This window comes from Eschrichtius robustus, chromosome X, assembly GCF_028021215.1.
Source record: "Eschrichtius robustus isolate mEscRob2 chromosome X, mEscRob2.pri, whole genome shotgun sequence".
NCBI classification, from domain to species: Eukaryota; Metazoa; Chordata; class Mammalia; order Artiodactyla; family Eschrichtiidae; genus Eschrichtius; species Eschrichtius robustus.
The window spans coordinates 112,107,750-112,179,838 of NC_090845.1; positions in this window are offsets into that span (position 1 = coordinate 112,107,750).

A 72,089-nucleotide genomic window follows, 5' to 3' on the forward strand; every position below is an offset into this window, starting at 1 on the left:
ATATGAAAGATGCAGAATCCACATATAAATATCAGTTGTATTTCTGTAGAAGAGCAGTGAATAATCCAAAAATAAAATTAAGGAAATAAATCCATTTATAATAGCATTGAAAATAATAAAATACTTAGGAATACTTTTAAACTAGGAGTTGTTAGGAGCTCAGCTGAGCTGAAAAGAACTCATCTGTCTGGTGTCAGAGTAGCGGAATAAAGCAATAAGCCAAAATGGAAGTAACAGTGACATCTTTAATCACATACTGTGATGGCATAAACAAAAGTCTAACCTAAGAAAACACTGACTTTCCCCTGATTCATTCTCCCCCATGGAATGGCACACTCATCAAGGCTCAGGTGGCCAGCAAAGACATGGGTGTGATCCCATTCTCGAGGGAGTATGGAACAAAAGGCTCCTGCAGTTTTATGGAACCAGAGACCATGGGAAGAGAGAGAAGGATGGCTAGGGGTAAAAAAATTCTGAGTACTGAGTTAGAACAAGGAAGAGTGTCTTTAAGGTTTTCCACTTCTTCCCTGATAAGGAGGTCTTGACAGGGTTACATGACGAAACCTCAGCCAGTGTCCTGAGATAAAGACACACCTAGGAATGAGGGCACTTGCCAGGGAATGCAATTACGTAAAGAAGAGCATGACAGGCCAGATGGACTTGAGTCCTTGACTGCAACTTCCCTCAGAGACTGGAATTCATTGGCTGTGCATGAAGTCTGGTGTGGGAAGGGCAGCATTCCACCTGTGAGACCTGCCAGGTAAAACCTATGTAATTGCTATGGTTGGGCACGAAAAATCACACAGAGGCTTTTGGGCAGGAGCCAGACTCCTCAGGATGTTGAAGACATATACTGAAAACAATAAAATATTGTTGAAATAAACTAAAGAAGATAAATAAATAGAAAGTCACTCCATGTCCATGGGGGTGGAAGAATTAATATTATTAATACAGCACTACTACTCAACAAAATCATCTATAGATTCAATGGAATCCCTGTCAAAATTCCAAGTCCATATTTTTTTTTTTTTTACAAATGAGAACCAAATGCTAAAATTCACATGGGAATTTTCCAGAAAGTGTGTGGGAGAACCAACATTAAAACCTGTTTTTGACCCCCAATTTAGCTTTTCCCCAATAACATACACTGCTCCATGAATGTGCCAAATAATATAATGTAAAAATAATTTTAAAATCAGTAGCACTACCATTTTTTTCTGACTTCTCATGTGGTTATCTCATACTAAATAGAATAAAAAGATATGTTTGATATCAGTGAGCTAAATAAACACTAGTGTTCATGATATCAAGTTTCCTAATATCTGGCTTATGGTAGGATTTCACTTTCCCTGGCCCTTGAAGTTATAAAGCCATATGACTCACTGTGGCTAATCAAATGTAAACAGACATGGCAGGAATCACTATTAAGGGGATGCTCAACTCTCCAGCCCAACTCTTCCTGTACTGCAGCATATGTGAAAGCACAGGTTTATGGGGTGTCTCCATGAAAATAGGTCCTGAGTAACTACAATTAGCAAAAGCCTTTGGCAATGCACACTGGACCTGTATTATGAATGAAAAATAAACTTTTGTGGTTTTAAGTACTGAGATTTTGAGATCATTTTTTACTGTAGCAAATTATAACTTACCCTTACTAGTTGAGATTTATATAAAATTCAAATGGATTCTTGCTATTGTATTTATCTACACACACACACACACACACACACGGATGTGTGTGTGTGTGTATCAAAAGTAGGCATTATTCCTATTAATTATCTACAGAATCTAACATAAAAGCATAGAGTTAGAAAATCTAATTCTTATAAAACATTTCAATCTGATTTCTTCTACAAAGTCTACTCTTTTTGTCATGCATAATTCCGTATGAGCTTGTATTAAAAAGAAGCTTTGACAAGCTTTGACCCACATGACATTATGAGATACTTCCTTGAATAGGACAATAAACCTATTAATTACCCTTTAAAAAATAATTTCAAGTCATATCCTTAATACATTTTGAACTTTATTCCCAAGATTTAGTAACAATTACACAGTGAAGAAGGGTATCAGATGACATTCTATCCTTATGACAGATGGTTTGATTAAGGTATTCAAAAACATATAAAAGTACAGTGAAGTCAACACCTTGAGCTGCATGGCACTTCCAGGCAGCAGACACTAATTGGAGAAAATGTCTGTACGGGTTTAAAGTCGATTGCTATTCAATTTCTCTCCAAAATATTTGACAGGTCCCCCACCGACAAATTATTTTGAAATCTACATGTAGGAGAACTATCCTAATATATCCTACTTGAGTTTTGAAGAGGGAGAGAATCTTATTAATTAAGATCACATTTTTATCCATGTGCAAATTAAATAGTCTGCCTGAAATATACAAGTATTTCTTTGAGTGATTTATTAAGGAAATATATTGAAATTTTTCTTGGGAGCAGGGAGCACAGAAAGAGGAATCAGTTTTCCTGCTCAAGTAACTGTATGACATCAAAGTATCTAGATAAGAGTGAAAAATTCAGTAAATCACCCCTGATGGCTTTCAGCCAACAAAAATGATGTTTAGTGTGCATTTTCATTTCTCAATAAGACTATAAAATTTAATTGGTACAGTCACTATGGAAAACAGTATGGAGGTTCCTCAAAAAAAGCTGAGAACAGAACTACCATATGATCCAGCAGTCCCACTTCTGGGTATTTATCCAAAGAAAGTGAAAACACTAACTTGCAAAGATATATGTACCCCCATGTTCACTGCAGCATTATTTACAGTAGCCAAGACATGGAAACAATCTAAGTGTCCATGACAGATAAATGAATAAAGAAAATGTGAGATACACACACACACACACACACACACACACACACACACACACAGGAATATTACTCAGCCATAAAAAGATAAGGGTTAATATCCAAAATATACAAAGAACTCATACAACACAAAATTTTAAAAACAACAACCTGATTAAAAATGGGCAGAAGACCTGAATAGACATTTTTCCAAAGAAGACATACAAATGGCTAACAGACACATGAAAAGGTGATCAACATCAGTAATCATCAGGGAAATGCAAATCAAAACCACAATGAGAGATCACCTCACACATGTCAGAATGGTTATTTTCAAAATGACAACAAATAACAAGCGTTGCCAAGGATGTGGAGAAAAGGGAACCCTCATGCATACTGTTCTCCATAGTGGCTACACCAATTGACATTCCCACCAACAGTATAGGAGGGTTCCCTTTTTTCCACACCCTCTCCAGCATTTATTGTTTGTAGATTTTTTATGATGGTCATTCTGACTGGAGTGTGGTGATACCTCATTATAGTTTTGATTTGCATTTCTCTGATACTTAGTGATGCTGAGCATTTTTTCATGTGCCTGTTGGCCATCTGTATGTCTTCTTTGGAGAAATGTCTACTTAGGTCTTCTGCCCATTTTTGGATTGGGTTGTTTGTTTTTTTTGTTATTGAGCTGCATGAGCTGCTTGTAAATTTTGGAGATTAATCCTTTGTCAGTTGCTTCATTTGCAGATATTTTCTCCCATTCTGAGGGTTGTCTTTTCGTCTTGTTTATGGTTTCCTTTGCTGTGCAAAAGCTTTGAAGTTTCATTAGGTACCATTTGTTTATTTGTGTTTTTATTTCGAATACTCTAGGAGATGGATCCAAAAAGGTATTGCTGCAATTTATGTCAAAGAGTATTCTGCCTATGTTTTCCTCCAGTTTTATAGTATCTGGTCTTACATCTAGGTCTTTAATCCATTTTGAGTTTATTTTTATATATGGTGTTAGAGAATACTTGAATTTCATTCTTTTACATGTAGCTGTACAGTTTTCCCAGCACCACTTATTGAATAGACTGTCTTTTCTCCATTGTATATTCTTGCCTCCTTTGTCAGAGATGAATTGACCATAAGTGCATGGGTTTGGTTCTTGACCCTCTATCCTCTTCCATTGATCTATGTGTCTGTTTTTGTGCCAGTACCATACTGTTTTGATTAATGTAGCTTTGTAGTATAGTCAGAAATCAGGGAGTCTGATTCCTCCAGCTCTGTTTCTCTTTTTCAAGATTGCATTGTCTAAGGGAGGTTCAAGATGGCGGAAGAGTAAGACGTGGAGATCACCTTCCTCCCTACAGATACCTCAGAAATACATCTACATGTGGAACTGCTCCTATAGAACACCTACTGAACACTGGCAGAAGACCTCAGACCTCCCAAAAGGCAAGAAACTCCCCACGTACCTGGGTGGGGCAAAAGAAAAAAGAAAAAACAGAGACAAAAGAATAGGGATGGGGCCTGCACCAGTGGGAGGGAGCTGTGAAGGAAGAAAGATTTCCACACACTAGGAAGCCCCTTCACGGACGGAGACTGCAGGTGGCAGAGGGGGGAAGCTTCGGAGCCATGGAGGAGAGCGCAGCCACAGGGGTGTGGAGGGCAAAGCAGAGAGATTCCCGCATAGAGGAGCAGTGCCGACCAGCACTCACAAGCCCGAGAGGCTTCTCTGCTCACCTGCCGGGGCGGGCGGGTTCTGGAAGCTGAGGCTCGGGCTTTGGCCGGATCCCAGGGAGAGTACTGGGGTTGGCTGCGTGAACACAGCCTGAAGGGGGCTAGTGCACCATAGCTAGCCAGGAGGGAGACCGGGAAAAAGTCTGGACCTTCCGAAGAGTCAAGAGACTTTTTCTTCCCTCTTTGTTTCCTGGTCCGCGAAGAGAGGGGATTAAGAGCACCGCTTAAAGGAGCTCCAGAGATGGACGCAAGCCGTGGCTATCAGCGTGGACTCCAGATACAGGCATGAGACGCTAAGGCTGCTGCTGCTGCCACCAAGAAGCCTGTGAGCAAGCATAGTTCACTATCTACACTGCCCCTCCCGGGAGCCTGTGCAGCCCGCCACTGCCAGGGTCCCGTGAACCAGGGACAACTTCCCCAGGAGAACGCATGGCGCACCTCAGGGCTGTTGCAATGTCACGTTGGCCTCTGCCGCCGTAGGTACGCCCCGCATCCGCACCCCTCCCTCCCCCTGGCCTGAGTGAGCCAGAGCCCCCGAATCGGCTGCTCCTTTAACCCCATCCTGTCTGAGCGAAGAACAGACCCCTTCAGCCGACCTACATGCAGAGGAGGGTCCAAATCCAAAGCTGAACCCCAGGAGCTGTGCGAACAAAGAAGAGAAAGGGAAATTTCTCCCAGCAGCCTCAGGAGCAATGGATTAAATCTCCACAATCAACTTGATATACCCTGCATCTGTGGAATACCTGAATAGACAACGAATCATCCCAAATTGAGGAGGTGGACTTTGGGAGCAAAGATTTTTTTTTTCCTCTTTTTCTCTTTTTGTGAGTGTGTATGTGTATGCTTCTGTGTGAGATTTTGTCTGTATAGCTTTGCTTTTACCATTTGCCCTAGGGTTCTGCCTGGCCATTTTTTTTTTTTTTTTACATTAAAAAATTTTTTTCTTAATAATTCCTTTTTATCTTAATAACTGTATTTTATTTTATTTTCCTTTATTTTATTTTCTCCTCTTTCTTTCTTTCTTTCTTTCTATTTTTTCTCCCTTTTATTCTGAGCTATGTGGATGTAAGGCTCCTGGTGCTCCAGCCAGGAGTCAGTGCTGTGCCTCTGAGGTGGGAGAGCCAAATTCAGGACACTGGTCCACAAGAGACCTCCCAGCTCCACGTAATATCAAACGGCGAAAATCTCCCAGAGATCTCCATCTCAACGCCAAGACCCAGCTTCATTCAACAACCAGGAAGCTACAGTGCTGGACACCCTATGCCAAACAACTAGCAAGAGAGAAACACAACCCCATCCATTAGCAGAGTGGCTGCCTAAAATCATAATAAGGCCACAGACACCCCAAAACACACCACCAGACGTGGACCTGCCCACCAGAAAGACAAGATCCAGCCTCATCCACCAGAACACAGGCACTAGTCCCCTCCACCAGGAAGCCTACACAACCCACTGAACCAACCTTAGCCACTGGGGACAGACACCAAAAACAACGGGAACTACAAACCTGCAGCCTGCAAAAAGGAGACCCCAAACACAGTAAGTTAAGCAAAATGAGAAGACATAAAAACACACAGCAGATGAAGGAGCAAGGTAAAAACCCACCAGACCTAACAAATGAAAAGGAAATAGGCAGTCTACCTGAAAAAGAATTCAGAGTAATGATAGTAAAGATGACCCAAAATCTTAGAAATAGAATACAGAAAATACAAGAAACGTTTAACAAGGACCTAAAAAAACTAAAGAGCAAACAAACAATGATGAACAACACAATAAATGAAATTAAAAATTATCTAGAATGGATCAATAGCAGAATAACTGAGGCAGAAGAACGGATAAGTGACCTGGAAGATAAAAGAGTGGAAATAACTACTACAGAGCAGAATAAAGAAAAAAGAATGAAAAGAACTGAGAACAGTCTCACAGACCTCTGGGACAACATTAAACACACCAACATTCGAATTATAGGGGTCCCAGAAGAAGAAGAGAAAAAGAAAGGGACTGGGAAAATATTTGAAGAGATTAGAGTTGAAAACTTTCCTAATATGGGAAAGGAAATAGTCAATCAAGTCCGGGAAGCACAGAGAGTCCCATACAGCATAAATCCAAGGAGAAACACACCAAGACACATATTAATCAAACTATCAAAAATTAAATACAAAGAAAACATATTAAAAGCAGCAAGGGAAAAACAACAAATAACACACAAGGGAATCCCCATAAGGTTAAGAGCTGATCTTTCAGCAGAAACACTGTAAGCCAGAAGGGAGTGGCAGGACATATTTTAAGTGATGAAGGAGAAAAACCTACAACCAAGATTACTCTACACAGCAAGGATCTCATTCAGATTTGATGGAGAAATTAAAACCTTTACAGACAAGCAAAAGCTGAGAGAGTTCAGCACAACCAAACCAGCTTTACAACAAATGCTAAAGGAACTTCCCTAAGCAAGAAACACAAGAGAAGGAAAAGACCTACAATAACAAACCCAAAACAATTCAGAAAATGGGAATAGGAACATACATATCGATAATTACCTTAAATGTAAATGGATTAAATGCTCCAACCAAAACACATAGACTGGCTGAATGGATACAAAAAACAAGACCCATATATATGCTGTCTACAAGAGACCCAATTCAGACGTAGGGACACATATAGACTGAAAGTGAGGGGATGGAAAAAGATGTTCCATGCAAATGGAAATCAAAAGAAAGCTGGAGTAGCAATTCTCATATCAGACAAAATAGACTTTAAAATAAAGACTACTACAAGAGACAAAGAAGGACACTACATAATGATCAAGGGAGCGATCCAAGAAGAAGGTATAACAATTGTAAATATTTATGCACCCAACATAGGAGCACCTCAATACATAAGGCAAATAAATACTAACAGCCATAAAAGGGGAAATCGACAGTAACACAATCATAGTAAGGGACTTCAACACCCCCCTTTCACCAATGGACAGATCATCCAAAATGAAAATAAATAAGGAAACACAAGCTTTAAATGATACATTAAACAAGATAGACTTAATTTATATTTATAGGACATTCCATCCAAAAACAAGAGAATACACATTCTTCTCAAGTGCTCATGGAACATTCTCCAGGATAGATTATATCTTGGATCACAAATAAAGCCTTGGTAAATTTAAGAAAATTGAAATCATATCAAGTATCTTTTCCGACCACAACTCTATGCAACTAGATATCAATTATAGGAAAAAATCTGCAAAAAATACAAACACATGGAGGCTAAACAATACACTACTTAATAACCAAGATATCACTGAAGAAATCAAAGTGGAAATCAAAAAATACCTAGAAACAAATGACAATGAAAACACGACGACCCAAAACCGATGGGATGCAGCAAAAGCAGTTCTAAGAGGGAAGTTTATAGCAATTCAATCCTACCTTAAGAAACAAGAAACAACTCAAATAAACAACCTAACCTTACACCTAAAGGAACCAGAGAAAGAAGAACAAAAAAACCGCAAAGTTAGCAGAAGGAAAGAAAGCATAAAGATCAGATCAGAAATACATGAAAAAGAAATGAAGGAAACGATAGCAAAGATCAATAAAACTAAAAGCTGGTTGTTTGAGAAGATAAACAAAATTGATAAACCATTAGCCAGACTCATCAAGAAAAAAAGGGAGAAGACTCAAATCAATAGAATTAGAAATGAAAAAGGAGAAGTAACAACTGACACTGCAGAAATACAAAAGATCATGAGAGATTACTACAAGCAACTCTATGCCAATAAAATGGACAACCTGGAAGAAAGGGACAAATTCTTAAATATGCACAACCTGCCGAGACTGAACCAGGAAGAAATAGAAAATATGAACAGACCAATCACAAGCACTGAAATTGAAACTGTGATTAAAAATCTTCCAACAAACAAAAGCCCAGGACCAGATGGCTTCACAGGCGAATTCTGTCAAACATTTAGAGAAGAGCTAACACCTATCCTTCTCAAACTCTTCCAAAATATAGCAGAGGGAGGAACCCTCCCAAACTCATTCTATGAGGCCACCATCACCCTGATACCAAAACCAGACAAAGATGTCACAAAGAAAGAAAACTACAGGCCAGAATCACTGATGAACATAGATGCAAAAATCCTCAACAAAATACTAGCAAACAGAATCCAACAGCTCATTAAAAGGATCACACACCATGATCAAGTGGGGTTCATCCCAGGAATGCAAGGATTCTTCAATATACGCAAATCAATCAATGTGATACACCATATTAACAAATTGAAGGAGAAAAACCGTATGATCATCTCAACAGATGCAGAGAAAGCTTTTGACAAAATTCAACACCCATTTATGATAAAAACCCTGCAGAAAATAGGCATAGAGGGAACTTTCCTCAATATAATAAAGGCCATATATGACAAACCCACAGCCAACATCGTCCTCAATGGTGAAAAACTGAAACCCTTTCCACTAAGATCAGGAACAAGACAAGGTTGCCCACTCTCACCACTATTATTCCACATAGTTTTGGAAGTTTTAGCCACAGCAATCAGAGAAGAAAAAGAAATAAAAGGAATCCAAATCGGAAAAGAAGAAGTAAAGCTGTCACTGTTTGCAGATGACATGATACTATACATAGAGAATCCTAAAGATGCTACCAGAAAACTACTAGAGCTAATCAATGAATTTGGTAAAGTAGCAGGATACAAAATTAATGCACAGAAATCTCTTGAATTCCTATACACTAATGATGAAAAATCTGAAAGTGAAATTAAGAAAACACTCCCGTTTACTATTGCAACAAAAAGAATAAAATACGTAGGAATAAACCTACCTAAGGAGACAAAAGACCTGTATACAGAAATTTATAAGACACTGATGAAAGAAATTAAAGATGATACAAATAGATGGAGAGATATACCATGTTCTTGGATTGGAAGAAACAACATTGTGAAAATGACTCTACTACCCAAAGCAATCTACAGATTCAATGCAATCCCTATCAAACTACCACTGGCATTTTTCACAGAACTAGAACAAAAAATTTCACAATTTGTATGGAAACACAAAAGACCCCGAATAGCCAAAGCAATCTTGAGAACGAAAAATGGAGCTGGAGGAATCAGGCTCCCTGACTTCAGACTATATTACAAAGCTACAGTAATCAAGACAGTATGGTACTGGCACAAAAACAGAAATATAGATCAATGGAACAGGATAGAAAGTCCAGAGATAAACCCACGCACATATGGTCACCTTATCTTTGATAAAGGAGGCAAGAATATACAATGGAGAAAAGACAGCCTCTTCAATAAGTGGTGCCGGGAAATCTGGACAGGTACATGTAAAAGTATATGAAATTAGAATACTCCCTAACACCATATACAAAAATAAACTCAAAATGGATTAAAGACCTATATGTAAGGCCAGACACTATCAAACCCTTAGAGGAAAACATAGGCAGAACACTCTATGACATACATCACAGCAAGATCCTTTTTGACCCACCTCCTAGAGAAATGGAAATAAAAACAAAAATAAACAAATGGGACCTACTGAAACTTAAAAGCTTTTGCACAGCAAAGGAAACCATAAACAAGACCAAAAGACAACCCTCAGAACGGGAGAAAATATTTGCAAATGAAGCAACTGACAAAGGATTAATGTCCAAAATTTACAAGCAGCTCATGCAGCTCAATATCAAAAAAACAAACAACCCAATCCAAAAATGGGCAGAAGACCTAAATAGACATTTCTCCAAAGAAGATATACAGATTGCCAACAAACATATGAAAGAATGCTCAACATCATTCATCATTAGAGAAATGCAAATCAAAACCACAATGAGATATCATCTCACAGTGGTCAGAATGGCCATCATCAAAGAATCTACAAACAATAAATGCTGGAGAGGGTGTGGAGAAAAGGGAACACTCTTGCACTGTTGGTGGGAATGTAAATTGATACAGCCACTATGGAGAACAGTATGGAGGTTCCTTAAAAAACTAAAAATAGAACTACCATACGACCCAGCAATCCCACTACTGGGCATGTACCCGAGAAAACCATAATTCAAAAAGAGTCATGTACCAAAATGTTCATTGCAGCTCTATTTACAATACCCAGGACATGGAAGCAACCTAAGTGTCCATCAACAGACGAATGGGTAAAGAAGATGTGGCACATACATACAATGGAATATTACTCAGCCATAAAAAGAAACGAAATTGAGTTATCTGTAGTGAGGTGGATGGACCTAGAGTCTGTCATACAGAATGAAGTAAGTCAGAAAGAGAAAAACAAATACAGTATGCTAACACATATATATGGAATCTAAGACAAAAACCAAAAAGGTCATGAAGAACCTAGGGGCAAGTCGGGAATAAAGACATAGACCTACTGGAGAATGGACTTGAGGATATGGGGAGGGGGAAGGGTAAGCTGTGACAAAGTGAGAGAGTGGCATGGACATATATACACTATCAAATGTAAAATAGATAGCTAGTGGGAAGCAGCCTCATAGCACAGGGAGATCAGCTCGGTGCTTTGTGACCACCTAGAGGGGTGGGATAGGGAGGGGGGGTGGGAGGGAGACGCAAGAGGGAAGAGATATGGGAACATATGTATATGTATAACTGATTCACTTCGTTATAAAGCAGAAACTAACACACCATTGTAAAGCAATTACACTCCAATAAAGATGTTAAAAAAAAAAAAGATTGGTTTGTCTGTTTAGGGTCTTTTGTGTTTCCATACAAATTTTTAAATATTTTGTTCTAGTTCTGTAAAAAAAAATGCCATTGGTAATTTGTTAGAGATTACACTGAATATGTAGTTCGCCTTGGGTAGTATGGTCATGTTAACAATATTGATTCTTCTAATCCAAGAACATGGTATATTTTTCCATCTGTGTCATCAATTTCTTTCAACAGCGCCTTATAGTTTTTAGAGTACATGTCTTTTGCCTCTCTTTTAGTGGAGAGGAATTTGTTGTCATGTTGTTACCTTTTTCTCCTAATAGAATAACCTCCCTTTCTCATTCCATCTTTTCAAATCCTAACCATTCTTTAAAGCCCAACTTATATGTTGTATTTGTGTAACTGTATGATATAATTTCTTTTAGATATTCTTTGTGATTTGCTGTAACTGGCCTTGTCTGACTGCTATTGCTTTTGTCTAACCTTAATCTGCTTTTCAGGTCAAAAACTGAGTATTTATGGGACCTGCATGCTCCTGGATACCCTGTGTAAACCTTGAAGGATGCTGGTTCCTATCTCTGACCAGTTTCACATAGCAGTCATTCTTTTGGTCAGATTTCCTGTTTCATAGGGCTTTGTATTCTTTCTTGTATGGGAATTCCTAGGTTTAAAAATGCTTAATAAATTCATTCTCTCTCTCCCTCTCTGTCTCTCACATCCCTGCCCCCTTTCCCTCCCTCCCTCTCTCCCCCACTTTCCCTCTCTCTTTCCTCCTTCTCCCTTCCCTCCTTCTCTCAATAAAGTAAAACTTTCAGAAATGAGAAGGGGAAAAATAAAATACCTCTCTCTCTCTCTCCTCATTCTTGAAGGTTTTTCTTGGCAATTTGACAATAACTCTGCCTTAAAGCAAAGACTGAGTTTGTTTTTAGAGGGAACAAGTTATGTGCAAATATATTAGTAAGGTTGCAACTTGCAAGTCTATGGCAGACAAAAAATAATTCACTGCCTAAATGCTTTTGTGATTCTGAGAAAAGTATTTTTGTAAGACATATTAAGGAAGACTTTGTGAGAAAATGTAACATACAAACAATCCACACATATTTATGAAATCCAAGCACATAATGTCTTACTAGCAGGCCACAACAACTGTATTAAGTAGATAAGGGGAAATCTATTGAAGCAAATGAATTTTTAGTTGAAAACTGAATTCCAAACATGACCCATATTTGTACTATAATATAGATGTTCAATAAATATAGTCACATTATATTTGTTACTCTGCTTTATTTTTCTTCTTAGCAGTTAACACTTTTATAATGTATATTTGTATATCATCTGTTTCTCTGCTAAAACATAAGCTATATGTTTATGTTTATGTGTGCAAAGGATAGGCATTCTTCACTGCTATATCCTCGACACTTAGAAAAATGCCTGACTCATAGTTTGTACTCAATGAATATACGTTGCATGAATGAAAGATGAAGGAAAGGAGGTAGTCCTTGGAAGTTAAGATGTAATTTCTTTAAAAATCTTAGAGTATCTTCTGATATGCTTTTTTATTTTCAAAATGTCAATCTGATACCAGTGATAATTAAAACACATCTTTTTGATGACAGTGACAAACCACTTTCTGGGTAATGAAACATAATGAACACCAGTATGCCTGCTTCTGGGCCAGTCATACTGACACTTTACAATAATTATTATAATTTACAGTAATTTAAACTAACTTAATAAACCAGCATTGAATATATTATCTCAACCTTTGGTTTTAAGAAGCAATAGCACTAATTGGAAGATATTATTTTAATCACCTATTTTGAACTGTAGGGCAAAATATAACTTTCAAAAGCAGTCTTTTGGTTTTTCTAAGGAGTTTTTGAATAATTAAAAAAAATTCAGAGGCAATCCGACAAGCAGGAAGCCAAAATTTCATGCTAAATAACAATACTTATGCATTTTTGAAAGTTCAAACTCCTACTGCAAGTATCCTACCATGGAGGTAAATCTCTCCAGATGAAGTTGGAATTGTTGCTTGAAACCGTGTATGTACATTATTGTATCTTTATGTTTGCCTTCAAATTGTGACCTTTTTATAACTCGAAGCCCTTTGATATAATTTGCCATTTATATGTAAAAATGATGTAATGTTTTGACAGTAGATACCTTGAAGATCAAATCGAAGAGTCTACATTCTATTTGCTTTCAAATTATTATTTCAAATGGAACAAATTTTAAATGATCTTGCACGACATATCAGGTACTTCCACTTGAGACCATGATTAACTTGTACCTGAATAGTTATCATACTATGAATAATTAGAAAACTGACAAAAATATAAGAAGCAAATATTTTTCAGGCATTGGAAAATAGACAGTGCATGATTCTGATCCATGAGAAAATCAAAACAAATTAAATGAGCCCTACTATTGTCTGGATTTTCTGCATCAAGGCATTTATTTGGTACTGGCTGAGAGAGGCAGAACCCAAGCAAAGGACAGATGTCTCATTGAGCAAAGGAGAGAAGAAACTGGAGTTCACAGAAACTGAAATAGCTAGAATAACCAGGGCCAAGTAGAAGAGAGAATGTAGATATGCAGAGAAAGTGCTGTCAAACCTGAATAGTTTGAATTGAGTATCTGAATAAAAAAATTACAATAAAATACATGTACATCCTATTGGTTCTATTTCTTTGGAGAAACCTAACACAGTGTCTTGACAAAAAATAGTTTAGAACAGGCGCCAAACATATAATGCACAAAAAAGCAGCAACAACAAACACCATATAAAGAATCTGATTTACAAAGTTAACACATTATCATGTTAATAAGTACATTTTCAACAAAAAAATAATGATACTCAAAGAAACAAGTAAGTTTCACCCATTCTCTCTCTCTCTTTCTCTCACACACACAGACGCACACACACACAATTATTGGTTTGGCCAAAAAGTTCCTTCGGTTTTTAAGTAAAAATAAAAGACACATTTTTCATTTTCACCAAGAACTTTATTGAACAATGCATTCACCCTTCTGTTCCATTACCTTCTGCCATTTTTCAGGCAACTTCATAATTCCATCTTCCCAAAACTTTTAATCTTTGTGAGCAAAGAACTATTCCAGGTGCCTTTTACAGTCTTCCAGGGAATTGAAATTTTTTCCATTAAGAGAATTTCATAAAGATGTAAATAAATGTAAATCCGAAGGTGCACTATCTGGTGAATATGGCGGATGAATCAGAACTTCCCAGCCAAGCTGTAACAGTTTTTGCCTGGTCATCAAAAAACATATGGTCTTGCATTATCCTGATGGAAGGTTATGCGTTTTCTGTTGACTAATTCTGGATGCTTTTCGTCCAGTTTTGCTTTCAGTTGGTCTAATTGGGAGCAGTACTTGTTGGAATTAATTGTTTCGTTTTCTGGAAGGAGCTCATAATAGAGGACTCCTTTCCAATCCCACCATAAACACAACATCGCCTTCTTTGGATGAAGACCAGCCTTTGGTGTGGTTGGTGGTGGTTCATTTTGCTTGCCCCACGATCTCTTCCATTCCACATTATTGTACAGTATCCATTTTTCATCACCCATCACAATTTGTTTTAAAAATGGAACGTTTTCATTACGTTTCAGTAGAGAATCGCTTGAGGAAATATGGTCAAGAAGGTTTTTTTCACTTAACTTGTGTGGAACCCAAACATCAAAGCGATTAATATAATCAAGCTGGTGTAAATGATTCTCAACGCTTGATTTGGATATTCTGAGTATGTTGGCTACCTCCCACATGGTATAAGGTTGATTGTTCTCAATTAATGTCTCAATTTGATCACTATCAACTTCAACTGGTCTATCTGACCGTGGAGCATCGTCCAGCAAGAAATCTCCAGCACAAAACTTCACAAACCACTTTTGACACGTTCAATCAGTCACAGCACCTACTCCATATACTGCACAAATCCTCTTTTGCATTTTGGTTGTGTTTTTACCTTCCTTGAAATAATAAAGCATAATATACTGAAAATGTTGCTTTTTTTCTTCCGTCTTCAATATTAAAATGGCTACACAAAAATTCACTAATTTTGATAAGTCTTTTCTTAAATGCACGCTGATATGACAGCTGTCACATACAATCTAACAAAACTGTTTTGAATGAAGTTATAAAGACAACTAAGTGCTACTAGAGCCATCTTAATGGAAAAAACCGAACAAACCTTTTGGCCAACCCAGTAATAGAAACTAGGCCTGAGGAAGCCCAGCCATTGGACTTTATAGACAAATAATTTAATCAGCTATTATAAATATGTTCAAAGAACTATAAGGAATTGTGAAAAGCATGTATCAGCAAAAACACAATATCAATAAAGTGATACAAATTATAAAAAAGAGCCAAATAGGGATTCTGGAGTTGAAGTGTACAGTAACTAAAATAAAAAAGTTCATTCACTACAGGGTGCTAACAGACATTTGATTAGGCAGAAGAAAGAATCAGTGAACCTGAAGAGAGATCAGATGAGATTATCTAGTCCAAGGAGCAGAAAAGAAAAAGAATGAAAAAAATAAAAGAGCCTAAAGATATTTGTGGGACACCATTGAGTGTACCAAGATGCACATAATGGGATCTGCAGAAAGAGAGAAGAGAGAGAAAGGGTTAGAAGGATTGTTTGAAGAAATAATGGCTAAAAACTTCCCACGTGAATCTATACATGAATCTATACATCCAAGAAGCTCAAAAACTCCAAAGGATAAACACAAAAGGTCCACACTGAGACACATTATAATCAAACTATAGAAAGAAAAAGACAAAGGAGAGAATCTTGAAATCAAGAAAAAAGAGACTCATTATATGCAAGGGATCCTCAATAAGATTAACAGCCAATTTCTCATCAAAAAACATGGAGGCTAGAAAGAAGTAGGATGACATTTTTAAAGTGTTGAAATTTAAAAAAACAACAGCAACCCTGCCAACCAAGAATTCTAGATATGGAAAAACTACCCTTCAAAAATTAAGGAGAAATTATGACATTTCCAGATAAACAAAAGCTGAAGGAGTTTGTTTCTAGCACATCTGCACTGCAAGAAATCCTAAAGGGAATTCATCAGGCTTAAATGAAAGGAGACCAGACTTTAACTCAAAGCCATATGAAGAAATAAGAACTCTAATAGAGGTAAGTTCACAGGTAAATATAAAAGTCAGTGTTATTACATTTTTGGTCCGTAACACCACTTTCTTTTTTCCTGTATGATTTAAAATGTAAACCCATCGAACAATATTATAAATCTTTGTTAACAGGAATATAATGCGTAAAGATTTAATTTGTGGCAGTAACAACATGAAGAGGAAAAAGCTGTATAGGAGCAGAGTTTTTGCATACTACTGAGGCTAAACTGGCATTAGTACAAACTAGATTGTTCTAAATTAAAAATGTTAAATATAATTTCCAGAGTAACCACTACATACCTATAACATATAAAGAAAATTAAATGAAAAGAGAGTCAATACAGTACACTAGAAATATCAACTGAACATAAAAGAAGGCAGAAATGGAGCAATTAATGAACAAAAAACATACGAGATAAATAGAAAACAAATAGCAAAATGATAGAAGTAGTCCTTCCTTATCAGTAATTATTTTAAGTGAATGGATTGAAAACACCCTTTGAAAGTCAGAGGTTGGTAAACAGTTAAAGAAATAAGATTCAAGTACACATTGTCAATAAGAGTCTCACTTTAGCTATAAAGGCACAAACAGATTGAAGTTAAAGGATGGAAAAAGACATTCAATGGAAATAGTAACTAAAAGAGAGCTGTGTTGTCTTTACTAGTATCAGACAAAATAGAAAATAGACATTGAGATAAAAATTGTTACAAGAGATAAAAAAGGACATTATATATTGATAAGAGAGTTGATCCATCAAGGTGTCATAACAATTATAAACTATATACACTTAACAACAAAGCCTCAATATATATGAAGTTAAACTGACAAAACTGAATGGAGAAATAGAAAGTTTAACAATAATAATTGGAGAATTCAATAACCACTTTTAATAATGGATATAAGAACTAGACAGAAGATCTCTAGGTAAACAGAGGACTTGACCTATACTATATATCAACTAGACCTAACACATATAAATGCACTCCCTCTCACCTCCCAAGCAGCAGAATATATATAGTCTTCAAAAATGCACATGGAACTTTTTTCAGGATAGACCATATGTTTAAACTCAAAACAAATCTCAACAAAATTAAAAATAGTGAAGTCATACAAAATATTATCTTTGACCACAATTGAATAAAACTAGAAAGTACTAACAGAAGAAAGCTGGAAAATTTACAAATATGTGGAAATTAAACACTCAAATAACCAATTGGTCAAAGAAGTAAACACAAGAGGAATTATAAAACACTTTGTAAGAAATAAAAACAAAACCACAACACACCAAACTTTTGGGATGCATCAAAATCAATGCTGAGAATAAATCTTATAGCTGTAAATGCCTACATTAAAAAGGAAGAAAGATCTCAAATCAGTAACCTAACTTTACACCTTAAGGAACTAGAAAACAAAGGGCAAACTAACTCAAAGCTAGCAGAAGGAAGGACATAATGAAAATTATAGTTAGATAAAACAAGTAGGGAACAGAAGAACAATAGAGAAAATCAATAAAACCAAAAGTGCTTTTTTTAGACATAAGATGAATTTTTAAAATATTTAGCTAGATTGACTACAAAAAAAGAGAGAAGCCTCAAATTACTAAAATCATCATAGTAAGTGAAGTAAGTGAGAAAAAGATAAATACCATATGATATCACTTATATGCGGAATCTGAAATATGACATGAATGAACCTATCTATGAAACAGAAACAGACTCACAGACATAGAGAACAGACTTGTGGTTGCCAAGGGGGCTGGGGGGTGGGGAAAGATGGATTGGGAGTTTGGGATTAGCAGATGCAAACTATTATATATAGGATGGATAAACAACAAGGTCCTACTGTATAGCACAGGGAACTATATTCAATAACCTATGATAAAACATAATGGAAAATAATTTTTAAAAGAATGTGTGTGTGTGTATATATATATATATATATATATACACACACATATATATACATATATATATATGTAACTGAATCACCTTACTGTACAGCAGAAATTAACACAACATTGTAAATCAAATATACTTCAATTAAAAAAATTTCTGAGGTCACTACTATTGAACTTACAGAAATAAAAAGGCTTGTAAGAGAATGATAGCAACATATGTAAACCAAAAAATTAGAAAAATAAGTGAAATGTACAAATCCCTAGAAATACACAAACTACCACAACTGTATACACAAATGTATATAACAAAACAGAAACAGGCTCACAGATATAGAGAACTAGTGGTTACCAGTGGGGTGAGGGAAGTGGGAGGGGCAAAATAGGGGTATGGGATTAAGAGATACAAACTACTATGTATAAAATAAGCAACAAGGATATGTTTGTACAGCAAAGGGAAATATAGCCATTATTTTGTAATAACTTTACATGGAGTATAATCTATAAATAAACTAAATCACTGTTTTACACCTGAAACTAATATAATATTTTAAATCATCTGTATTTCAACTTAAAAAAAAAGAATAAAATGCTTAAAAGTAAATGTAATAAGGAGCACAATAGAAGAATGAAAGCTATATATAAAAGGTTGAAATCTTGAAGTTGAAAAATACAAGCTTAAATGAACCATTTCACTGCATAGACATAGAAGTACAGAAACTGTGAAAAAAAAAGATTACTGAACTTAACACAAGTCAATAAAAACTATCCAAACTGAAGCACACACACACACAAAAATGAATGAAAATAAATTAACAAATCCTCAGTAAATTGTGAGACAGTATCAAGCAATCTGAGATACATGCAATTATAGTCCCCAAAGGAAAGGGAATAATGATAATAATAAAATAATAACAATGATAATTTGTTTATAACATATATAAGAGTAAACTGAATTAAACATTGGACAAAGGAAGTTTTGGAATATTACAAGTTAAGTGGTACACTTATTTGAAGATAGACTGTGATACATTCAAGATGAATATCGTAAAGACTAAAACAATAAATGATTAGATAAAAATAAGACAATAGAGGAAATAAATGAAATGCTAAAAACACTCAAAGAGGAAACAGGAAAGGAAGGAAACAAATAAAGGAAAATGTAGTCATAAATAAATAAGACAGGAGGATTAAAACAAACATTTCTACAGCAACGTGGATGGACCTAGAGATTGTCATACTGAGTGAAGTAAGTCAGACACAGAAAGAAAAATATCATATGATATCGGTTATATGTGGAATGTAAAAAAAACGGTATAAAACAGAAGTAGAGACATGGATGTAGAAAAACTTATGGTTACCAGGGGATAAGGGGGTGGGGAGGGATAAACTGGGAGATTGGGACTGACATATACACACTACTATATATAAAATAGGTAACTTATAAGAACCTGCTGTATAGCACAGGGAACTCTACTCAATACTCTGTAATGGCCTATATGGGAAAAGAATCTTAAAAAAAAGAGTGGATATATGTGTATATATATATAACTGGTTCACTTTCCTGTACACCTGAATCTAACACAACACTGTAAATCAACTATACTCCAAAAAAAATTTAAAAAAAAGAAATACTAAAAAAACCCAAACATTTCAACATTGAAATGATGCTGTTAATGTAAATGGTCTGTAAATACATAGTCCTAAATATATGTGGTATACAAGAAACATGCTAATTTTAGAGGCAAAGATTCCTTTAAAATAAAAGGGTCAAAAAATATACAGCATGAAAATACTGATTTACTAATCACAAGAGAGCAGAAATGGTTACAGAATTAAACTTCAGTATAAAGCATATTAACAGGGACAAAGAGGGACATTTCATAATGATAAAGGGAGGAATTCATAAAAAATGACATTATAAAAAGTAAAAGAGAATGTACTTAATAACAGAGTTTAAAATTAACACAGAGTAAGTTGATAGAACTGAAAGACAAGTCCACATTTATATTTAGAGATGTCAATATTACCTTCAGGGTAACTGACAAAATTGACAAAATCAATTATAGAAGAATTGTACAACACTATCAACAATATGCCCTAATTCACATTTATGAAATATTCTCCTCAACAGTATCAAAATAAGTATTATTTTCAAGTGTATATGAAACATTGACCAAGATAGACCATAAGTTACACAATAAACCTAGTCTCAATGGCTATAAAAGGATTGTGGGACTTCCCTGGTGGTGCAGTGGTTAAGAATCCTCCTGCCAGTGCAGGGGATACAGGTTCAAGCCCTGGTCTGGGAAGATCCCACATGCCACGGAGCAACTAAGCCCGTGTGCCACAACTACCGAGCCTGCACTCTAGAGCCGACGAGCCACAACTACTGAGCCCATGCGCTGCAACTACTGAAGCCCACGCACCTAGAGCCTGTGCTCTGCAACAACAGAAGCCCCTGCAATGAAAAGCCCGTGCACCACAACGAAGAGTAGCCCTCGCTCACCACAACTAGAGAAAGCCAGCGTGCAGAAACGAACACCCAAAGCAGCCAAAAGTAAAATAAATTTATATTTAAAAAGGATGGAAAATAAAGAGCAAATATTCTCTGACTACAATGGAATTTAATTCAAAATCAATAATAAAAATATATTTGGAAAATCCCCAAACATTTGGAAATTACACAGAATGATTTTAAGTAAACGTAGTTCAAGGGAAATATCAAAAGGAACTTAGGAAATATTCTGAAATGAATAATGAAAGCACAGCATACAAACACTTGTGGGATACAGCTGGAGCAGGACTAAGAGAAAAGTATAACTTTAAATGTTTATATTAGTATAGGACAGTGTTTAAAACCAATGATCTTGGCTTCTATAACTTAAGAAGCTAGAGAATGAATAGTAAATTCAACACAAAGTAAGTAGATGGAAAGAGATAAATAAACATACAAATGGAATTTAATAAAATAGAACATGGACCAAAAAATGGAGAAAACTGAGAAAACCAAAAGCTAACTGTTTGAAAACAGTAATAATATAATTCATAAATCTCTAGATTGATCAACAATAAATACTTAGAGATAAATTAGATATATGATCCATATATGATCAATAAACAGAAAGGTAGTCAGATGATTGATTGATTGATTGATAGATACAGAATGAGAAAGAACTCAACTTTACCACTTACCATTATCAGGAATAAAACAGGGAAAAATGATTATAAGTCTTCCACTCATTAAAAGGATAATAAGACACCATTATGAACAAATGTAGGACAATGAATTTGATGAGTTACATGGAATAAACAAATTTTTGCAAAAAATACAACTTACCAAAGTTAGTTTAAATGAAAATGAGTAGATTTATATATTAAAGAAATTTAATTTGTTATCAAAATCTTTCACACATAGAAAACTCCAGGCCTAGATGATTTTCCTGGTAAATTCTAGCAGACATTCAAAGTTGCCATAATGCTAAATATTACAATAAATTCTTTCAGAAATTAGTGGAAGAGTAAATATTTCCTAACACTTTTTAAGAGGACAAAATTTTCCTGATATAAAAATCAGACAAACAAATAAGAGAAAGAAAACTACAAACTAATAACCCTCATGAACAGAGATGCAAAATGCCTTCCTAAATTATTAGCTAATTGAATAAAAAAATTTTGAAAATACAATACATTCCAGAATACAAGGGTGGCCTAATATTAAAAGAAAAATATAACTTACAATTTTAACAACATAATGGAGAGAAATAATGTTTTAATCAAATAATGCTCAAAAAGCATTCAATAAAATTCAACACCTATTAATAATCAAACAAAACAAACAAAAACTTTCAACACATAGAAGAGGAACAGAAGAGGTTTTCTCAACCTGAAAAAGGACATCTATGAAAAAACCTATGGAAAATTTCAAACTTGATGGTAAAGACTGAATGCTTTCCCCCTAAGATCAGGACCAAGACTGTGATATCTGCTCTCAACATTTCTACTCAGCATTTTACTGAAGGTCCTCTTAGTGAAATAAGGCAAGACAAAGAAATAAAATGCATACTGATAAAAAAGGAAAAAGCAAAACTATGTTTATTCAGAGATGACATGATCATATATAAAGACCATCCTAAGGAGTCTACAATAATCTACAATAGCTAGTAAGTAAATTTAGCAGTACAAGGCCAGTATCAATTTTATTTATATATTCTATGAACAAAATTTAAAACTTAAAATGTGTCATATACAATTTCATTAAAGTTATAGTTAAATACATAGGAATATATTTTTAAATATGTCAAGATTGATACAACAAACCCACAAAATATTGATGAGAGAAGTTTTAAAAATAAACTCTAAAAGTGGAAATTTAAACCATCATCATCAATTGGAAGACTCAATAGTGATAAAATAAAATTTTCCCCAAATTAACCTACTGGTTTAATGCAATCTTCATTAAAATCCCTGCAGACTATTTCCATATAAATTTAAAAGGTTATTCTAAAAGATATATGAAAATGTAAATAACCTAGAATAGAAAAAAATATTTAAAAATAAAGAATGATATATTAACCATGTGATTTCAAGATTCAGTCTAAAGTTACAGCAATCAAGCAAGTGTGTAATTGGAATAGGCATATATATAAATTTGACAAAATGGAGAGTGTAGAAGTAGACTCATACATATATGGTTAATTGATTTTTAATAACAGTGCCAAGGTAAATCAATGAGGAAAGTACAGTATTTTCAACAAACTGTCAAGAAGCAACTAAATATCTATAAGGGAGAAAAAAGGACACCTTTTATTCCTACCTCATATCATACACAATATTGATTCAAAATGAATCATAGAACTAAAAATAAAATGAAAAACTATAATATTTATTAAAGAAAACAGGAGAAAAGTATTTCCATCCTTGGTAAAATAATACTTCTTAGAAGGGAAACAATGAACATAAAAGAAAAAAAAAAAGATAAATTAGACTTCATCAAAATTTAAAATTTCTGCTCTCCAAAAGCCACTAATAAGTAATTGAAAAGACAGTCAGAAACTGGGAGAAAATATTCATAAGTCTTATATCTGACAAATGATTTGTATACACAATATATAAAGAGCTCCTACAACTTAATAACAAAATCCAATATTTTTTCAATGCCAAAATATTTGAAAAGACATTTCACAAAAGGTGATATACAAATATCCAATATGCATGTGAAAAATTCTCAATATCTTTAGACATTAGAAAATGAAAATTCACATGAACAAGACACTCACTGGAATGGCTGAAATATATAAGCCTAACAATACAGTGTTCTCTGGGATGTGGAGCAATAGAACTCTCATTCATTGCAGAAATACAACTTGCCAAAGTTGACTAAACATGAAGCAGAAAATCTAAGTAGTTTTATATCTATTAAATAAATTAATTTTTTTATCAATATCTTCACACAAAGAAAACTCTAGGCCAGATTGTTTTACTCTAAATGTCAGGCATTGTGGAAAGTGTAAAATGGGAATGTAATAAAATGGTACAACTTCAGAAAATATTTTTGGCAAATTCTTATAAAACCTCAGTATGTTACTGATTAAATTTAGAATATAATGTAATGTCCAAATTTCTTTCTTTTTTAATATGACAACTGTTATCTTCTGTCAAAATTTAGCCAGAGCTTTTGGAGAGGGGACTCTCCTTACAATAAATTCGTAATTATTTTTTAATATTTTGGAATGAGTATTAGAGCCCTTAAAAAGAATATCAGTGTATATGGAAATTTGCACGTATACAAGAAATACTTTTATGTATCCCTTACCTGTGGGGTCTATAATAAAATGCATTAATGAACCCATATTTCTAAGACTAGTCAAAAAGAATCCGTTAAAATATTCTTTTTCAGATTTTTTTTTTAAAGGCACAACTAATTATTAAGAACACTGAATCAATGCTGGTATCCTTTCTTATGCTTAGGAAATATTTTATATCTCATTAATGCAAACAAATTCTTGTCAAAAAGAAATGTGAAAAAAAAAAAAAAAAGAAATGTGTTAATGTAAAACTACTAATTGAATAAAACTGTCAGCTCAAAATAGTAGCACAAAAATGACTCTCTGATTTAATCCAAAAATAAAAAGTAAAGATCTTTACCTTCCATTTTCTAATACAGCTAAAGGATTTGACAATATTGATGTTTATTCAGATAGAATCCTAGCACTGAGTCAAGAAACACTGGTAGATATTCAAAGTATTACTTGTATGGTTAAAATAAAGAAATATACACATTCTCTAACTGAAAGAGGTTGATTATAAGGCTCACCACTCACTTAAATGGGATAAAGGATTTCTTGTTGTTCAGATGCAGAAAAGGAACAGTGAAATATGTAAGAGCCTAAAAAAAGTACTAAGTGATTGAGGCTACCTTGAAGCATTTTAGACTCTTAACAAAGACACTTGACTCTATAGCTAATACAAGTAAGCACATTAGTACTATATATTTATATACTAGAATAAAATATTCTCTAATTGTTTATCTACAATAGATAAATTTCAGATTTAAAGGAAGAAATAGTTTATTTTCCCTTTTCTGCTGAAAATGCACTGATTTAACAGACGGATGGATACACACTTAGGAATCTTTTTATATAACTTGATATCAATAGCTACCCACTTTTCGTACACATATGATAATACATACAATAGACAGATATAAATATCTCTGTATGCAGTACGCATATATAAATATATGCATATAAACATACATACATACATATACATATATACAGTTGTATCACTGTTTTATTGAGTCTATTTCCCATAAACAAAATCAGATTATTTGGTAAAGAAAATAAAATAAAAGCTAGCCAATGAACACGTTATGTTACAAATTTAAATTAGAATACAAATAAATGAATTAAAACAAAATGCATAAATATGAAGGTACATAAACATTATACCTCTTTACCATACCCATAATGCCTGGCACAGTGCTGAGTATATAGTAAATGGCTGCTGACACAATATGACACTTGCTGTGTTTAACACCTTCTTCTAATACTCATGTGTGACCTTTGGCATATATTATTTTGAATTCTAAAGATCTACAATTCTTACAAAATGGGTTAACTCCTTTTTGCCTTTAAATTTCAAACAAACAAACCAACTAAAAAGCCTGTTCCCTCTGGCCAAAGAACTTATAAAGGGAAAGCACAGCAGGAACTTAATGGGGATACACATACCCTAGCAGCAGTGGGTCATTGTGCCAGAGCATCAGCAACGGCAGAAACTGGGCTGGTCAACCCATCCCCCGCCCCACACCTGGCAGCAGCAGGTTGGCACCTATTCCACTACCAGCACCACCTGCAGGCCCGGTGTCTCCTGGCCCTCCACTACCAGCAGAAGGTAACCCAGGACAGAAGGTTCCCAATCCTACACACAGTGGTGGAGAAACACCTAAACCCAGCACCTCTCAGGCTTCTACCCCATGGCAGTTGGTTAGACAGTTCTGAGTACTCCCAACCTTCCACTAATTGGCAGACACTGCTGCCTCTGACTTCCATCCTGCAGCAAAATTTGACCCAGGAAGGTGCTTCCCTTCCCCAGCAGCACAAGCAGAAAGAGGGGTAAACTCATTGTAACCAGATTGCTGAAACACAGACCAGGGGAAACACCCATCATCACAAGATTCTAGCATTCCTGAAAGCTCATCTAATATCACACAGCCACACAAAGAAGTGCCTTCCACCACAGACGTTACCAACAGGGATCTAGTGGGAACTCAAGTGGAGTCAAAAGAATGATGCAAACCAGGATAGCATTGCAAAGACTTGGAAAACTAAGGTGGCATTGATACCTCAGCCAACAAAAGCAGACCATAACCTACATTCTAAACTTAAACAGGATGCCTTCCTGCTAAAATAGAATGTTTAATTAGGATCAAGAGTCTCCTAACACAATACACAAAATGTCCTGGATACATGTGATAACCACATATCACACCAAGAACACTCTTGCTGCTTTCAAGATTGTCTTTGTTTTTGATGTTTGACAGACTATAATGTGTTTAATTGTAGATCTTTTTAAGTTTATCTTAGTTGAAGTTTGTTGAGCTCCCTGGATGTGTAAGTAAGGGTTTTCATCAAATTTGGGTTTTCGCATTCATTACTTTAAAAAATATTATTTCTGCCCCTTTAATCTCTGCCCATTCTTCTGTGACTCCCATTTTACATATGTTGGTATACTTGTTGATGTGCAACACTACTCATGTGCTCTATCCATTTTTCTTCATTTTTTCCCATTTTTCAGAGTAAATAATCTGCATTGACCATATTCAAATGTACTGATACTTTCTTCTGCCTGCTCATATCTGCTGTTTATCTAGTGAACTTTTAAGTTCACTTGCATTTTTCAACTCCAGAATTTGTATCTCTTTAGTGATCTTCTCAATTTTGTGACACATTGGTCTCATATTCTTCTTTAGTTCTTTAGACACGATTTCCTTTAGCTCTTTGAACATATTTATAATAGATTATTTAAATTATTTCTCATACGTCAAACATCTAGGTTTCTTCAGGGATAGTTTCTATTGATTGCTTCTGTTTCTTGTGTATGACTTGAATTCTTGTTTCTTTGCAGTCCTTGTAAGTTTTTGTTGAAAACCAGGCATTTTGAATATTATAATGCAACAACTCTGGAGGTTAGAGTCTCTCTTCTACCCAGGGCTTGCTTTTGTTGCTTTTGTTGTTGTTTTGTAACTTTTTTGAACTAATTCTGTAAATCTGTATTCTTGGTTGGCCAATGAAGGCTTTATCAGTTTTCCAGTCAGCAACAGATATTTCCTTAAACTCCTGGAAGCAAAATCCCTCCTGTGTTTTGTGCAAAGGCTCTTTGTGCAAGTTGGGCCACTCTTTCAACACTCAGCTGGGAAGTTTAGAATTCTGCCTTAGCGTTCACTTCATGCTTGCACAGAGCTTCAAGGTCAACCAGAAGTGAGAGCTTAGAGTCTTCTCAAGTCTCTCCTGGGCATGTTCACAGCCCTGGTCTTGCACATTACCCTCTGGATTCTCAGAAGTATGTTAGAACTTTTAAAAGCCCTTATGTAATCTTTTCCCCCAACATTTGCTCCCAAGTCTTTTGGTTAGCCTCTTGTTTTTCTCAGCTGTTATCCATCGCCTTAAACATAGGTGATGAAAATATTTGCCTGCAAATGTTTCAACAGACATTCCCCATATAGCAATTGAGCACTGCATCAGTTCTGACCTGGGCAAAATAATACAAGTATTTTCAGGTGGCCTTCCAGTGAGCCACCAGCCAAATCAAATAATAACAAATCTTTGAGAGTGAGTTCCATTTTTCTCCCTCCAGTAATGTGAATGTGTGTTATTTTCAATGCTACTTCTGAGCTGGGGAGTGTAGGATCAGATTAGAGTAAGTTAAAATTCTCCAAAGCTCCCTATTCTTACTGATATTCAGCAATTTTTCTTAAAAATGGATTGCTGCAAACTATTGGGTTGCTGCAGGATTTTGGTTAACTTCCGAAACATTAATTCTGACTGTTTCCTTTGTTTTTTTAATTACTTTTAAGGATGGGCAGAATTTCAGAGTTCCTTACTCTGCCATTTTCTCTGACATCTCCATATAACATTCTTAAAAATGCACTGTTAAAGAAATGGAGAACTGACTAGCAGGTGTTAAGGTAGGGTAGAGGAAAGGATGTACATGTGTGTGTGTGGTTATTAAAGGGCAACATCAGGGATCCTTGTGTTCATGGAAATGTTCTGTATTTATTGTGGTTGCAGATATAGGAAAAAACTACATAAATCTAAACATAAATGCACATTAAAGAGTACAAGTAAAACAAGAAAATCTTAACAGGACAGATGAATTGTATTTATGTCAGTATACTGGTTGTGATATTGTACTATAGTCTTGCAAGATGTTATCGTTGAGGGGAATTGGGTAAAGTGTGTCTGTGTTTTATGGTGTCTCTATGTTTTATTCTTACAACCGTGTGAGAATATGCAATTATCTAAAAATTCTTAAAAGTTTAAGTAAAAAACTAATAAGGGGATTGAGTTGTAGGAAAGAGACAGAAAAAAAAAAAAAGATAGTTTCCTGAGGAAATTAGATTCCATCTGTTTTGGGAATGGTTAAATAAGTACACTTGTTGGATCTATGCTGTCCAATACTTCGACTTTTGAATAATTCAGTGGCTGATTTTATAAGTGGGCAACTGAAAATATATCAATAATGAACTCTTTCTTGGTGTATGATTATTCACTCACTTCACATAAAACATTCAATATAAAAATATGTAGGAAGAAAAGCAAAAAATAAAGAGAAAAAGAAAAACAAAACAGCTGTTACCAAAATTTTGTGATGCAAATATATTGTTCTAAATTGGTCAACAGGAAGAACAAGCAGTGAAATAATTTAACGGTTTACTTTAGTAATGTATTTTAAGTTCCTTTAAATATTATTCACTTATTATTGGCTATTTCCAATTCAGATTTGGTCTTCAGTGTTAGGGTTTGTCCCTATGCCTCAAGTGAAGAGTCCCACCTACCCTGTTGACAAACAATATTCTTAGTCCTGTGGTTTCTGCTTATAGCTTTACTATTATTTTACTGGATAATTTCTACTAGTCATTTCAATTGTCCTTGCAAATTTCTTTGGAAGTATTCTTTTATTAGTTTGAAAGTTTCCTATCCCTTGCTGTGTGAAAATGACTCTTAACTGTGATTAAACGAGGAGCAAAAAGTCACTCATGGCAGGTCTGGTGGCATTCAGTACTCTTTCATGCAGAGTAAATGGGACTGGTGGGCTTTCTACCGAACATTATTTCTGGGACTCCTCAGAAGGAAGCAGACTGTATGAACCCTACACAGATGGGCTCTTATGCCTTTTCAGAGAAGCAAGAAAGAGAATTATTTTTCCTTTGGTTGACAAAGTTGAATAGCTCCAGATTATTAACATTAGTCACTTTTACAGCTGTCCCAGCTTCCTCTATGTGTACTCGAGCACAGATATTTCTTTCTTATGTTTGTCCTGTTATACCTATGCTGAACCAAAGCAACCAGAAAATTGATAGGAAGACTACTTGTAAGAGAAGGACAAGACCAGAAATGGTCTCATGGGATAGGAGTTTCCCTCCCTCTCTCTCTCTCTCTCTCACAAATACACACCCATGCTTGGGTGCATGCTCACTGCTTTGTGTGTGAGTATCTGTGTCTGCCAGTGTAGTGCTATATGTGATTGGATGTTTAACAGTTGTGTTTTTAAAACAAGAAGGAAATAGTGAAAGAGAGAAAAGTGGAAAAACTAATTCACTGTTACATCAAATGTTAAAGGATGACTAATGACTATAGAGTCATATGTATTTTCCTAGTCCAAGTTGTATACACCATGTTATGATACATTCTGTCACAACAGATCCAATCGACAGTTGAGGAAAGCCATACAGTCTTGGGCACATTTTAGAAACAAAACCAAGTGAAATATTCAAACAATATAATTTTGTATAGTAAAGAGGTAATACAAATTATCAATGAACTACTGTTTTAGATATATTAACATTCATGTTTATCTAATTAATTCTTAACTAGATTTTCAAAATTGTCACACCAGCTGACTGTTCTAAAATTGTAAATATACAAAATTGTCTTTTCTAAGTAAAAAAAAAAATTTAAATAAGAAACTTTAATCAAACCTAAATGTGTAAAACATATTACTCAAGAGGTTACAGGCTAAAAACTAATAGGTTTAAGAAAGGTTAAATACATTAATCAATGATACTTTTGATGGTTAGGAAAAGAACAAAAATATCTGGTGTTTGTTCTTGATATCTGAATGTAATATCATAACTGGCAACCTTCTGTTCTAAAAATAGTTATTTGTTATCCATGTTAAGGGATAAAATTTAGGAATAAAGAGGAGTATGTTGGTGAAGTAATCTTTTGTGGTAAATTGAACTATTATTCACTATCACTTCTTCCATTCTTGTTCTTGCCATGTTTTCTGCCCTGTTGAGGTTGGTCATGGCCATGCCACATTTGCTGCATGTGAACAGAAGCTTTAAAAGCAGTTGTGGCCTGTGGCCTTGTTGCTTTCAATCATTAAAAGATATGGCCCTCAATCATTAGAATAGTATGTCCAAGATAATGGATACATTAGTGTAGATTTCTGAATGGCAAGAAATGCAGAGACATGTGTAGCCAAATCTAACTGAGCTCAGCACATACTGACCCAGTAAAGTCTAATAAGGCCAACATATGCCAGCAAAACTCGAGACCTCAACAGAGTTAAAGGTACCTTAAACCCTAAAGTAACATAAGTAAGAAATGCATATTTGTTTGTTTTAAGCCTCTAATAACAAGTGGCTGTTGTTAAACCAAGCAACCCAGTGAAAATATATCAATATGATCCTGTAACACTATTTGACATTTTTTTTTAAATAACCACAGCTGGACCGGGGCTTGTAGGGCCAATTCAGTCAGGCTGGCTCACTGATATAATCAACTGTTACATTACTGATCATCAAAATGGAAGAAAAACCATAACTGATATCCTCATAAACAGTTTTGTCAGGCCACATTTAGATAACTACTAGAGAATTAATGAGTGACAGCATTTTGGGCCATACCTGTAATCAATAAACTTAATTACAAATAAAATTTGACAGAATTAAAAAAAACCAAAATCCATGAGCAAAGCCTTTATTTGTTCTTAACTGTTAATTATAGATTAGGACACATGTAATTAATACACAAGACATACTCCTCTTAAGGAGTCAGAGACCAATTAAATTAATTTCTAAAGAAGGGTTTGATACTTATAGTCTAAGAGAGATGATGATCATCACTAGAATTTTAGATACAATTTCTCAAGATTGATTATTCAAATATTCACAATTTGTAAAATTATTTATCATTACAATGAGGCATTCAGTTTTTATGAAAAGCATTCTTGGCATCTTTGTTTTTAAATATATGAAATTATTACAATTTTTATCTCTTTTCTTATGTCTTTATACATGCCATGCAAAGGGTCCAGAAACCATTATAAATAAACAGCATTAAGAATCAAAAACATGAGCTGCTTGTAAATCTTGGAGATTAATCCTTTGTCAGTTGCTTCACTTGCAAATATTTTCTCCCATTCTGAGGGTTGTCTTTTGGTCTTGTTTATGGTTTCCTTTGCTGTGCAAAAGCTTTTAAGTTTCATTAGGTCCCATTTGTTTATTTTTGTTTTTATTTCCATTTCTCTAGGAGCTAGGTCAAAAAGGATCTTGCTGTGATTTATGTCATAGAGTGTTCTGCCTATAAAGAGTCATGTACCAAAATGTTCATTGCAGCTCTATTTACAATAGCCAGGACATGGAAGCAACCTAAGTGTCCATCATTGGATGAATTGATAAAGAAGATGTGGCACATATATACAATGGAATATTACTCAGCCATAAAAAGAGACGAAATGGAGTTATTTGTAGTGAGGTGGATGGGCCTAGAGTCTGTCCTACAGAGTGAAGTAAGTCAGAAAGAGAAAAACAAATACAGTATGCTAGCACATATATATGGAATCTAAGGGAAAAAAAAAAAGGTCATGAAGAACCTAGTGGCAAGACGAGAATAAAGAGACAGACCTACTAGAGAATGGACTTGAGGATATGGGGAGGGGGAAGGGTAAGATGTGACAAAGAGAGAGAGTGGCATGGACATATATACACTACCAAACGTAAAATAGATAGCTAGTGGGAAGCAACCGCATAGCACAGGGAGATCAGCTCTGTGCTTTGTGACCACCTAGAGGTGTGGGATAGGGAGGGCGGGGGGGAGGGAGACTCAAGAGGGAAGAGATATGGGAACATATGTATATGTATAGTTGATTCACTTTGTTATAAAGCAGAAACTAACACACCATTGTAAAGCAATTATACTCCAATAAAGATGTTTAAAAAAAAAAATCAAAAACATTGGGGAAAACAAACAAACAAGGAAACTACAATGATAATGAAAAGGTCAGTGTTTGGAAAGGCTGCTAAAGAGTAGCTGAATGGAAACTTGGCAACTGACTGTGCCCAGAATCACAATGCTAAATTGCTATCAGTGTGTAGCATTCAGGACTCCTAAAGTTAGAGATGAATGTACTCTCAGCAAGCCATAGAAGACCTATGGGGTTACCTAAAACCCACCAGTGCCATGTAACAATAACTTTTATATTGGTATTTACCTTTTAAATCTGTCCCATACTGCTTCCCATTGTTGGCTTTGCATTAATTTGTTTTTTAAGAGACTGAATCCAACAGAGATTGCATCCAACATTGACTGTTATAGATAATTCTGCTTAAATGCACAGCCATAGACTGAGAGATTTACAACTCTTATTATTGATACTGGCCCACACACTGATGAACTTCTATTTCAAAAGCATATTTAGAGTGTCATTTACATCTAAGGAAACATATCTCTAAGATAAACAAGTGGAAAAAATCCAAAACAAATCAAAGAATCACACAAACACAAAATAACAGATTTACCCTGTATTTCAGGCACCCCTTGAAGACTCATTCATCCATTCATTTACAAAATAATTAAGAGAGCCTACTGAATGCTAGTCATTGTTTTAGATGCAAGGAATACAGTGGTCAAGAAGACATACAAGTTCATGTTTCCATGGAATATCCTTCATTTTCTAGTTGGAGAGACAGACACAAAAAGTAAACTAATTAACTCGTTCATAGTTGATAGTTATAAGATATATTAAACAAAGCATTGTGACTTATGAAGTGGGGATGCTACATGAAGATCAAGAAAATATTTTGTCTGGTTTCCAGTCCATCAGGAAGGGAGCTTGGAAGTCATCACTCCATACTACAACAAGTAAAAAGCTGAAAAACTGAAAACCAACAACTCTTTTCAGATCTATCAGATAACTGAGATTACAGGGCAAATCACTGCCCCCCAAAATGGAGAAACAGCCAGTCAGATATATAGATCGTAACTTTTCGAGCAGACACCCATGAGCAGAAATGTAAATAGGAACCAGTACCAGAGTAGGGAAACTTAACCTGTAGTTTGAAAATGGCTGGAGGTTCAATGTAAACAAATCTGAGAGTTAAAAACTCCAGGAGGTGCCAGTCTTGTGGGGAGCGTGCCTACAATTTTGTGTTTTACTGCCAGGAACTATACTATGTTCTCACAGTTATGATGAGAGAAAAACTTCCTCATGATTCTGGCAGGAGGAGGAGAAATAAACCTTTTTGAAATGTACCAAAGCATTCTGTTCTTCTTAACAAGGCCTACCCTCAAGGGAAACTATTTTAGTAGAGCCCGACCTACTGGAGTTTTATCAAAGCCTAAATGACTGGGAGGAAAGGAAATATCCAACTCCACCTTCCTCTTGCTTTTCAAATGGGGAATAGGGGAAAAGGGGGGAAATGGGGGAAAGAGAAATACTCAATGCCAGCTCCTTCTGTCCATCCCATTGTCCCACCTAAAGGGATGGGAGGATGGAAGTACTTTTGAAGTTCACAGTCCAGGGGCACAGGCTTACTAAAAGACTGAGAGCTAATCATAAGACTATAGAACACTTTCTTTCTCCCTGCACCTCACCAGCATATTACTGAAAGACCATTCTTTTACCTAGGACATTATGTCCAGCTTTCTATAAACAACTACATACTAAAAGGCAAAAAACACAGTTTTAAGAGGCAGAGCAAGCATCAGGATCAGAGGCAAATATGGCAAGAAAGTTGGAATTATCAGAGAAGCAATTTATTAACAAAATAACTATGATTAATATGCTAAGGTCTCTAATGGAAAAATTAGACAACACACAAGCATAACTGGGTAATGTAAACAGAGAGATGGAAATTCTAAGAAAGAATCAAACAGAAATGCTAACACTGTAACAGGAATGAAGAATATCTTTGATAGATTTATGATATTTATGGACACAGCTGAGGAAAGACTCTCTGAGCTTGAGAATATGTCAACAGAATCTTCTTAACTGAAATTCAGAAAGAAAATTGACTGAAAAAAATGGAACAGAATATCCAAGAACTGTAGGAAAACTATGAAAGGTAAAACGTAAAGGTAATAGGAATACCAGAAGGAGAAGAGAGAAAGGAACAGAAGAAATATTTGAAGTCATAGTGCCGAGAATTTCCCCAAATTAATGTCAGAAACCAAACCAAAGATCCAGGATGCTCAAAGAACACCAAACAAGATAACTGCTTAAAAAAGCATCTAGGCATATCCATCATATTCAAAACTTCAGAAAATCAATAATAAAGAAAAACTCTTGAAAGAAACCAGGGGTGGTGTGGGGGAGTCCTTACCTATAGAGGAATAAAGATAAGAATTACATCCCGTTTCTCCTCAGAAACCATGCAAACAAGAAGAAAATGGAGTGAATATTTAAAGTTTACAAAAAAGAAAAACAACCCAACAAGTCAGAATTCTGTACCCTGCAAAATTATCTTTCAAAGGTGAAGGCGGGATAAAGATATTCTCAGACGAATAAAGTACACTTGTCTCACAAGAAATGTGAAAAGAATTTTCTCAGAGAGGAAGAAAATAATATGGGTCTACATAAAGATAGAGCACTGGGGAAAGTGAAGATAAAATAAAGTATTTCATTTTTCTTATTCTTAATTAATCTAAGAGATAACAGTTTGTTCAAAATAATAACAGTGGGAATTCCCTGGCAGTGCAATGGGTAGGATTCCATGCTTCCACTACAGGGGACATGGGTTCGATCCCTGGTCCAGGAACTAAGATCCTGCATGCTGCGCAGCCAAAAAATAAATAAATAAAATAATAATACCAACAATGAGCTTACTGATTATAAATTATGTATAATTTAAATGAATTGCAACAATGGTATAAGGGATGGAAGAGAGGAGTAAGGAATACTTTATTAGTATAAGGTACGTGCACTACCTATTAAGCACTATAGTGTATTTGAATGTTGAAATGGAATAGTTATAAATATACATGGCAAATTTTGCATTGTAAAAAAGAATTACAATTGATACACTGATAAAAGAGAGAAAATGGAATTATTCAAAGTACTTAATTAAAACCACAAAAGACAGAAAGAATGGAAGACAAAAACAAGAACAAAGAAAAGATCAACAAATAGAAAACAGTAACATATATGGTAGACATTAATCCAACTATATCAGTAATCACTTTAAATGTCAATGGTCTAATGCATCAATTAAAGGACAGAGATTGTCAGAGTGGGTTAAAAAACAAGGCTCAACTATATGCTGTTTACAAGAAACTCACTTTAAACACAGACACATACGCTAAAAGTGAAAGGATGGAGAAAAATATACTAAGATACACTAATCAAAGGAAAGTTAGAGTAGCTATATTAATTTCAAACAGAGCTTCTTCAGAGCAAGAGAACTTATAAGGAATAAAGAAGGACATTACTTAACGACAGAGGGTCAATTCTTCAAGAAGACATAACAATTTTTGATGTGTGTATGTACCTAAAAACAGAGCATCAAACTATATGAGGCAAAAACTGCTAGAACTGCAAGGAGAAGTAGACGAAGTCACTATTATAACTGGAAACTTCAACACCTCTCTATCAGTAATGTACAGGTCCAGCAAGCAGAAAATCAGTAAGAACATAGTTTAACTGAACATCTATATCAATTATCTAGACATAATCAACATATATAGACTACCCCACCCAATGACAGTAGAATACACATCCTTCTCAAGCTCACATGGAACATTCACCATGACAGACCACATTCTGGGTCATGAAACACACCTTACCAAATTTAAAAGAATAGAAGTAATACAATGTATGCTCTCAGACAAAAAAAGGAATTAAACTAGAAATGAAAAACAGAAAGGTAGCTGGAAAAATCTCAAAATACTTGGCGATGAACCAGCACAACTGTAAGTAACACATGGATCACAGAAGAAATATCATGAGAAATTTTAAAATTTGACCTAATAAAAATGAAAACATAACTTATCAAAATTTGTGTGAGGCAGTAAAAGCAGTGCTTAGAGGGAAATTTATAGAATTGATTGTATATATTATAAAACAAGAACGAGCTAAAAATCAGTAATCTATTGATAAGTTTCAACTTTAGGAAACTAGAACAAGAACAACAAATTATATTCAAAGTAAGCAGAAGAAAAGATTTAGATCAGAAATTACTGAAAATGAAAACAGGAAATCAATAGAGAAAATAAACAAAACCAAGAATTGACTCTCTGGAAAGATCAATAAAATTCATTAAACTCTAGCCAGGCTAACTAAGAAAAAATAGAGAATACTGAAGTTAATAATCACAGAAATGAAAGGGGAGACTTTGCTAGAAACTGCATGGACGTTTAAAAGACAATAAAGGAATACTATCAACAATGCTATGGCCACAAATTTGATAACCTAGGTTAAATGGACCAATTCCTTTAAAGACAGAATCTGCCAAGCCTCACAAAAGAACTACACAATCTGAATAGACCTGTATCTATTTAAAACTTGAATTAATAAGTGATAACCTTCCAAAACAAAACAAAACAAAACAAAACATCAGAGCCAGATGGGTTCACTGGTGAATTCTATCCAATATTTAAGGTGGAAATTCTACTAATTCTCTGCAATCTCTTTCAAAAGATAGAAGAAGAGGGGCTACTTCCTAACTCATGTCATGAAACCAGCATTACCTTAATATCAAAACCACACAAGACATTACAAGAAAAGAAAACTACAGAGCAATAACTCTCACGAATGTAGATGTAAAAATCCTCAACAAAATATTAGCAAATCAAGCCCAACAATGTATAAAAATAATTATATGTTATGACCAAGTGGGATTTGTAACAGTTGTGTAAGGCTGGCTTAACATTCAAAAATCAATTAATGTAATCTATCACATTAACAAGCTAAAGAAGAAAAAGCACATGATTACATAAACAGATGTAGAAAAATCATGACAAAATCCAATGCAATGCACATTCTTTAGAAAAAACTCTCAATAAACTAGAAATAAAGGGGAACTTTCTCAACATGATAACTAACATCTCAATATGCCAACATCTACAAACACAAAAGCTAACATCATACTTAATAGTAAGAAACTTGAAGCAAGAACAAGGCAAAGATGTCCCCATTAACCACTCTTTTTCAACATCATATAAGAAGATGTAGCTAGTGCAGTAAGAGAAGGAAATAAAAGGTATATGGATTAGGAGGGAAGAAACAAAACTGTCTTTGTTCACAGATGACATGACTGCCTATGTAGAAAATCTGAAAGAACTGACAAAAAAACACCTGGAACTAAAAACAATTACAGTGATTTCAAGATATAAGGTTGATATACAGAGGTCAATCACTTTCCTATATACCAGCAATAAACAAGTGGCATTTCAAATTAAAAACACAAAAACACACTAAATTATTACCCCTCAAAATGAAATACTTGGGTATAAATCCAACAAAATATGTATAAGATCAATATGAGAACTGCAAAACTCTGAAGAACAAAATAAAAAACTAATTAAACTGAGAGAGATTCAATGTTCATGGATAGGAAGACTCAATATTGTCAAGATGTCTTTCCTTTAAAACCCTGTCTATAGATCCAATGAAATCCCAATCAAAATCCCAGCAAGTCATTTTTTTGGCTATTGACAAACTGATTTTAAAATTTAAATGGATCGGGCTTCCCCGGTGGCGCAGTGGTTGAGAATCTGCCTGCCAATGCAGGGGACACAGGTTCGAGCCCTGGTCTGGGAAGATCCCACATGCCGCGGAGCAACTGGGCCCGTGAGCCACAATTACTGAGCCTGCGCGTCTGGAGCCTGTGCTCCGCAACAAGAGAGGCCGCGATAATGAGAGGCCCGTGCACCGCGATGAAGAGTGGCCCCCACTTGCCGCGGCTGGAGAAAGCCCTCGCACAGAAACGAAGACCCAACGCAGCCATAAATAAATAAATAAATAAATAAATAAAACCCCAAAAAAAGTTAAAAAAAAAATTTAAATGGAAAGACAAAAAAAACAAAACAAAACAAAATAGCCAACAAAATCTTGAAGAAGAACAAAATGAGAGTACTAACACTATCCAACTTCAATACTTAAATATAAAGTTATAATAATGAAGACAGAGTGGCACTGGTGAAAGAATAGACAAAATAGATCAATGGAACAGAATAGAGTGCCCAGAAACAGACCCGCAAAAATATGGTCAACTTATGTTTGAAACAGGAACAAAGGCAACACGATGGAGGAAAGGTAGTCTTTTTCTTTTTTTAAAAATTTATTTACTTAATTTATTTATTTTTGGCTGCATTGGGTCTTCGTTGCTGTACGCAGTCTTTCTCTAGTTGCAGTGAGCGGGGGCTACTCTTCGTTGCTGTGTGTGGGCTTCTCACTGAGGTGGCTTCTCTTGTTGCAGAGCATGGGCTCTAGGCGCACGGGCTTCAGTAGTTGTGGCTCATGGGTTCTAGAGTGCAGGCTCAGTAGGTGTGGCATATGGGCTTAGTTGCTCCACGGCTCGTGGGATCTTCCTGGACCAGGGCTCGAACCTGTGTCCCCTGCATTGGCAGGAGGATTCTTAACCACTGCACCACCAGGGAAGCCCGAAAGGCAGTCTTTTCAACAAATGTTGCATGAATAACTGGATATCCACATGCAAAAACATGAATCTAGACTGAGACCCTACACCCTTCATAAAAATCAACTCATAATTAATCATAGATCTAAATGTAAAATTCAAAAGTGTAAGACTTCTTGAAGATAACAAGAGAAATTCTAGATGACATCGGGATTGGCTATAAAGTTTTAGATACAACACCAAAGACATAATCCATGAAAGAAAGAATTAAAAAAATGAACTTCATTAAAATTAAATACTTTGCTTGGTGAAAGATACTGTCAAGGGAAATAGAATATAAGCCACAGAATGGAAGAAAATAATTGCAAAAGACATCTGATAAAGGGCTATTATCCAAAATAAATAAAGAACTCTTAAAATTGTACAAGAAAAGGAACAACCTGATTAAAAAATGGGCTAAAGAAAAGATACTCAACATCAGAAATGCAAATCAAAACTACAATGAGGTATCGCCTCACACCGGTCAGAGTGGCCATCATCAAAAAATCTACAAATAATAAATGCTGGAGAGGGTATGGAGAAAAGCGACCCCTCTTTCACTGTTGGTGGGACTGTAAATTGATACAGCCACTATGGAGAACAGTATGGAGGATCCTTAAAAAACTAAAAATAGAACTACCATATGATCCAGCAATCCCACTCCTGGGCATATACCTGGAGAAAACCATAATTCAAAAAGACACATGCACCCCAATGTTCATTGCAGTACTATTTACAATAGCCAGGATATGGAAGCAACCTAAATGTCCATCAACAGAGGGATGGATAAAGAAGATGTGGTACATATATACAATGTAATATTATTCAGCCATAAAAAGAACAAAATAATGTCATTTGCAGCAACATGGATGGACCTAGAGATTCTCATACTGAGTGAAGTAAGTCAGACACAGAAAGACAAATATCATATGATATCTCTTATATGTGGAATCTATTTTTAAAAAGGGTATAAATGAACTTATTTACAAAACAGAAGTAGAGTCACGGATGTAGAAAAGAAACTGATGGTTACCAGGGGATAAGGAGGGAGGGGGATAAACTGGGAGATTGGGACTGACATACACACTACTATATATGAAGTAGATAACTAATAAGGACCTTCTGTATAGCACAGGGAACTCTACTCAACACTCTGTAATGACCTATATGGGAAAAGAATCTAAAAAGGAGTGGATATATGTATATGTGTAACTGAATCACTTTGCTGTATACCTGAAACTAACACAACATTGTAAATCAACTATACTCCAATAAAAAAATTTTTTAAATGGGCTAAAGATATGAACAGACAGCTCACCAAAGATAGAGAGGTGGCAAATAAGCATGTGAAAAGATGTTCACCATCACATGTAATTAGAGAAATGAAAATTAAGACTACAATGTGATACCACTATAGACTTACTAGAATGGCAAAAATTTAAGACACTGATAACACCAAATGCTGGGGATGATATTTCTTACTAAACTAAACGTACTGTTACCATGTGATCTAGCAATCATACTCCTTGGTATTTACCCAAATGAAGTTAAAAACATGTCCACACACAGCCTTGCACATAGATGTTTATTGCAACTTTATTTATAATTTCTAAGACATCGAAGCAACCAAGATGTCCTTCGGTATCTGAATAAATAGTGGTACATCCAGGCAATGTAATATTATGCACCAATAAAAATAAATCAGCTATCAAACTGTTTAAAACACGGAGGAACCTTTTTTACATATATGTGTCCGTGTGTGTGTGTGTGTGTGTGTGTGTGTGTGTGTGTGTGTGTCTCTATATACTTTTTCAGATCCTTTTCCATTATAGGTTATTACAAGATATTTACTATAATTCCCTGTGCTATACAGTAGGTCCTCGTTCGTTATCTATTTTATATATATGTATGTATGTTAATTTATGCCTCCCCCCTTCCCCCTTTGGTAACCATAAGTTTGTTTTCTAGGCCTGGAGACTATTTCTGTTTTGTAAGTAAGTTCATTTCTATCATTTTTTTTAGATTCCACGTATAAGTGATATCATATGATATTTGTCTTTCTCTGTCCTTCCTTCACTTAATAGGATAATCTTTAGGTCCAACTATGTTGCTGCAAATGGCATTATTTCATTCTTTTTTATGGCTGAGTAATATTCCATTGTATATATGTACCACATCTGCTTTATCCATTCATCTGTTGGTGGACATCTTTGTTGCTTCCATGTCTTGGCTATTGTAAACAGTGTTGCAATGAACATTGGGGTGCATGTATCTTCAAATTAGAGTTTTCTCCAGATATATGCCCAGGAGTGGGATTGCTGGATCATATGGTAACTCTATTTTTTAGTTTTTTAAGGAACCTCCACACTTCTCCACCGTGGCTACACCAATTTACATTCCCACCAACAGTGTAGGAGGGTTCCTTTTTCTCCAAACCCTCAAAAACATGGAGGAACTTTAAATGCATATTACTAAGTAAAGAAATCCAATCTGAAGTGGTTACATACTTTATAATTCAACCATATGAAATTCTGGAAAAGGTGAAAGTAGGGACAGTATAAAGATCAGTGGTTGTTGGGGTTAGGGAAGAGAGAATGATGAACGGGCAGAAGACAGGATTTTCAGGGCACTGAAACTGTTCTGTATGAAGCTATAATGATGGATACATGTAATTATACTTTTGTCAAAGCCCATATAATGTACAACACCGAGAGCGAATCCTGGTGTGGGTTTTGGGTGTTAATGATGTGTCAGTGGACATTCATAGATTATAACAAATGTACCACTTTAGTGCTGGAGGTTAAAAGTGGGGAAGGCTGTGCATGTGTAGGGGCATGGGATACAGGAGAACACTCTATTTTCTGCTAAATTTTGCTGTGAACATAAAATCGCGCTAAACCTATTTAAAAACCTTTTTTAAAAGTAAGTATTTCATGTAATGAAAACAGCATGAAAAAATACTCCCTGAGTTTCTATAAATGTAGTATATTCAAGGAATAGAAAGGCTGTGAGGCTGGAATAAGAGAATGAATAGTGATTGGTGGTTCAAAAAGATAGAGGGTAAATTTCAATCAGTGCCATTTGGATTAGCAGTTGATATTGCAAGCAGACTCAGATCTTGTTACTGATCTGGATCTGCAAACACAAATGTAATAATTGGACTTTTTAAATTGTTTTTGAATACTGACTACATATGAAACACATTTCTGGCTGGAGGAATTAATAAAGATATGAGTAATCCACAGTCCCTACACTTATGGGACTAAAACATTAGTACAATACAAGGTATACAAATAAAACAGCTTAAAAGTACATTGCTATAGAAGAGATAAAGATGAAATACTCTGAGGATCAAGAGGAAGAATTTATATATTCATTGATTATAAAATATTGCTTGAGGAACTACTGTATGCCAGACATCATTCTAGGCTGTGAGGATGATTATTGAAGGAGACAAAGTTATCTGTCCTCAGAGAAATTATATTCTCATCAGGGAAACAGGTAATACACAATGAGATTAATAAATAAATGCAGTATATAGTATTTTGGAAGTTGAGAAGTTTTGTGGAAGCAAATAAAGCTATGCAAGGGAGATTAGAAGGCCTGATTGCATGTGTGGGGTGGGAATGAGTGCAATTTTATTTGTTTGTTTATTTACCTATATAATTTCCAAGTTACAGCATTATAGTTCAACATCTGTATATACTACAGAGTGATCACCACCACAAGTCTAGTTATCATCCATCACCACAGAGCTGACCCGCCTTCACCTATTTCACCACCACCAATGCTTTTCCCCTCTGGTAATGACTAATCTCTTCTCTGTGTTGATAACTTTTTGTTTTAATTTATTGGTTGCTTTTCTTTAGATTCCACATATAGTATTCATGTTTCTCCATCTGACTTATTTCACTTAGTGTAACACCCTCAAAGTCCATCCATGTTGTCACAAATGGCAGAATTTCGTTCTTTTTAATGGCTTAGTATTCCATTGTATATACACCACATTTTCTTTATCCATTCACTTGTTGATAGACATTTATGTTGTTCCCATGTCTTGGCTATTATAAATAATGCTGTAATGAATATGGGGATGCATATATGCGATGATCACAGGGTGCAATACCATGAAACGGAATAATTGGGTTTTATGGTAGTTCTAGTCTTAATTTTTTGAGGAATCTCCATACTGTTTTCCATAGTGGCTGCACCAATTTACAGTCCTGCCAACAGTGGACGAGGGTTCCCTTTTCTCCACATCCTCATTAACAATTATTTGTTGTCTTTTTTATAATAGCCGTTCTGACAAGTGTAAGGTGAAATTCCATTGTGGTTTTGATTTGTATTTCCCTGATAATTAGTGATTTTCAACATCTTTTAATGTTCTTGTTAGCCATCTGTATGTCCTCTTTTGGAAAAATGCCCATTCAGGTCCTCTGCATATTTTTTAACTGGGTTGTTTGGTTTTTTGTTTTGAGTTGTATGAGTTCTTTATATATTTTGGATATTGGCCCCTTATCAGATATATGATTGCAAATATCTTCTCCCATTCAGTGTGTTGCCTTCTTGTTTTGATGATGGTCTACTTTGCTGTGGAGAAACTTTTTAGTTTTAGTCTCATTTGTTATTTTTGCTTTTGTTTACCTTGCCTTTGGAGTCAGATCCATAAAAAGATTACTAAGACTGATGTTAATGGTGTTACTGCATATGTTTTCTTCTAGGAATTTTATGGTTTCAGGTCTCACATTCAAACTTTTAATCCACTTTGAGTTAATTTTGTGTACAGTGTAAGATAATGGTCTTTTCATTTATTTGCATGTGGCTGTCCAGTTTTACCAACACCACTCATTGAAGAGACTGCTCTTTCTCCATCGTATGTTCTTTGTTCCTTTGAAATAGATTAATTGTCCATATATGTTTGGGTTTATTTCTGGACTCTCAATTCTGTTCCATTGATCTACGTGTCTGTTTCTGTGCCAGCACCATACTCTTTTGATGACCATAGCTTTGTAGTATAGTTTGAAACCAGGGAGCATGATACCTCCAGCTTTGTTATTCTTTCTCAAGATTGTTTGGCTATTCAGGATCTTTTGTGTTTCCATACAAATTTTAGAATTATTTGTTCTAGTTCTATGAAACATGCCATTGGAATTTTGATAGGGATTGCACTGAATCTGTAGGTTGCCTTGGGTAGTATGGCCATTTTATCAATATTAGTTCTTCCAGCCCATGAAAATGAAATATCTTTCCACTTTTTGTATCTTCAATTTCTTTCATCAATGTCTTATAGTTTTCAGTGTGCATGTCTCTCACCTCCTTTGTTAAATTTATTCCTAGATATTTTATTCTTTTTGATACACTTGTAATGGGATTGTTTTCTTATTTTGTCTTTCTTATTAGTGTGTAAAACACCACAGATTTCTATATATTGATTTGATATCCTGTAACTTTACTGAATTCATTTATTAGTTCTAATAATTTTTTGGTGGAATCTTCAGGGTTTTCTATGTACAGTATTATATCATCTGCAAATTGTGACAGTTTCACTTTTTCCTTTTTGGTTTGGATGCCTTTTATTTATTTTTCTTGCCTAGTTGCTCTGCCCAGGACATCCAATACTATGTTGAATAAAAGTGGTGAGAGTGAGCATCCTTGTCTTGTTCCCAATCCTAGAGGAAAAGCTTTCAGCTTTTCCCACAGAGTACGATGTTAGCTGTGGGTTTCTCCTATATAGCCTTTATTATGTTGATGTATTCCCCTCTAAACACACTTTGTTGAGAGTTTTTTTTTTTACCATAAATGGATGTGGATTTCGTCAAATGTTTTTCTTCATCTACTGAGATGACCAAATGATTTTTATCCTTCATTTTTTAATATGATGTATCACATTCATTGATTTGCAGATGTTGAACCATCCTGCATCCCTGGAATAAACCCCACGTGATTATGGTGTATGATCCTTTTAATGTATTATTGGATTTGGTTTGGTAATGTGAGTGCGATTTTAGTTAGGGTGCTTATGTTAAGTCTAACTGCAAAGGTGACATATTAACACTGACTTGGAAGAAGTGATAGACTTATCTATTAAGATATCTGTTAGAAATTATCCAGGGGCTTCCCGGGTGGCACAGTGGTTGGGAGTCTGCCTGCCAGTGCAGGGGACACGGGTTCGAGCCCTGGTCTGGGAGGCTCCCACATGCCGCGGAGCAACTAGGCCCGTGAGCCACAGTTACTGAGCCTGCGCGTCTGGAGCCTGTGCTCCGCAACAAGAGAGGCCGCGATAACGAGAGGCCCGCGCACCGCGATGAAGAGTGGCCCCCGCTTGCCGCAACTAGAGAAAGCCCTCGCACAGAAACGAAGACCCAACACAGCCATAAATAAATTAATTAATTAAATAAATAAACCCCCCCCAAAAAAAAGTTAAAAAAAAAAAAAAAGAAAATATCCAAAGCAGACAAAACACCATCTGACTTAATAGTGAAACAATAAAGGCTTCTCTGTTACTATCAGAAACAAGACAAGGATTTCCTTTATCTTTCCTACTATTTAGTATTATGTTGTAGATATTAGTCAATGCAGTTAAACAGGAGAAAACACCTAAATTATACATATAAGAAAGGAAAAGTTCATCTAACCTAATTTGTAAATAATATGGCTATGTATCTTGAAAAGTAAAGAATTCATGTAAAAACTGCTACAACCAACAAGATAATTTAATAAACTATATCAGGTAATGCAATTAACTTATAAAAATCAACATTACTCATGAATAAAAACAAAACCAATTAGAAAATATAAAGGAAGAGAATCTCCTATTTACAAAATAAATTTTAAAATTGGCTATAAATGGCTAATTTCAGGACTATGGCAATAAATATACAAGCTGACCCTGGAGCCTCTTTTAGTGCCAGAAACTAAGGAAGTGCTAAATCAAAACAAAACAAGCAAGCAAAAACTATAATGATGGGAACGTGTAAAAGGGATGCAGAAGCCAACTGAAAGAGCTTCCAAAGGCCAAAGCTATAGCAATTTGAGCAACTAAAGTAATATTGGATAATATCTCAAAGGATAAAATAACCCAAACTGTAAAATAAATATCCCTGAGTCTACACTGATATAAATAAGTGATTAAATAAATTAATACGAAAGAAGAGACAAATCTCCTTTGAGGAAGAATTCCAAATAACTTATGTAGATTATACCCCCCAAGTAGGTGGAATATAAATCTCCACTCCTCAAATGTGGGATGCACATATTGACTTCCTTCCAAAGAGTACGTTATGGATAGGGAAAAAAATAACTTTACAGTGAAAAAAGCTGGCAAAAACTACCTCAGCCAAATGATCAATGTTACCATCATCCTTGATAAGTCAGTCTTATTGATAAGATGTAATGAAAGTGGGACCTTATCGCTGTGGTCTTCCTCCCCCAAACACATAACCCCAGTCTATTCATGAGAAAGACGTCAGACGAATCCCAATTGAGGGATATTTTACAATATACTTGATAAGTACTCCTAAAAACTCTCAAGATCATCAAAAATAAATAAAGCCTAAGAAACTATCACAGCTAATAGGAGTTTCAGGAGAACCAATGAACTGTGGTATCCTGGATGAGATCCTGGAGCATAAAAATGATATTAGGTAAAAGCTAATGAAACCTGAATAAACTATGGACTTTAGTTAATAATATTGTATCAGTATTTACTCATTAATTGTGACAAATATACAATACTAATGTAAGATGTTAATAATAGGGGAAACTGGGTATAGGGCACATAGGACCTTTTGTACTACTTAACATTTTATTTCAGTGAATCTAAAACTACTGTATATTGTTTTAAAAAGATTTTTTTAAAATTGAGCATAAGCTTAACAAGAAACATACGGAGCCTGTATGAGAAAGATATAAAACACTTCAAAGATTCCCAAATGACTTAAAAACAGGAAATATATGGTTTTGGAAAAGAAGACTTAAATTTATAAATATTCTACTCATCCCAAGGTAAATTTATACATTTTAGTTATCCTAATAAAATTACCATTAGGTTCTTTTCCCCCGGTAGATCTCGAAAAGTTTATAATAAACACACTTAAAAGAACAAACTTACTGAAACAGTCAGGAAAAAAGTATAAAAATATCTGATATTAAAGCAGCTTATAAAGGCTATATAATTAAAACATATTAGGTTTTTATTAATATACTGACAGCATAACGCATTAAAATGGAAAATCTGGAAGTACACCCAACGGATATGGTAATTCAGTGTGCAATAAGGTATTTCAAATGACTGAATAAAATACAAAAATTTTTTTGTTTAATACTAAGATAATTGGATAGCTTATGGGAAAATGTTATATTAGTTCCGTTCCCTTCAAGATAAATCAATATAAATTCAAAAGCAGGATGATACTGAATTCTTCTTCCAGGATGGTAGCATGAAGTGTGCCACAGACCCACTCGCAGGCAAAACAAAGCAAAATTTTTGAAAATTTTATTAAAAAACCCAGTCATTTAAAGTCTCTGGCAATTGTCTTAAGAGAACAACACAAAAAATGAGGAAATATCTAGCTAAAAAAACTATTAAAACTCAATAAAACTATTAAAACTCAACAGTGAGAGTCTGAGACATTTGAGTCAGGATTATTCTCACAACTTTCCAGGAAATCTAAGACCATTCTAATTTTTTTAATTTTTTAAAAAATTGGGCATAAAATGAAAAATAAATGAATAATATTCCTGCTGCCTCCCTTCCTTTTACCCACCTCCATCCTGAAGTAAATTCCATTTTCTGTGGGTTTGGTTAAGAAGATGGTGTCCCCTCTCCCATCAACTCCCAATCAAGGGTTACTATATCTTTCTAGGAAGGGTGTGAGGCCAGCATTTCTCTTTCTTTGTACTTCCAAATTGAAGAGAATAAATTCCTGGTGAGTGTGGCTGAAATATTTGGGACTTCTTTATTCAGCCTCTACCTATAGAATGGAGGCACTATCTCAAGTGTAGCAGGCTGAGAATACCGGGTCCTAATTGCTCTCATCCTGGCATGCTTGTAGGAAAGAGGTTTTATGTTGAGAGAAGCAAGCTGAGAAGACCAGAGGCTACTGCCCTACCCAGTGCCCATAGTAGTGGCTTAGGTATTTTGCCTAGGTGGAGAAGCAGTTCATAAGAAAAAAAAAAAAAATACAACAAAGTTCTCCCCAAAAGAACTGACTTTTTCAGAAACAGAAGATTGGGAAGTTCAAGCCTAAGGGTACTCTCAAAAATAATAGCTCCTCAATAGCTGCTCTTTTCCCAAAGCCTTGTAAGCTGAACCTGGATGACTTGATAAAAACTTCAAAGAAATCACCACAACAGATTACTGATGGATGACCTTCATGTCTGCTACAGTGTGGTCCACTCAGAAAGTGCACTGGAATACCTGATGCCTTTACCAAAAAGATTCAAACTGCACAACAAATATGCATTTGATCATGACTTTCATGCTTGAGCCTAACATCCAGAAATCTCAACTGACTATTCTCTGGACTCAGAAACTTGGTTTCCAATTACTACTATTTGTTTTTCTTTTATTTTCAGAGAAATCCTCTCTCATTAAATATTGACTGTTTCCACCATCCAGCAAATAGCCTCCACCAAATGAGAAATGGACTTACACTATTCAACTAAAGAAGAATGGATCTTCTTTCCTTAAACTGGGAGGGGGGGAGGTGGGAGGGGGTTGTTGACAAAACTTAAGTCAGGCTCCGCTGTGTCTGCTTTCTGACCAGTCCCTGACCTTGGCCTCCGTCCTTGGTCAGTTTACTACAGCTTTAGCAAGAATGCTATTGGGTCAGTTTAGTGAAAATTCTCCACCCTTGATATATGATCAAATTCCTTATCTCCCACCCTTGATATTGCCCTGATTTGCCTTCAGCAAAAATCCTGTCAAGTGGGTTTAACCCAAATTTCCCTTAACCCTGATGTTTCCTCTAGTAATTTTCCATCCACTGACCCCTACCCTGTTCACTGGTTATAAATCGCCACTTGTCTTTGTTGTATACAGAATTAAGCCAAATCTCTCTCTCTTATTATGACACTCTAATGTAGTAGTCCCCCTGAATAAAGTCTGCCTTACCATTAAAAAATAATAACAATAATACCTCCTCCTAATTAAGAGCAACAAGATAAAGAACAGGCTTCTAGCTCACCAGTTAGAACCAGAGAAAGAAAGAGTTAGGAGCCTTTCTGGAGTCAGAACAAACCTCAAAGACTGACATCAAGATCAACCCTGTCCAAATTCAATTGGAAAAAAGTATTGAACAACTTAAGCCCCAAGGCACTGTTGAAAACAATAGGGCAAACAACTGGTAATTACTGGAACCTAAAGGCTGGATTACTACCAAATGAAACAGACCACTGAACAGAGAATACCAGAGAGAAAGAGGCAGAGATCCATACTGAAACAACTGTGCGTCCCAGTGTGTTTCTGTGGATGCCTCTCACACTTTGGGGGAAACAGACATTACTGAAATGGTGCAACCATGTCATGAGATAAATAATCAAACAGCAACAGAAACAAACCCTGGATAGGGCTGAAGGGGAATTTGTATCCACAATTACTATATTATCTAAAACATTATATCCAGTTTTCAATAAGTTATGAGACATGCAAAGAAACAGGAAATTATGACTCATATAAGTAAAAGAAGGAGGCAACAGAAACTGCCCATGAGAGTAGCCAGATGTCATATTTAACAAAGACTTCAAAGTAGCTAATTTAAATATATGCAAATAATTAAAGGAAACCGTGCTTAAAGAAGTAAAGAAAGGTTTGATAACGTTTTATCAAAGAGAGACTATCAATTAAAAGATAGATATTATAACAAATTAACCAAATGGAAATTATGGAGTTGAAAATTACAAGAATGAAAATGTAAAGTTAACTAGAAGGGCTCAATAGTAGAATTAAACTGCAAAAAATAAAAATCAACAAAGATAGATTGATAGCCATTATATTATCTAAAGAAGAGAGACAACATTATGAAGAAAAATGAACAGAATATCAGAGAAATAGAGGCACCTTTAAATGCAACAACATACATATAGTTAGATTATTAGAAGGAAAGGAGAAAGGAAAGAGCAAAAAAAAAAATGTGAATAAATAATTGCCCAAAACTTGAGAAGACTCAAATCAATAGAATTAGAAATGAAAAAGGAGAAGTAACCACTGACACTGCAGAAATACAAAAGATCATGAGAGATTACTACAAGCAACTCTATGCCAATAAAATGGACAACCTGGAAGAAATGGACAGATTCTTAGAAATGCACAAACTGCCGAGACTGAACCAGGAAGACATAGAAAATATGAACAGACCAATCACAAGCACTGAAATTGAAACTGTGATTAAAAACCTTCCAACAAACAAAAGCCCAGGACCAGATGGCTTCACAGGTGAATTCTATCAAACATTTAGAGACGAGCTAACACCTATCCTTCTCAAACTCTTCCAAAATATTGCAGAGGGAGGAACACTCCCAAACTCATTCTACGAGGCCACCATCACCCTGATACCAAAACCAGACAAAGATGTCACAAAGAAAGAAAACTACAGGCCAATATCACTGATGAACATAGATACAAAAATCCTCAACAAAATACTAGCAAACAGAATCCAACAGCACATTAAAAGGATCATACACCATGATCAAGTGGGGTTTATCCCAGGAATGCAAGGATTCTTCAATATACGCAAATCAATCAATGTGATACACCATATTAACAAATTGAAGGAGAAAAACCATATGATCATCTCAATAGATGCAGAGAAAGCTTTCGACAAAATTCAACACCCATTTATGATAAAAGCCCTGCAGAAAGTAGGCATAGAGGGAACTTTCCTCAACATAATAAAGGCCATATATGACAAACCCACAGCCAACATTGTCCTCAATGGTGAAAAACTGAAACCATTTCCACTAAGATCAGGAACAAGACAAGGTTGCCCACTCTCACCACTATTATTCAACATAGTTTTGGAAGTGCTAGCCACAGCAATCAGAGAAGACAAAGAAATAAAAGGAATCCAAATCGGAAAAGAAGAAGTAAAGCTGTCACTATTTGCAGATGACATGATACTATACATAGAGAATCCTAAAGATGCTACCAGAAAACTCCTAGAGCTAATCAATGAATTTGGTAAAGTAGCAGGATACAAAATAAATGCACAGAAATCTCTTGCATTTCTATACACTAATGACGAAAAATCTGAAAGTGAAATTAAGAAAACGCTCCCATTTACCATTGCAACAAAAAGAATAAAATATCTAGGAATAAACCTACCTAAGGAGACAAAAGACCTGTATGCAGAAAATTATAAGACACTGATGAAAGAAATTAAAGATGATACAAATAGATGGAGAGATATACCATGTTCCTGGATTGGAAGAATCAACATTGTGAAAATGACTCTACTACCCAAAGCAATCTACAGATTCAATGCAATCCCTATCAAACTACCAATGGCATTTTTCACAGAACTAGAACAAAAAATTTCACAATTTGTATGGAAACACAAAAGACCCCGAATAGCCAAAGCAATCTTGAGAACGAAAAATGGAGCTGGGGGAATCAGGCTCCCTGACTTCAGACTATATTACAAAGCTTCAGTAATCAAGACAGTTTGGTACTGGCACAAAAACAGAAATATAGATCAATGGAACAGGATAGAAAGCCCAGAGATAAACCCACACACATATGGTCACCTTATCTTTGATAAAGGTGGCAAGAATATACAGTGGAGAAAAGACAGCCTCTTCAATAAGTGGTGCTGGGAAAATTGGACAGGTACATGTAAAAGTATGAAATTAGAACACTCCCTGACACCATGCACAAAAATAAACTCAAAATGGATTAAAGACCTAAGTGTAAGGGCAGACACTATCAAACTCTTAGAGGAAAACATAGGCAGAACACTCTATGACATACATCACAGCAAGATTCTTTTTGACCCAGCTCCCAGAGAAATGGAAATAAGAACACAAATAAACAAATGGGACCTAATGAAACTTAAAAGCTTTTGCACAGCAAAGGAAACCATAAACAAGACCAAAAGACAACCATCAGAATGGGAGAAAATATTTGCAAATGAAGCAACTGACAAAGGATTAATCTCCAAGATTTACAAGCAGCTCATGCAGCTCAATAACAAAAAAACCAACAACCCAATCCAAAAATGGGCAGAAGACCTAAATAGACATTTCTCCAAAGAAGATATACAGATGGCCTACAGACACATGAAAGAATGCTCAACATCATTAATCATTAGAGAAATGCAAATCAAAACTACAATGAGATATCATCTCACACCGGTCAGAATGGCCATCATCAAAAAATCTAGAAACAATAAATGCTGGAGAGGGTGTGGAGGAAAGGGAACACTCTTGCACTGTTGGTGGGAATGTAAATTGATACAGCCACTATGGAGAACAGTATGGAGGTTCCTGAAAAAACTACAAATAGAACTACCATACGACCCAGCAATCCCACTACTGGGCATATACCCTGAGAAAACCATAGGTCAAAAAGAGTCATGTACCAAAATGTTCATTGCAGCTCTATTTACAATAGCCAGGACATGGAAGCAACGTAAATGTCCATCGACAGATGAATGGATAAAGAAGATGTGGCACATATATACAATGGAATATTACTCAGCCATAAAAAGAAATGAAATGGAGGTATTTGTAATGAGGTGGATGGAGTTAGAGTCTGTCATACAGAGTGAAGTAAGTCAGAAAGAGAAAAACAAATACAGTATGCTAACACATATATACGGAATCTAAGGAAAAAAAAAAAAAAAAAAAAAAGGCCATGAAGAACCTAGTGGCAAGACGGGAATAAAGACACAGACCTACTAGAGAATGGACTTGAGGATATGGGGAGGGGGTGGGGTGAGATGTGACAGGGTAAGAGAGTGTCATGGACATATATACACTACCAAATGTAAAATAGATAACTAGTGGGAAGCAGCCGCATGGCACAGGGAGATCAGCTCGGTGCTTTTTGACCACCTAGAGGGGTGGGATGGGGAGGGTGGGGGGGAGGGAGATGCAAGAGGGAGGAGAAATGGGAACATATTGTATGTGTATAACTGATTCACTTTGTTATAAAGCAGAGGCTGACACACCATTGTGGGGCAATTATACTTCAATAAAGATGTTTAAAAAAAAAAAATAAAATAATTGCCCAAAACTTCCCAAGTTTGCTGAAAAATATTAAGCTAAACATTCAAGAAGTTCAATGAACTACACATAGAGTGCAAAGAGATTCACATGCAGAAACATAGTAGAAAAGCCAAAAGACAAAGAGAAAGAGAGTGTCTTGAAAATAGGAAGAGAAAAACAAATCATGTACAAGGGAACCCCTATAATATGAACAGCTTCTCATCAGAAAAAAAGGAGGCCTAACAGCAGTGAGATGACATACTCAAACTTCTGAAAGACTGTGAACCAAGAATCTTATAGACAGCAAAACTATCTTTCAAAGCAGAAAGCAAGACTTTCCCAGAAGACCAAAAACTGAGAAAATTTATTACTAGTAGACTCATTACAAGAAATACTAAAAGTTTCCTGAAATAGAACTAAAAGTTCTATTGAAAGGTTGTAAATCCATACAGAGATTCAAAACCACACAAAAAACAAAGATCTCACTGGTAGAGGCAATTTTGAAAGACAAAATAAATGTCCATTTCTTCTCTATTCTTAACTTACATAAAAAATAAAATGTATAAAACAATATGTATGTAATTGTATTGTTGGGCCTATAGCATACAGAAATGTAATACATATGACAATAACAGCACAGGAGTGAATGAAAGCAAAGATGTAATGGAGTAAGGAAATGACACCAAGTGGTAACTTCATTACACAGGAATCAATAAAGGGAATCAGAAATGGTAAATAATAAGTTAAATGTGACAAATCTTATAAATGTGTACCTGCTCTCCTTTCTTTTATCATCTTCTTTAATAGACATACAATTTTCAAAAGCAATAATTATCACAATATACATTTAGGTTTGTAACATATATAGATGTAATTTGTATAAAAATAAGCATAAAAAGGGGGAAAATAAAATGGAGCTAAATAAGAGTGACTTTCTATATCTCACTGAAATTAAGTTAGTATAAATCCTAAAGTGGATTTGAGAATTTAAGATGCATATGGCACAACCTAAAGCAACTACTAAAAAAATAACCCTTAAAAATATAGTGAAAAATTCTTTAAAGGAATCAAAATCTTAAACTTGAAAATATTCACTTAATGCAAAAAAAGCAGTGAAGGAGGAATACAGGAACAAAAAAGACTTGAGACATACAGAAAACAAAAATTAAACGGTAGACGTAAATTCAACTCCAAGAACAAAATTAAATGAGAATAGATTAAATAATCCAAAAAAAGATGCAGACCTAGAGTCTGTCATACAGAGTGAAGTCAGAAAGAGAAAAACAAATATCGGATATTAATGCATATATGTGGAATCTAGAAAAATGGTACAGATGAGCCTACTTGCAAGGCAGGAATAGAGACGCAGACATAGAGAATGGATGTGTGGACATGGGTGGGGGAAGGGGAGGGTGGGATGAATTGGGAGATTAGGTTTGACATAAATACACTACCATGTGTAAAATAGATAGCTAGTGGGAACCTGCTGTATAGCACAGGGAGCTCAGCTCGATGCTCTGTGATGACCTAGGGGGTGGGATGAGGGGTGTGGGAGGGAGGGAGGTCCAAGAGGGAGGGGATATAGTGCGTTGGCCAAAAGTTAACAACGTAATCTTCCATCCTCAGACACATGAAGAGGAAGAGCAAACTATACTCATAACGAGGAGAGGTAGAAAATAATAAGGATTAGAGTAGAAATTAAAGAAATAGACACTAGAGAAACAATAGAGAAAACTAACAAAACCAGATGTTCGTACTTTGAAGAGACAAAAACAAACTGACAACCTGTAATTTGACCAAGAAACAAAGATAAAGAGTCATGACTAAAATCATAAATGAAAGAGGGGACATAACTTCTGACTTTATAGAAATAAAAGTTATTATGAATGAATACTATGAATAACTGCATGCAACCAAATTTCACCAACTAGGTGAAATGGGAACATTCCTAGAAAGGTGCAAACTATGAATACTGACTTAAGAACTAGAAAATCTGAATAAAATATAATGAGTAATGAGAATGATTTAGTAAAATTATTTTCTGAATCAAACTGAAAGTAGTCAGGGCCCTAAAGAACAATATTTCTTTAATTTTATTTTTTTAAATTTTCACTTGTCACTTTGTTCATTTGGTTTGCAGAAAGTTTTATTTTTAAAAATGTAGCTATAGTAACTAAAAGAAGCATGCTTAAAAGACAGATGATAGGTACAAATAATTTTTATACCTAGTAAGGCACCAACATTAACATAAAAATCCATAAGATTTGTATCTACTAAAATGCACTTAATAGAAAATTCTTGTTTTCTTAGCCCTACGTATGAATTCAATTTATATACAATCATTTTCCTGTGGAGACTGGTTACATTTTTCATTTGCAAACAATAATAGTGAGGTTTATTCATCTCCTTCATCTCTGTATTATTCATCTTTGTTCCTCAAAGTTAATACCCAACTGCCAATAAATATATTCAAGAAAATTGTTTGAAGTGAACTGTTTCCTGTCTATATATTTGTATTACAATGAAAATGTCAGAATTATGGTATCTTCTGAATTCTAACTTGTACACATTGTAGATTCTTTGTAGCTGAAAAGACTTAAAAATAGTGGTGAATGTTAGATGTCTATTCAGATAGCTCAAGGGACAGAATCTAGTATAATGGCCTTTACCTTTGGAGCTACATAGGTGGGTCAATTACAATTCATTCATTCTTCTTAGCTAATGATATTTTAGAATTACAAAAATAACTGTAAAACTTTTGTGACCCAGTAATAATCAACATCTATTTTGAATATTTAAGGGAAGAGAGTTGTCCAAATCAACTTCTGCCTGTGACAAAGTGTATTAAAATATCTTTTAATTTCAAGGTTAAAACTTTAATAATTATGATCACATCAAACACGTTCTCTATATGTACTTTAAGCGTTCAAGCAAGTCATGAGACCTTCATATTTTTTGCAAAGAAAATTCAACCAACATAATAATTTAGTAATATAAGCAACAAAAATAATGATTTCAATTTCCTCTGACCTAGAAGTATTTAAGTGACCGAGAAATATAGACAAAGGAAAAGCAAGCTATACTGTTTCATTGTTCACGTGTGCTTTTCACATTTAGGCCTCCAATATGGTAACTACTATAAAAACATTTGGTAAATTTAGCAAACCATCGCAAGTTGCACATTGATAAAAATACACCGTCCTTGTTCATACAGCACTTATATAGGCGATAAAAATGTTTGTCAATTCATTGACCTTGAAGAGGAGGTAAAAAAAATATAATAATATTTAGGTAGCTTAGAGAGTATAGCATAAGGTGAAAGTTCATTCTTTATTCCATACCATTCTAGATGTGATTCAGGTCTATATAAATGATCAAATAACCAAATTTATTTTACAGCTAAAGTGATAACTGTACATCTCCTTAAAAGTGTTTTTTCAGCAGCAGGCAAACAACCATTTCTTTATTTTATTCAACCTGCCAAACAAAATCTGACATTTATGCCTTATTTCAGTATTTTTTCAGTCTTTGGAATCAGAATAGAGAGGTTTAAAGTTGATTTCTAAGCTTCCTTCTTTTGTGAAGGTCTAACAAAGAAAACAACAGTTTATAAAGATAACAGATGCTGCTAAGTGCCTTTTGTCCTTACTTGCTAAAGTTTTATTTCTCTTCTGATGGCCTGGAAGCTAAAGACTTCAATAAAAAACAAACAAACAACTGTTCTCACTTGATTTTGATTATAAATATATGAACAGTATTCTATTTATTGCTCATTTATGATGAACAGTAAATTATCCTAGCAACATTTACAATTCTATTTATTTTTCATTTGAGAATGATTAGAAGTGAGTGGCTATTAAAGAGCCTTTGGCAGGTGGCAAAAATGGAACTTATATAATTTTATTGTGTTTATTCTCATCTGTAATTGCCTTAGGTACATCTTCTCCTACACACACACACACACACACACACACACACACACACGCAAACACACACATATATCAGCCAGGGGTGGTCACTTCAATGAATATTGGCACACTGGTCCTCACATAACAACAAAAAAATACCCTCTGAAACGCAATCCATTTTTAGGTGGTCGTTGAACTCAGTATCAAGGAATAACCTCCTGTGGTTATTAGATGGTTATCTGTCCAGCTCAATCTAATTTCTTATTTTTTAGTATCAATTGTACCTAGGTAGCAGTTACCCAGCCAGCAAGCTGTATGACCACTACTAGTCTTGTGTGGTCACAAGACTAGTTATCCACAATGGCATGTGAGTAGATGTGATCTACGTCACTTCTAGGCCAAGGCTCTTAAGAAGCTAGCATGCTTTCTCCAGGTTCTTTTTCCTTTCTGGCCACCTGGATGGCAATCTCCTGGGTAACACTAGAAATCAAGTTTTAGAAAAGGCAGAACTAACAAAACTGAAACTTCCCTGGACTCTTAGGTAAGCAAGAAATGAACTACATATTTATTGAGCCATTTCATATTTTAATCTGTTACCATGATCTAGCCTACTCTAATATATCCCTCAAAAGTTTTTTTTTTCTATAACCAAAATGGAGCTATAGAACACTATTCTCTCATCACCACCCATCTCATAATAATAGGTATTGTTTTCAGCCTATAGTGTTTTTCAATAGCTAGCTTCAATTTGTACTCAGTATAATGTGTAGGAAAGTATATATTTTGTGGTGTCAGGAGACTTCATTTTGAACCCCACTTTGCCTCTTTCTAGTTGTGTGATTTATAACCTTTGTGCCTCAATTTCCTCATTTGAAAACTGTTTAATAATACATAATTCACAATTTTATGTGAGTTTGTGTCTGTTGTGTGAAATAACTAAAAGATGTAGTACTTATGAAAGTTCCACACACATACTTGAAATATTAATTCCAGATATTTAATCATTAATATTTAATAAATAATCGAATGAAATGAATGATATTGTTTAAATAATATTAATACTATTGGTATTAATATTTACATTTAATTTATTAATTAATATTTAACTGATTTTAATAAGAAGAAGGTGGCAATATAAACAAGCAGGCATTACCTCAGGATTTAGATGGAGAAAATGAAATCCAGAGAATTTAACTCACCAGCACTGGTGAGGTTAAGGGGAAACTGCCACTTCTACTTCATTTATGTTTTGCTAGTCCTTTTTCAGTGAAACTGAATAATTATTAGGATTAAAGTAAAGATTTAATGTAAACACTCCTTGGGGTTTAAAACATTGAACTACTCATTGATTAATGAAACTTGGGCAGCTTAAAGAGCTATTTAAAGCGGGAAAAAAACCCCAACAGATTTTGATAATGTTATAGGTTGGCAGTTAAGAGTAGAGATTCAGTTAAGGGTAAACAAGATTGCTTAGATACATAACTCTGTTTTACCACTTACCATCTGTGTAATTTTGGGTAAATTCTTCAACTCTCTAGGTCTCAATTTCATAATCTGTAAAAAGTAGGTAATAACAGCACTTATTGGGTTCTTGTGAAGATTAAGGGAGATAATCTATAAAAGAACTCAGAACATTTGTCACACAGTAAACTCTGAAATGTTAGTTATTTTTATGATTAATATGTGATACGTATAAGAAAATATGGATGTTGAATGTTAAAAGAACAGAGACAGAATCTGTTGATTGTGTTAGCATCTGACTGTCTAACTTCTCATTAATGTGGCTGAGAAATACCCAATCATATCTAATACCCTTTTGATCACAGCTTAAACCTTCAAGTCCAAGTTCATTCATCCACGCATGGTTACCTAAATACAGGGAAATGCCAGGTAGATAAATGTAGACATAGGATGATGCCACACTGTGACTGAGATGTCACTTCCAATGCCCAGTACAATCAAATGATCAGAAGCTAAAAATGCTAGCATCATTATTTGTATTTGAACAAGACTTCTGCTTCCTTTAAATATTCCTCTCCATTTATGATAAAAGTATGATTATAAAACTATTATTTTTATTTTTTAAACTATTATTTTATTACTTTTATTATGATAAAACTATTATTATAAACAAATTATTTGTTTTTTCTGATTAAATAAGCATCTACATAGTAACCAAAAATGGTTTTATTACCAGGGAAAAGGATTTAGAAAGTGGAAAATACAATGGATTCTTTGAAATTGTTTGACTCCACTCAGTCACTGGAGCACTGGAGCACTTAATTCATCCATTGACATATGTAGATAATAGTTCTAAATTACCACCCTCTCCTCAAGAGTAGATAACTACAAGCAATTTATGTACATGTGAGTGGCCAACTTATTGTCCAAATCAATAAAACTGAGCTTTTAAAACTATTTTAAATATACGTATCTGTACAGTATGAAAGATCAGACAGAAGTATCAAATTTAATTCTACTTTGACTAAATTGTCTAAATTGACTTTCATCTTTTGAAAATAAACCTACAGGGAGACAATGTCAAAGACTTTTTAGTATGAAAAATGTGCACTGCCACATTCTAGAACATTCTTTTTATAAAAACTCAATTTTCTGGTACAACCATTATGAAAAAAACAAGTATGAAGGTTCCTCAAAAGAATTAAAAATAGAGATACCATATCATCCAGAAATCCCACTTCTGGGTATACATCTGAAGGAAATTAAATCCAGATCTCAAAGAGCTATTTGTACCCCCATGTTCTTGCAGCATTATTCACAACAGCCAAGACATGGAAAGAACTTAAGTGTCCATCACTGGCAAATGGATAACGAAATATATACATATATATATTTTGTACATACATATATACAATGGACTATATTCAGCCATAAGAAAGAAGGAAATCCTGCCATTTGTGACAACATGGAGGGTACCTGAGTGCATTATGCTCAGTGAGATAAGTTAGAGAGAGACAAATACTGTATGACCTTCCTTATATGAGGAATCTAAAAAAAAAAAAAAATTTATAGAGACAGAGTAGAATAATGGTAGAGGGGTAGGGAAAATGGGGAGATGTTGGCTAAAGGATACAAACTTCCAGTTATAAGATGAATAAGTTCTGGGGATCTAATGTACAGTATATGGTGACTATAGTTAACAATACTGTATTATATACTTGATAGTTGCTAAGAGAGTAAATCTTAAATGTTTTCACCACACACCAAGAATTTATAACTATATGAGGTGATGGATGTGTTAACTAACCATATTCTGAAAATCATTTGTAATAAATATGTGTATCAAATCATCACATGGTACACCTTAAATTTACACAATGTTATATGTCAATTATATCTCAACAAAGCTGGGGGAAAAAGTCAATTTTCCACACAGTATCCATAGCACATATGTTCAATTTAGTTTTAGCTGCCATAAGATTAGTTCAACCATCATTTCTATTCATGTGAGCAACTGAATATTTTTCATTTTCTTGCATTCCATTTATAGGATCATTCTCAAAAAGAAGGGCTATGTCAATTCTAAAAGAATCTCACATTTGCAAACTCACTAATGAATGGTCATGTACATCCTCTCTCAAATTTGTATCTGCAAATAGTATTTATCCTTTAAAATTATTTGTGGACTATTAGAATAACATGTACTTACTTTAGGGTAAAATAAATGGCATATAGAAGGAAAATATTGTTTCCAAAATTATAAATACAATTATTCAAAGTAACTTGTAACCAGATTCAGATTTTCCTTCCACCTCTTTGATATGTGAATAATTACTTCTTCAAAACTACTATTAATTAGCTAGCACTTTCCTCCCATTGTCATTGACTCATTTAATTTCTATTCCAAAGGATCACGTGCTTTATTTTGGGTGATGACATTACTATCTCCATTTTACAAATGAGGAAACTGAGGCACATTTAGGGGTTGAAATGCTTGCCCAACAGTTGCAACTTGCCATGGACTTAATTGTGTCCTCCCCAAATTCATGTGTTGCCCTAATCCCCAGTGTGATGTTATTTCGAGATGAGGCCTTTGGGAAGTAATTAGGTTTAGTAGAGGTCATGATGGTAGGACCCTTGTGATGGGATTGGTACCTTATAAGGAGATCTTGTGTTCTCTCTCTCTCTCTGTCTCTCTCTCTCTCTCTCTGTCTCTCTTCCTCCTTCCCATCTGCAAGCCAGGAGGAGACCCTCACTGGGGAATCAAATCAGCTGGCACCCTGATTTTGGACTTCCGAGCCTCAATAATTGTGTACAATAAGTACCTATTGTTTAAGCCATCCAGTCTGTGGTATTTTGTTACACCAGTCTAAGCTGACTAATACGCAACCTTTTTAAAGTTAATATTAATTATATGTCTTGTACAGGATGATGCAAAAAATATTATCAAGCCAGTTAAGCCTGCAAGGTGTTTTGGCCTGAATCCTTTGTTCATAGTGGAGATATCTGAAATGCACTGAGTACAGATCAACCTTCTACTACATTTTAAAACAAACAAAAATCTGGAATTGTATTCTCAAGGTGAAGTCCAGGTATAACTTGCATCAAATTCCCTGAAAAGCTAACCAAAATTTCAGATTCCTAGAACAAAAATCTAGATTTTGCAACCAGGATCTAGATTTGCAAACATTTCCTTTTTTTAAAATGTACTCTAAAATGTGAGGCCTAGCAATTTGGAGGGCTAAGTTGTAGATATAGAAAAAATAAGAGCAATTAGAAAACAAGCATGCCAGCAGTCTTCACTGGAGCTCTTCTGTAAATCAGAAAAACTAAAGGATATGCTAATCCATAAACCACTGTTATTTGATCAAAGACCCCAGTTGTAATGGCCCAATGCCAGTATACCTACCTTTTCAATCTTTTCTTCTACCATATTTTTTCTAGTTTAACTGATAAGTTCATCATCTCCCCCAAAAAGCCAACCCTTGCTTATATATATATATATACACACATATGACTGATTCACTTTGCTGTACAGCAAGAAACTAACACAGCATTGGAAAGCAACTACACTCCAATAAAAAATTGTTTTTAATAATAAAAATGAATTTGTATTTTTTACACCTTTTTAATTGTATGGATTATATTCTTTAATTTAAAAAAACTGAAAAAAAAAATAAAATAAAAAAAGAAGGTAAGGGCATGAGTCATGTGAATATCAGAAGAAAATTCCAGATAAAAACAACAGCAGGTTTGAATGCCCCATATTGGAATTGTGCCTAAAATCACAGGAACAAAGAGCCAGTATGGCTGGAGTACTGAGGAAGGATAAGTTTAGACAAATAACTCGTGTTTCCTTGGTGCCATTTGCAGGGATTCTCTGGTGAGGTTTACTCAGGGGCTTTTGCATGGGTTTCCTGTTGTAGTTCTGATTGCAGTCATCCAGAACGACATCTTTTTTTTTTTTTTTTAAACATCTTTATTGGAGTATAATTGCTTTACAATGATGTGTTAGTTTCTGCTTTATAACAAAGTGAATCAGCTATACGTATACATATATCCCCATATCTCCTCCCTCGCGTCTCCCTCCCACCCTCCCTATCCCACCCCTCTAGGTGGTCACAAAGCACCGAGCTGACCTCCCTGTGCTATGCGGCTGCTTCCCACTAGCTATCGATTTTACATTTGGTGGTGTATATATGTCCATGCCACTCTCTCACTTTGTTCCAGCTTACCCTTCCCCTTCCCCGTGTCCTCAAGTCCATTCTCTAGTAGGTCTGCATTGTTAGTCCCGTCTTGCCCCTAGGCTCTTCTGACCATTTTTTTCCCTTTTTTTTTTTTTCAGATTCCATATATATGTGTTAGCATACAGGATTTGTTTTTCTCTTTCTGACTTACTTCACTCTGTATAACAGTCTCTAGGTCCATCCACCTCACTACAGATAACTCAATTTCGTTTCTTTTTATGGCTGAGTAATATTCCATTGTATATAGGTGCCACATCTTCTTTATCCATTCATCTGTTGATGGACACTTAGGTTGCTTCCATGTCCTGGCCAACTGTAAATAGGGCTGCAATGAACATTGTGGTACATGACTCTTTTTGAATTATGGTTTTCTCAGGGTATATGCCCAGTAGTGGGATTGCTGGGTCGTATGGTAGTACTATTTTTAGTTTTTTAAGGAACCTCCATACTGTTCTCCATAGTGGCTGTATCAATTTACATTCCCGCTAACAGTGCCAGAAGGCAGAACCACATCCTTTTAATGCTCTCTAGTATTATCTGCCTCTTTCTCCATCTCCTCCCTCGCCCCCATCATGGAGGTCCCACTCCAATACTCGGGGTGCTGTGGGAGAAAAACTGGTTTCTCCAGAAGCATCCTGCACAGCTGAGGAAACCAGGCACTCACGCACCACTCTCCCTTTCCCTGTGGGAGAGGTCAGCACCGGCTAATTCAGCCCCATGCAGTGCCGCCGTGGGGGAAGTCAGCGCTGGCAAAGCTCCTCTTACCATCTCTACTGCATCCAAACTCGTAATTTGTTTTTTTTCTCCAATGGAGTGCTGGAATCTCTCCTCAGGAAACCTGAACTCCTACAAAGACCAGCTCTCCTTGCTTCTAGACCTTTAACTAGACTCAAGTTTTAGCAGGTCCCTAAAGACGAGGTATACTTTGTGACCCATGAAGATGTGTGCTACACATCAAAAGAACTACCTGAGTTTTCTAATTTATACCAACAGATCTCTGGGACATGTGTGAGAATGGACAGAATGTTGATGTGTGGGATAATGATGGAACAGATTTAATGTTGCTAAGGCAGAATTTACTGAGATGGGCTCACTAAGCAGAAATTCTGCATTTGATGCTGTAGCACAGTGAGTGAATTAGAAAAGCCGGATCTGCCTAGTTTTAATGTACAGAAAGGAATTCAAAGGTTTAGGGAGATTTGAATGTTAGAGTGGGTACTTAAGACCTACTCACCAACACAGGGAGGGTTCAGAAGACACACCTTTCAGCAAAATGCTGAGAAATAAATTTCTGAGGGGAGTTCCAGAATCCTTGAAGAGCTCTGTAATTGCTCTTCGATGTAGGCAAGACCTTTTCATGGAACTACAGTCACTGAATTGCCTAATCTAAGTATAGTGCGAGTAAATGGCAGGTGGCAAGGGCCAAGGTGCAGCAGTCAGCCACCAAAAGCAAGGTAAGTGTGGTTGCTATAATGGACAGTAGAGACAAAGCAGCAATCAGAATAGTCTGAATTATGCAGACCTATGCTGTTGGCTAGTCATGGTGACTGTAGCACTGAAACAGATAGAAGCCTACTAAATCATTTCAGTTGTATAAGCAGAAAAGTTCTAGGTGAAGTTAACAAAAGTCTAAACTGGATGATAAAAACAGAGAGTTATGGATCCTCAGTCAATTCCCAGTCTTGAGCCATTTTACCTAGAACTCCTTGAATGAAGGAGAGGCCAGGTCCCCTTGAGGAAGGATCCCAGTACACTGCCAACATTTTACGCTCTTACGCTTTCTCCCGGCCTTCCCCAAACGAACCAATGCACTGGAGAAAAGAAAATAATCAGACCTTTTGTGGACTATAAGACCCTGGCTCTCAAAGGACACTAATTTCAGGAGACCCAAAACATCACTGCAGTTGACCATTCAGAGAAGGGAATTATGAAGGTCAGGTGATCAGTGAAATCTTAGCTCTGATGCATCTCACAGTGGGCCCAGTGGGTTCCCAAACCCATCCTGTGGTTATTTCCCCCACAGGATGCACAACTGGGATACATATACTCAACAGCTGGCAGAATCCTTACATTGATTCCCTGACCTGTGGTGTGAGGGCTATTATGATGGATTAGGCCAAATTAAAGCCACTAGAACTGCCTCTAACTAGCAAAATAGTGAACCCTAATATCACATTCCTGGAGGAATTATAGAGATTAGTGCCACCATCAAGACTTGAAAGATGTAGGGGTAGTAATCCCCACCACATCCCCATTAAATTCTCCTATTTGGCCTATGCAAAAGTCAGATGAATCTTGTAAAATGACAGTGGACTATTGTAAGCTTTACCAGGTGGTGATTCCAATTGCAGCTGCGGTACCAGATGTGGTTTTATTGCTTGAGCAAATTAACACATCCCCTGGCACCTGGTTTGCTGCTACTAATTTGGCAAATGCCTTTTTATCCAACCCTGTCCATATAGTCCACCAGAAGCAATTTGCTTTCAGCTGGCAAGACCAGCGATATACCTTTATGGCCTATTTCAGGGATATAGCAACTCTCTAGCCCTATGCCATGATTTAATTCTCAGAGATATTGATCACGTTTTCCTCCAATAAGATATTGAAACCAAGCAGGACCCTGGGCACAAAAGTCTTTTTGTGTCCCCTGTTTCTTGATTACAGGAAATAGGCTTCATACAGCCTCCATGACCTTCCCTGAGTTCCAATGGGCAAGTTCAAACAGCTCCTAATTAGGGAAGGGAGGGGATGCAGAGACAAGGGAGGAATAGTCAAGAAGCAATAGTACAGCCTTGGGGCAGGGTCCTGGTTCCCCCTCAAGGGATATACAAAACAATATCTTTGAGCTGTTTTGCAGATACTGAAACTCCCACCAGGTGGGAGAAGTTAACTGTATGCTGCCCACAAGCACGTAGACCCCAGACCAGTCGGAACCAGAAGGCTGATGCTGCTGACTCCCGATTACCTCACCACCAACCAATCACAAGAATGTCCATGAGCTGATCACACACTCTTTTAACCATTACTATAAAACTCTTCACTATCCCGCCCAGGTAAGGACACACAGTTTTGAGGGCATTAGCCTGCTGTGGCCCCCTTTGCCTGGCAAAGCAATAAAGCTATTCTTTTCTACTTCACCCAAAATTCTGTCTCCGAGATTTAATTCGATGTAGGGGTACAGAGGCCAGATTCGGCTTCAGTATCACACTCGTTCATTACATTGATGACATTATGCTTATTGGACATAGTTATTAAGAATTAGCACCTATTTACTTAATGCTAAGATATTTGCATGTCAGAAGGTGGAAAACAAATCCAACAAATTTCAGGGTCTTTTTACCTCAGTGAAATATCTAGGGCAGTGAGGTGTGGGACATGTTGAGACATCCCTTCTAAGGTGAATGTTATACACTGAATGTTTTGTCCTCTCAAAATTCATATGTTGAAACCTAATCCCCAATGTGATAATATTTGGAAGCAAGGTCACTGGAAACTGATTAGGTCATTAGGGTGGAAGCCTCATGAATAAGTGCCCTTATAAAAGACCCCAGAGAATTCCCTTGCCCCTTCTACTGTGTGACAACACAGAGAGAAGATGGCTCACTATGAACCAGAAAGTGGGTTCTCAATAGACACCGAATCTGTCAGCACCTTGATCTTGGACTTCTCAGCATCCAGAGTGGTGAGAAATAACTTTCTGTTGTTTATAAGCCACACAGTCTATGGTATTCCATTATAGTTACCCGAACTAAGACAGCAAAGGACAATTGTTGCATCTGGCCCCTCCTATGACCAAAAAAAGAGGCACAATGACAAGTAGGCCTCTTTGGATTTTGGAGGCAAGATATTCCCCCTTTAGGCATCTTACTCTGGCCCATTTACCAAGGGACGTGGAAAGCTGATAGATCTGAGTGGGGCTCAGAACAAGAGAAGACTCTGCAACAGGTCCATGCTTCTGTGCAAGCTGCTCTGCTACTTGGCCCATATGATCCAACATATTCAATGGTGCTTGAAGTGGCAGTGACAGATAGGGATGCTCTTAGGGGCCTCTGACAGGACCCTATAAGTGAATCATGGCACAGGCTCTCAGGATTTTGGAGCAAAGTTCTGCCATACTCTGTGGATAACTACTCTCCTTTTGAGAAAAAGTTCTTGACCTGCTACTGGGCCTTAGTAAAAATTGATTGCTTAACCAAGGTTCAACAAGTTACCATTCTAACTTAGCTACCCATCATGAGCTAGGTGTTATCTGACCCATCAAGCCATAAAGTTGGGCATGCATAGCAGCACCCCAGCACTGAATTGAGATCATACACATGATTGGCCCAAGTAGGCCCTGAAGGCACACATAAGTCACATGAAGAAGTGGCCCAAATGCCCATGATTCCCCCTCTTGATACACTGCCTTTTCTCTCCCAGCCTGCATCTATGGCTTCATGAGGAGTTCCCTACAATCAGTTGGCAGAGAATAGAAGACTAGAGTCTGATTGACAGATGACTCTGCATGGTATGCAAGTACTACCTTAAAGTGGACAGTTTCAACATTACAGCCCTTTTCTGGGATATCCCTGAAGGACAGCGGTGAAGGGAAATCCTCCAGTTGGGCAGAACTTCGATTAGTGCACCTAATTATTTACTTTGCTTGGAAGGAGAAGTGGTTAGATGTGTGAATATATAGCAGCTCGTGGGCTGTGGCCAACAGTTTGCCTGGATGGTGGGTGACTTGAAAAGAACACAATTGGAATATTAGTGACAAGAAACTTTGGGGGAAAGGTATGTGGATATACCTCTTTGAGTGGGAAAAATGTAGATATTTGTGTCCCATGTGAATGCTCACCAAAAGGTGACCTCAGCAGAGGAGAATTTTAATAATCAAGTGGATAGCATGACTCATTCTATGAATACCAGTTAGCCTCTTTCTCCAGTTACCCCTGTCACTGTCCAATGGGCTCAATAACAAAGTATATATGATGGCAGGATCAGGAAGATAAGCATGAGCTCAGCAACGTGGCCTTCCATGCACCAAGGCTGACCTGGCTATGGCCACTGCTGTGTCTAATCTGCCAGCAACAGACCAAAACTGAGTTCTCAATATGGCACCATGCTCTAAGGCATCAGCCAACTGCCTGGTGGTGAATTGATCATATTGGATTTCTTGCATCATGTAAGGGGCAGCACTTTGTTCTTACTGGAATAGACACTTTCTAGGCCAGCAGGGCATATGGTCATAGGAACAAAAAGCAAAAAATTTGCTAGTGGGTCACTAGAAGTAGTAGTGAATGGTACCATTTTCATCCCCTGATTCCTGGATCTGTGATTCCTGGCTACAAGAAAAGCAGCACCATATATTGGACACCAATTCAAATCATATACACCATTCTGGAGAACTCTGCCTCAGCCCTGCAATACTGCCACCTTGCTGGTACTGTAACTGTGTCTTCAAAAGGCTGTTCCACCATTTTACTGATAGTTGCTTCAAGATGGTGGCGAACATGGTAATATCAGTGAATTCCATGAGCATGGACAATTACCACACTTCTTTTGCTGATAAATGAGTTCCTTGGTCACAAGCAATGCTATTTAGAATACTATAATGGTGGATATGGCATTAGGTAAGTCCATGGATGGTACTTTTGGCAGAAGGACTGTGTGCAGGGAAGGCAAATATATCTGTTAATTTTTATTCACACCTGCAGGAATCAGCCATTTTTTTTTCTAATTTATTTAACTTTTATTTATTTTTGGCTGCGTTGGGTCTTCATTGCTGTGTGCGGGCTTTCTCTAGTTGCAGTGAGTGGGGGCTACTCCTTGTTGTGGTGCGCGGGCTTCTTATTGCAGTGGCTTCTCTTGTTGTGGAGCACGGGCTCTAAGCTCGCGGACTTCAGTAGTTGTGGCACGCAGGCTTCAGTAGTTGTGGCTCGCAGGCTCTAGAGTGCAGGCTCAGTAGTTGTGGTGCATGGGCTTAGTTGCTCCGCAGCATGTGGGATCTTCCTGGACCAGGTATTGAACCTGTGTCCCCTGCACTGACAGGCAGATTCTTATCCACTGCACCACCAGGGAAGCCCCACTGTTCATTTTTAATCTAGGACACATAAAAATATCCATGGAGACTACACTTACACAAATATATTTTCAGATTCTACAGTGATTGGAATCATGAAATTAGTGGCACTCAGCTGCTTTAGCTCTCTAGGCATATATATTTTTTCTTCATCAATCAGCTCTCACCAGGGACAAATGCATGGTTACACTTTATCCAGATTGTCCCATTGTTTAAAAGAAGGCTATTTAAATAACTTGATATATGTTCAGTTTCACGACTTCAGGGCATACTTTGAGCTGGGTACATAACTATGGTAGTATATTATTTTATGGAACTTGTCTCTGGGGCACATTCATCCAATCATCCTGTTCTTTATAGAGAATCTGGAAGGATTTTGGACGCTCTGTAGAGAATGGAGCAAGAACTAATGTTATTCATGTTGCCTGTTTCACTCCAACTGGTTCAGAAGCTGATTTAAAAAAAAAAAAGAGTATGGGAATGGGACTTTGGAATAGACAAAAACTGAATTGAAGACATGACTTCTGTTTGTTATTATTGTTTTGCAAGAGACACACATTTGTCTATTACTAAAGCTATTTTAACTGAATAAAATATTTGAATTGGGTTGTGCCATTTAATAGAGTTTTTAATTGCAGTAGATATATTTTGCAGTACAGATACTTCTCAAGCACAAATTTGTAATACAAGCACACAGAGTATATAAATACATAGTTTATTTCTGTATAATCTTTATATTTCTGACTCACTTATAGTTGTTAATGGAATCCAGGTCAATAAAACGGTTATGGAGAGAATGAATGCTATAGTTTTCTAAACTTGCATACTCACACATTGCTCTTTCTTGAAAACTGCTCACTTCCTCAGTATCATAGCATTGAAATATTGTGTAACAAGTTGAAAGCATTTGTTGGAATGCATAGCTTACTTAACAATCTGCCTTTGCTTGGTTTTGTGATTTTCCTACTTGACACAAATAACTCATAACTGTTAATCTTTTAGAAGCTTATGACTTAGGGCAATTCAGGTATCATTATCCTCATTAATAGAAGAAACAGCCACAAACGCATTGAAAGTAAAAGGATGAAAAATATATATCAAAGAAAAAGCAACCATAAGAAATCTGGTTTGGCTATTTTAATATCAGAAAAAAATAGCCTTTAAAGGTTATTACTAGAGAGAAAGTGGGGCATTTTATAATGATAAGAGGGCCAATTCATAAGTAATATAAAACAATTATAAATATACCTGTACCTAATAAGAAAGCACCAAAATGCATGAAGAAAAAACTGAAAGAAAGGCAGATAGAAATAAACAACTTAACAATATTAGTAGGAGACTTTAGCACCTATCTTTCAATAATGAATAGGACAACTAGGCAGGATATCAACAAGGAAACAGAAGATTTGAACAAGACTATACATCAACTAGACCTAATAGACATCTACAGAACTTTCCACCCAACAGTAGCAGAATATATGTTCTTCTCAAGCACACATGGAACATTGTCCAAGATAGATCATATGCTAGGCAATAATATAAGCATTTTAAATGAATTAAACTATACAAAATATATTCTCTGACCACAATGGAATGAAATTAGAAGCCAATAAAAGAAAGAAATTTGGCAGATTCACAAATATGCTGAAATTAAACAACACACTCCTAGCTAACCAATGGTCAAAGAAGAAATGAAATCAGAATATGTACAGAACATTTTGTCCTCAGGGATAAGATATGAGAAAATATTTAAATACATATTTCATAAAAGAAGATATTCAAAAATCAGAAAAGCATAAGAGAATATGTTCAACATTGATAGCCATTAGGGAGATGTTAAAATCACAATGAGGCACTATTGCACCACGTTAGAATCACTAAAATTAAAACGACTAATCATATCAAGTGTTGACAACAATGGAGAACAACTGGAGCTCTCATACGTTGCTGATCAATATGCAAAATGGTATAGTCACTTTGAAAAACATCACAGTATCTTAAACCATTAAACATATACTCTACATATATACACTATATGACCCAGAAATCACATTCTTATTATTGCCCCAAGATATTTAAAGCATAAGTCCGCACAAAAATTTATACACAATATTTATAGCAGCAGTATAGTTATCCTCCTAAATGGAAACAACCCAAAAGTCCATCAACTGCTAAGTGGATATGTTTATCCACTGTGCTATATTCATATTAAAGAATACTGTTCATCAGTCAAAAGAAAGAAAATATTAATATACATAAAAGCATGGATGGATGTCAAGGACATTATGCTCCATCAAATAAGTCAAATATAAAAGGCAAGATACTATATGAATTCATTCATATAAAATTCTATAAAAGACAAAATTACAGTGACAGAAAGCAGATCAGTGGTTGTAAGAGATAAGGTTCCAGATGTAGATCAACAGCAAAGGGACAAGAGGAAACTTTTTAAGGATATGGAACTAATTTATATTTTGATTGCACTTGTGGCAGCCAGTTCTCCATTTTAATAAATTCGACTTTAATGAATATAATTAATTTTTAGAAAGGCATGAAGTGATTGGAAATGGACACCATCTTATTTACATGTAATTGCAAGTAAATATAGAGCAATTTATGCATCTCTCAGTCTGCAAAGTATTTCTTCACACACAGTGGTAAATTTTATATATATTTTATATGGAATCTATCACAGATTATATTGAATATATATCACATGTATATGTGATTTTTGCTTTAGAAACAATAATAAAATAAATACACATGTAACCAATACTCGGCTAAGAAACATAATATTGCCAGTATTTTAAAGACCCTTTTGTACCTGGGTCTAATGTGGTCTCCATTCATCCCATCAGAGTAATCACTGTCTGGAATTTTGTGTAACTTATTCCTTTTCCTTTCTTTATAATTTTATCACAGTGTGATAAAACTTTATAGTGTGTATCCCTAAACTATATGTTGTTTAAGTATATACTATTACTACTCTTCAAGTGCTGATCATAGGCATTTTCATATGCTTAACAATGTCTAAAATTAATCAATATCTTTAAACTTTTCCTGACAAAATATATTAGAATAATTTTATTCCAATAAACCCAATCCCAAATTCTAAGTTCCTGCCCAATGTTTACTTTTTTTAAACCTTAAAAGTAGACATCAATAATATTACCTTATCATTTTTTTTTAAAGATTTATGCACTTGTATGGTGGTTTTGCTTATTATTCTTTTGTATTTATTTAAAACCTCTTCTAAGATTATTTTTCTTCCTCCTGAAGAATGTCCCTTAAAAGTTTCAGTTTTGGGCTTCCCT